At 43.5% G+C, this 72089-nt stretch overlaps 1 protein-coding gene and 1 long non-coding RNA gene across 3 annotated transcripts in view; both read right to left on the bottom strand.

Annotated features, from left to right (window-relative positions):
- The window catches only part of LOC143815007 (OX-2 membrane glycoprotein-like), a 7886-nt gene extending 992 nt beyond the window's left edge, over positions 1-6894 (bottom strand). The window contains exons 1-3 of the mRNA XM_077293780.1: positions 6563-6894; positions 5199-5510; positions 2457-2569 (exon numbers count right to left, since the gene is read on the bottom strand). Of these exons, the coding sequence (XP_077149895.1) occupies positions 2457-2569; positions 5199-5510; positions 6563-6830 (693 nt within the window). The 5' untranslated portion in view covers positions 6831-6894. The remainder of the gene's footprint in view (positions 1-2456; positions 2570-5198; positions 5511-6562) is intronic.
- Positions 6895-16913: 10019 nt separating this feature from the next.
- LOC143817908 (uncharacterized) lies at positions 16914-59505 on the bottom strand. Of its 2 annotated transcripts, none has more exons than XR_013224201.1 (4): positions 59403-59505; positions 22358-22383; positions 21175-21203; positions 16914-18123 (listed from the first exon to the last, which is right to left on the bottom strand). It is a non-coding gene; the product is annotated as an uncharacterized LOC143817908 (long non-coding RNA). The 2 variants fall into 2 exon arrangements; XR_013224202.1 differs by lacking the exon at positions 59403-59505 and adding an exon at positions 39489-39643 and having other exon boundaries at positions 16916-18123.
- Positions 59506-72089: the final 12584 nt, after the last annotated feature.

Here is a 72089-nt window from a genome sequence, read left to right as displayed (position 1 = left end):
CCACATGTATGCAAGTCACGTAGTTACGGTCACACGCATACCACACAGCATGCAGTGCGTGCGATGTGTGGATTCACAAGTCGGCAGTCATATAGAGGGACTGCAAATTTGTAGCCTAAGGTCGGACAACCCCTTTAAGTAATTTCTCCTTCTCTCTACTAGGTAGGGCTGTCATTTCCATTCTTGAAATGGAGGTACCTTAGTTCGAGAAAAGGGACGGTACAGAGAACAGGTCCAGACTACATTATGGCCACTTTGACCTTCAACCGGGAGAATTTTTTATTTCCCATTTCGAGTATTACCGTATTTTACTCTACATTTGCACTTGTATTTTTGAGGCCATATCTGCTATTTCTGAACTTGTGCTACATAGGGATAGGAGGAATCATCTCATTACTATGTGTGCTGTGTATGGGAGACATCTTGTACTATCTTATGTTGTCGTTATATATTTTTTGGATGAGTTACATTCATAAATGGATATTTCTGTACAAAACAAGTGCCATACTATAATTTTGTTCTCAAGTGGTTAAATGATATTGGGTACAACGTGACACTGTGAGATAGTGTGCTGGGAGAATGCACAGATTTTCGTCTGAAAAGGCAATGGTTGTTGTCATAAAAAAGCATGATGGAGTAAGAGTGGGTGGAGGTATTATGTTGTACTGCAGAGGAAGTGCATGTATAGAGTGAATAGTGTGATCCCGAAAAGTATTCTGTTACCTCGTCGTCCTCTTTGGAAGAGGATGGTCAGTCAAGAGCCACAACTAAAACCCCAGGGAAGTAATTTTATCGAGAGAACCATGGTTCCAACTAGGTTCGGGACATGAGTGATGTAGACGGGTGACAGATGGGGACCTAAGAAAGAGACTATTGAGAAAAAAAGAAAAAAGAGAACCACTCAGGAGAAATGCACACCTCTGCTGTGTTTGTATATATAAAAGGTAAACTTTATTAACAATGCCAATTAAAAACATCTAAAAACAGTGAGCAATCCCACCCACGAAAAACCCGCCAATAAACAAGCAAATGATCAAGTATTCAATGTAGATAGAAAACAGAACATCGGATAATATGAAATGTCAAGATATCCTAATACCTGTGTGCACAATGCACAATGTGACCACCCCCGGCTGAAAGATTGTCAATAAGCTGGCATCAGCTGGTGGCGAAAAAGAACTAGAAGGTAGCTCACGTGTCCAACCCAATAATGGAATCAAGAACCCAAATGGTGGAGCCGGGGAAAGAAGGCAGGATTCTGCGTGGGGGAAGCCCAACGAGTGTTGCCATTGCACGGACGGCTTAGTCAGGGGAAGTGTAAGGTAAGTCATCAATAAATACCTCTCCATATGCTCGGTCAATGTATGCAGGTGTACGTAGGGCCGGAAGCGGAAGTGACACCACGGGGCATGAATCGCGGGCAGACGTCTCTGCCCAGAGTGTCAAATGCGCACGCAGAATCCTGCCTTCTTTCCCCGGCTCCACCATTTGGGTTCTTGATTCCATTATTGGGTTGGACATGTGAGCTATCTTCACGTTCTTTTTCACCACCAGCTGATGCCAGCTTATTGTGGCATTGTGCAAGCGTAGGGATGGTATATCTCTGTTTTTATAGTTGGTGATTTACCAGTTAGTTTTGCCATTATTGTATTGGCAGGCATTTATTCGACGCATAGTCTCCACTGCTTGCACATGTTAATATTTTGGTGCTATTGTGTGCCCTGCATTTTGCATGCAACAGTTTTTGGTGTGTTTACTCTTTGCACTTTTGTTCATTGACAATCTTTCAGCCGGGGGTGGTCACATTGTGCATTGTGCACACAGGTATTGGGATATCTTGACATTTCATATTATCCGATGTTCTGTATTGTATCTACATTGAATACTTGATCATTTGCCTGTTTATTGGCGGGTTTTTCGTGGGTGGAATTGTTCACTGTTTTTAGATGTTTTTAATTGGCATTGTTAATAAGGTTTACCTTTTATATATACAAATACAGCAGTGGTGTGCATTTCTCCTGAGTGGTTCTCTTTTTTCTCAATTGTGCGTTATGACCACTTTGCTTGCACCCCTGCAATATTTATCCGTTCATGGGTAGTGCGCCAGTCTCTCTTAAAAACACTACTAAGAAAGAGACCAGACCGGTACTGAGACAGAGACCAGGATAGGGCCAAAGTGACCAGATGAGGTTGGGCAGAGACCCAATGGGAATGTTCCGGAGTATGAAGAGAAGTTGTGTAGTGCTGTGTTTGACTGTAAACCAATGACGTGAGTGGAGTAGACGATGTACAATGAGGTTGGTGACTACGACAAAAGGAGAATACAAGTCAGGGAAATGCAAATCACTAGGGAAAGATCTGGATTTGTGTGTAAATGCGAGGTTGACTATTCCATTACAACATTATAAATACTACACCTCCATATTGGAAGAAGCTGGGAATTGTAAACTACTCACTTTGCTTTTTTTCTTCATACATACGAGCACAATTATTAGGACCAAACTTAAAATTAGGATAATGAAGATGATGATGAAAGTACTAACGATCTTCCATTCTGAATCTTTATTTCCTGTGAAATAAATGTTGGAAACATGTGAAGTCATACAAGAACCGGACAGTCCCTCATGTGACTTAACTGACTTAATGGATTTTATGCTAAGTTTAGGGATTGCTCATTTTTTCTAGAGACATTCTGACTAGAGATGAGCAAATGTTTTGCATTAAAATTCACTTGTTTCTCAAAGCTTTTTTTTTTTTTAAATAAACGGCAAAGTCATCAATTGCTCTTAAAAGGTGTGTGTAAACACTCTGAGGTCTCCTAGGACTGTAGTGAACAGGTATCAAGGTCTTTAACATAAAAAAGCCTTAGTAATGAATGAGTAACCTCATATATGGCGGTTGGTAAACAGATGGTGTGGAGAAGCGAGGGTTGGTGGGTTCTCTTATCTGCTAGCCCGGCTGTTTTTAGAAAGACCTCATGCACCAGGACTCATTCCACTGAACACCCACTCTCCATCCCCATGGGCATAATACTGCTCAGACAACACAGGGTGAGGGTAAAAAAGTGTTTAAGAGTCAACGTTCAGGCTCATATGAACAATGGCCTATATCTCCTGATCTACTGAGAAATGTGTCTGACTTATTTAAGAATAAGTGCTGTGTCATCACAGATGGTAACTGGTGATAACCAACAGCCTGTGCCTCACACACTCTTCTTCATTGCTTCTCTGTCACATACTCCCTGAATAGTTTTTTCAATGTTTTATGGCTTCCTCTTCTTACCTCTATGGTTAAGTTGTGATGTCCTCTCACTATCCATAATCACTCCAAATTGGCTGCTGCATTTCCTGTTTTTGCTTTTATGCAGGCTATTATAATCTCTAATGCTTCTAATTCTCAGAAGAGGCAATTTGCATATGGCTGTGCTATGAAATTTGATTTGATATATAGCAAGCATTTGGGGGAATCCTGCTCAGATGCATGTGTGGTCATGTCCGCCTTCTCTGGCTGATTCAATTTTTGATGAGAAGCTTTTAAGCACTCCCGCAAAGCAAATCACACATCTTTGGAATTCACAGGGTTCAGCAAATTCATAAAACTTTGATACAAATTGATCTGCTTTGAATCAATTTTCTTTGTAGTCAGAGCACATGGCTTTAATATGTGCATTTGTCGGATACCACTACTCAGATTTGCACTGGGGATGAGAGAATCGGTCCATCGACCAGGTCAGTAATCTGTGACCGCAAGATCAGAGGGCTGAAAATCTCCTTACATACTGGCATTACCGATGCCTCTTTTGATTAGCCAGCCCGACTGATCAAAACAAGAGCTGGGAATACTTTGAGATAAGAAAATTTGCAGTGCTCCTGTCCAACGATCACAGATTACTGACCTGGCCGATGGACCAGAGTTCTGTAAATAGATTTTTCCAACTCTAATCGGCACTCTTACTCCAACAATGAACTCATAATCATTAAAAGAGACTGATGGATAAATTAAACATGTTGTCCAAGAATTGATCTTTGGTCAACTTTTAGCTGGTATTATGATATTTTTTTTATAAAGTGTGCAACCCAGCACCCAATGAAGTGAAATGATGATATCCACCATACTTGTGAATGACCACTAAGCAGGATTGTGGTGTTCCAGCTGCAAACACTACGGGACTTGGTAATAGCTGATCAGAGGGGTACTGGGTGTTGGATGTCTACTTAAAATTGATGGTCTACCAAAAAAAAATAATCATATATATCAAAATCCTGGACATCCCCCTTAATAAACATAGAGATGTGTAAGCAGAACTTGGTCTAGTGGGGAATTCTGAAACACAGTATTATTGTTTTCTGTTCTAGAAAAATTAATATTTCACAAGTAGACCGAGCTTTTCAAGAAAACATGCAGTAGGAAGAAATGGTGCTGAAGCCTAGTAGAGATGATCTAAACAACTCGGGTTAAAACTAATGGGCTTCCAATTTCACAATAATAAATCATATTTGACATTTTTTGCAATTCGTCCAAAAGAAGAATTGCCGCCATTTTGCAAGATTCTTTTCAGAGTTTGAAAGGGGTAAAAAAATAAAAAATAAACAGTATACTCACCTAATGCCTCATCTTTGCTGGTGCTGCAGTATGCTAATAATCTCCTTCCTTCCTTTGACTGCGGTCTTCTTTTGCATTTTCACCTTTCAGAACCTCTAGCACTGACTTGGCCACAAGGGACGTCATGGTATCGTAGGGTAATTCACGTCATGATATCACTTGTGGTCCAGTAATTACTGGAGGCATCAAAGAGTGAAGAAGACAGTAGACATTAGGGATACAGAGGATGAACATTCAAGGAGAACGGATGCACGAGTACAGGTGAGGGAAGGGGGAGTATAGTAATTTTTTTTATACCTCTCCATTTATAGAGCGTAATAATCAACTTTTTGGGGCAAATTGACTCACGTTGAGTTAAATGGACGTGAACCAAATTCCCCAACCAAATTCGACCGAATCTGACGAATCAAATTTAATTTCAGTCTCTCATCTCTAAATTTTAGTAAGAAACTGAGCAACAAAAGTGTCCAACACTGTAAAGTGTTTACTCATCTTTGGACCTATGCATGTACTGGAGGCAACTGGAGAGATCCCATGAGACACACACGTTTTTTGAAAGCTTGACTTTTGATTTAATCAAATATTCTAATACTTACCGGTGCCATTTATATCTGTTGATAGATATTTCTCCGAGTTAAGGGCAGGGTGACGGACCACACAGATTACATGGACCTTACTATATGGGGTACTGGAGATGTTCAGAGTAAAGTTACTTATAAGCGTCTCGGTTTCATTCTGGTTGACAATAGAGTACATTTCTGGAGCTATATTCAGGTTTTCCGGGAGCATCCATGTGATATTGGGAGCCGGATTCCCAGTGGCGGAGCAGGTGACAATGTACAGTTTGTCCAGGATGTCAGGGGGACCAATCTCATGTACTTCCAGGTTAGGTTCCAATATTTGTTCTTCTGGATATAAAAAAAACGGAAAATTAAAATGAGTGCCAAGCTTAAATGTAAAGTCCAATGAATGTCCTTAGATGAGTTCAACATTGGCCAACATTTCAGAAGGATCATGCAACTATCTAATGTGCAGGAGGCTCTCATCACTTTCCTCCAACAGATGATTTTGAGGAAAGAAGAACCAAGCTTATTGAATTATAACTTTCATCTGATCATAAATCTGAATAGAAGATGTATGGTCCAGGGGAAGAGAGATAAAGGTTACAGATCAGAGAGCAATCTCAATCACGGATATACTTTTAACTCATTCTGCAGTGATCAACAAAGGTTGTAGAAGCCAAACAATTGAGACATTTCAATAAAATCCAATTCCAAGTTTCATTTTTAGCCAAAAATACATGCACTGAAAGGGTTTTTTTCACAAATAAAAGTTCACTTTAAGCAATAGATCATGGAATAATAATTATTTCTGTAATTGGATGTGTTTAAATAAAATGTTCCTGTGCTGTGATAATCTTATAAATGCGCCCCTGCTGTGTACTGTGTAATGGCTGTGTCGGACCCTGCAGGGACATAGACTGGTCATACCATAGTTACTGGCGGGAGATGGGGGAGGGAGAAAAAAGGTGTACAGATATTACAACATGGAATTGCAAATTATTCTTTCTTTGAAGTGAAATATTGTTTAAAAACAATCAGGAAAATATTTTACCTAACAAAAAGAACCAGCTGCGATCCAGTGCTGTAATTTTGGTATACTTTTTTTCTATCCTCCCCTGAGCCGGAGCTGTGTTTTGATCAGACCATGTTCCTGCACAGTCAGACACAGCCATTACACAGTAGACAGCAGAGGCACATTTATGAGATTATCTCAGCACATGAACATTTTATTTAAACACATCCAATTGTGAAACTTATTATTATTCCAAAATCTATAGATTAAAATGAACTTTTTGTTTGTGGGAAAATCCATTTAAGTATTAAAAAGTATCTCCAAAGGAGTCTTTTAAGTAGAATTCTTCCAGTAATTCCAGGTTTTACCCCGAGATGACTCTTACCGTTCACTTTGAGGCAGATGGTTCCAGTGGAAGCTCCGAATGGAAACAGATTGAAGATACATTTAAAACATCCCTCATCCACCAGAGTCACATGGTTGATTGTTATTGCTGCGGTATTGAGACTTTTGTGCGAAGAATGTTTTGCTCGATTCATGTAGTGACCGAGAAGTTTTTGACCATAAGCTTTACTGGCAGTAGCCACGGCCCCGGTAAAATTACCAGATTCTTTATGCCAGGTGATTTGTATGACATTTGATTCACTGGTCATCAGTTGGCACTCAAGAGTAACATTGCCGCCATGTCTCGCAGTTTTCTTTGCAGTGTGTTTGACCCGTATTATTGACCCTTTTGAAACAAAAGTCAAACAATGTAAAACTAGTAATGTAGTAATGTAAAGTAAGGATATGTGCAAACCCATGTTGGATCCTTGAGATATATCACTTTTCATTTTGCTCATTGATAAAAATAAATGATCATTTCTACTTTTTAAGACATTCTTACATCGCAGCATTTTTTCCACCCCTGCCTAAAACTTTTGCACAATTTTACGCTATGGTGTTATGGTGACGTAATGTCAGTTCAATCTTTTAACCCAAACTGCTGATATTGGCCGTAGATATTAATTGGAACTCAAAGAACTAGACATTTGAGAAAAAAAACAAACTGGGACTCGAGAATGTTCTAGTAACCTTCACCTTGACCTAATGCGGCTGATCGTTCCACTGCTCAATAAATAAAGCCTATTTAGGCACAGGAATGTTCGTTTTATGCCATCGGTACATCGGTAGATAGAAATGTGCCGCTGATAACCCAACAATCCAAACGTCATAACAAAAATCATCATCTCTGCGTCTGTGGGACCAAATCTGCCATTGTCTTTCTTGGACATTTGGTCCATTCGGAACTAATGATAACCATTACAAGTAGCATCTAACACAGGGTTCCTCCTACTCCTGAAAGCTAGAAACCCCTCAGTGACAACCACAAGAACTAAATCAATGGCAGATACCAAACACAAGACCTTAGAACAAGGTAACAAGCAAACCTACCCCATAATAGTGACAAGTAGAGAACCCCCAAAGAGTAACACTCACCTAGTACACAGCTGCAGAGAAACACAAGTATGCATAGATGCATCATACCGAGTTACTGGAGTTACACAAAGTCCCTGACTATTTAATACAAGAATGAGGAACAAAGTAAAAATAAACAGACCTGACGGGGAATTTTTTTACGTCTTACTGACAAATGAAATACTGCTGAAGACATATGTTCCTGTCATGATGGTATTCCTGTGAAAGCCAGCTGGCGTTCATAGGAGACCATGATTTTTTACCATACATAGTGCTAATGCACTGCTATGTATAGCACAAGAGATCAGCTGATCTTAGGTTTAAGTCCCCTAAGGGGACTGGCAAATACCGTACAAAGTGAAAAAAAAGTTTTTAAAAATGTGGAAAAAAATTATATAACAGTTCAAATCAACCCTCTTTTCCCCCATTTAAAACAATAGAATTTAAAAAAATACACATATTTGTTATCGCTGCGTTCGTAAAAGTCCGATCTATCAAAATATATAATATAAATAATTAACCTGATCGGTAAATGGTGTAACGAGAAAAAAAAAATCTAAACACCAGGATTAAATTTTTTTCCACAGCCACAACACTGCACTAAAAAAGGAATAAGAGGAGATCGAAACATTGTACATTATTAAAATAATAATTTTTTTTTTTTACAAATTCCAAATTTTTTTTGTCACTAAACTAAAAAAACAGCTATGCATGTTTGGTATCACTGTGTTTATAATGGCCTTGAGAATTACATAACTCAGTAATTTTACCAAATAATGAATATGCAAATTGCCTCTTCAAAGAGAAAGAGAAATTGAACTCTATAGCGCCACCTGTTGGAAGCAGCTATCTGAAGAGGCAATTTGAATATTACATTTCCCAGAGGAGCATTGCACGTCACATAAGCCTCCTTACCTTGCCTTACATGAGCTAGTATATCACTCTCCACAAGGAGAAACATTACCCCCTTAGACCACCGTACAATGAAAAAAAAAAAAAAAAGAATTGTGGAATTGTACTTTTTATTTCACAATTCAGCCGCACTTGGATTTTTTCCCAGTACATCACATGATAAAATGGAAGGTGTCATTCAAAAGTGCAACTCGTCCTACAAAAACTAGACCTCACATGTCTATGGGTACAGAAAAAATATATATACCGTATATACTCGAGTATAAGCCGAGATTTTCAGCCCAAATTTTTGGGCTGAAAGTGCCCCTCTCGGCTTATACTCGAGTCACGGTCGGCGGCAGGGTCGGCGGGTGAGGGGGAGAGAGCGTGTCGCATACTCACCTAGTCCCGGCGCTCCTGGCGCTCCCTCTGCCCGTCCCACGGTCTTCGGTGCCGCAGCTCTTCCCCTGTTCAGCGGTCACATGGTACCGCTCATTAGAGAAATGAATATGGACTCCACTCCCATAGGGGTGGAGCCGCAAATTCATTCCTCCAATCCGCTGACAGAGGAAGAGGCTGCAGCACCGAAGACTGTGGGACGGGCAGGGGGAGCGCCAGGAGCGCCGGGACTAGGTGAGTATGTCATAGTTACCTGTCCGCGTTCCACACGCCGAGCGCCGCTCTGTCTTCGCGTCCTCTTGTTCTGACTGTTCAGGTCAGAGGGCGCGATGACGCATATAGTGTGCGCGGCGCCCTCTGCCTGATCAGTCAGTGCAGAGAGACGCCGGGACGGGACGCTGAGGAGCTGCAAGCAAGAGAGGTGAGTATGTGTTTTTTTTTTTTTTATTGCAGCAGCAGCAGCAGCAGAGTTATATATGGCACAGCTTTATGTGGAGCATCTATGGGGCCATAATCAAAGGTGCAGAGCATTATATATGGCACAGCTATCTATGGGGCCATAATCAAAGGTGCAGAGCATTGTATATGGCACAGCTATCTATGGGGCCATAATCAAAGGTGCAGAGCATTGTATATGGCACAGCTATCTATGGGGCCATAATCAAAGGTGCAGTGCATTGTATATGGCACAGCTATCTATGGGGCCATAATCAAAGGTGCAGAGCATTATATATGGCACAGCTATCTATGGGGCCATAATCAAAGGTGCAGGGCATTATATATGGCACAGCTATCTATGGGGCCATAATCAAAGGTGCAGGGCATTATATATGGCACAGCTATCTATGGGGCCATAATCAAAGGTGCAGGGCATTATATATGGCACAGCTATCTATGGGGCCATAATCAAAGGTGCAGAGCATTATATATGGCACAGCTATCTATGGGGCCATAATCAAAGGTGCAGAGCATTATATATGGCACAGCTATCTATGGGGCCATAATCAAAGGTGCAGGGCATTATATATGGCACAGCTATCTATGGGGCCATAATCAAAGGTGCAGGGCATTATATATGGCACAGCTATCTATGGGGCCATAATCAAAGGTGCAGGGCATTATGTATGGCACAGCTTTCTATGGGGCCATAATCAAAGGTGCAGGGCATTGTATATGGCACAGCTATCTATGGGGCCATAATCAAAGGTGCAGGGCATTATATATGGCACAGCTATCTATGGGACCATAATCAAAGGTGCAGGGCATTATATATGGCACAGCTATCTATGGGGCCACAATCAAAGGTGCAGAGCATTATATATGGCACAGCTATCTATGGGGCCATAATCAAAGGTGCAGGGCATTGTATATGGCACAGCTATCTATGGGGCCATAATCAAAGGTGCAGGGCATTATATATGGCACAGCTATCTATGGGGCCATAATCAAAGGTGCAGGGCATTATATATGGCACAGCTATCTATGGGGCCATAATCAAAGGTGCAGGGCATTATATATGGCACAGCTATCTATGGGGCCGTAATCAAAGGTGCAGAGCATTATATATGGCACAGCTATCTATGGGGCCATAATCAAAGGTGCAGGGCATTATATATGGCACAGCTATCTATGGGGCCATAATCAAAGGTGCAGGGCATTATATATGGCACAGCTATCTATGGGGCCATAATCAAAGGTGCAGAGCATTGTATATGGCACAGCTATCTATGGGGCCATAATCAAAGGTGCAGAGCATTGTATATGGCACAGCTATCTATGGGGCCATAATCAAAGGTGCAGAGCATTATATATGGCACAGCTATCTATGGGGCAATAATCAAAGGTGCAGGGCATTATATATGGCACAGCTATCTATGGGGCCATAATCAAAGGTGCAGAGCATTGTATATGGCACAGCTATCTATGGGGCCATAATCAAAGGTGCAGAGCATTATATATGGCACAGCTATCTATGGGGCCATAATCAAAGGTGCAGAGCATTGTATATGGCACAGCTATCTATGGGGCCATAATCAAAGGTGCAGAGCATTGTATATGGCACAGCTATCTATGGGGCCATAATCAAAGGTGCAGGGCATTATATATGGCACAGCTATCTATGGGGCCATAATCAAAGGTGCAGGGCATTATATATGGCACAGCTATCTATGGGGCCATAATCAAAGGTGCAGGGCATTATATATGGCACAGCTATCTATGGGGCCATAATCAAAGGTGCAGAGCATTATATATGGCACAGCTATCTATGGGGCCATAATCAAAGGTGCAGAGCATTGTATATGTCACAGCTATCTATGGGGCCGTAATCAAAGGTGCAGGGCATTGTATATGGCACAGCTATCTATGGGGCCATAATCAAAGGTGCAGAGCATTGTATATGGCACAGCTATCTATGGGGCCATAATCAAAGGTGCAGGGCATTATATATGGCACAGCTATCTATGGGGCCATAATCAAAGGTGCAGGGCATTGTATATGGCACAGCTATCTATGGGGCCATAATCAAAGGTGCAGGGCATTGTATATGGCACAGCTATCTATGGGGCCATAATCAAAGGTGCAGGGCATTATATATGGCACAGCTATCTATGGGGCCATAATCAAAGGTGCAGGGCATTATATATGGCACAGCTATCTATGGGGCCATAATCAAAGGTGCAGGGCATTATATATGGCACAGCTATCTATGGGGCCATAATCAAAGGTGCAGAGCATTATATATGGCACAGCTATCTATGGGGCCATAATCAAAGGTGCAGAGCATTGTATATGGCACAGCTATCTATGGGGCCATAATCAAAGGTGCAGGGCATTATGTATGGCACAGCTATCTATGGGGCCATAATCAAAGGTGCAGAGCATTGTATATGGCACAGCTATCTATGGAGCATCTATGGGGCCATAATGAACTGTGCAGAGCATTATATATGGCACAGCTTTATGTGGAACATCTATGGGGCTATAATGAACAGTATGGAGTATCTATTTTTAATTTTGAAATTCACCGGCAGCTGCTGCATTTTCTACCCTAGGCTTATACTCGAGTCAATAAGTTTTCCCAGTTTTTTGTGGCAAAATTAGGGGGGTCGGCTTATACTCGGGTCGACTTATACTTGGGTATATACGGTATATAGCTATTGGAAAAAGGAGAGGAAAAAACAAAAATTCAAAACTGGAAAATAGCCATGTTGGGAAAGGGTTAAATGACAACATTAACTTTTCATACAATAACCTTTATGATTTTTAGAGTTTTTTAAGTGCTAAAATAATTCCGAAATTTATAAAAAAACAAACTGGTGACCCAAAAAATGGCAATTCTGGTGTTTAAATATATTATACGATTTACAGTATTTACTTTATGGGTTAAATAGAATTATATTTTGACAGATCAGACTTTTCAGGCTGTAGAGATTCCAAATATGTTTATGTTTTTATGTTTAAAGTCTTTATGTTTCAATGAGAAAAATGCAAAGTGATTAGATTTATTTTATCTTTTAAATATTTTTAGAAACTTACTTCTGAGTTTTCATTTTTAGTCCAAGTCATAGTAGGCCTTCTGGGGCTCCCCCGTCTGGTATGGCTCCATCACCTGTGCCCACTGCTCCAGCAGAAGTTTCTCCCTCTAAGTGAAGTTTCCCTCCTTCTATACACATTGGAAGAAGGAATCAATATCACCATTACACACTGAACGGAAAACCACTGGGTAAATCTGACATGGAGAAGGACTTGGGGATCCTAGTTAATGATAAACTTACCTGGAGCAGCCAATGCCAGGCAGCGACTGCCAAGGCAAACAGGATCATGGGGTGCATGAAAAGAAGTCTGGATACACATGATGAGAGCATTATACTGCCTCTGTACAAATCCCTGGTTAGACCACACAAATAAGGATTATTTAGTCTAGAAAAAAGACAACTGAGGGGCAATCTAATAACCATGTATAAATATATAAGGGGACAATACAAATATCTCTCCGAGGATCTGTTTATACCAAGGAAAGTGACGGTCACAAGGGGGCATTCTCTGCATCTGGAGAAGAGAAGGTTTTTCCACCAACATAGAAGAGGATTCTTTACTGTTAGGGCAGTGAGAATCTGGAATTGCTTGCCTGAGGAGGTGGTGATGGCGAACTCAGTCGAGGGGTTCAAGAGAGGCCTGGATGTCTTCCTGGAGTGTAACAATATTGTGTCTTACAGTTATTAAGTTCTTTAGAAGGACGTTGATCTAGGGGTTTATTCTGATGGAATATAGGCTGAACTGAATGGACAAATGTCTTTTTTCGGCCTTGCTAACTATGTTACTATGTCAGTGACCCTTTCAAAAATGGTCAAAAAGGCCTCTATGTCATCACCCGTGGTTGTTTTCTATAGGGCTTTCCTTACCACCTTCCAGATGGAAAAATCATCCACTGACCTTGGAGTTGGAGCTGCCGTTGTGCCACGAACCACCTCTGTGCTTGACGCTGGTCCTCTTGCTGCTGGAGCTGTAGCTGCTGCTGTTGCTGAAGCTGTTTCATAAGCAGCTTACTTGCCTCCTGTTGCACCAGCTGTTGCTGCTGTATCTGTTGCTGGTGCTATTGTGCTTTCACCAGATGTTTAATCAGGTCTTCCATTTTGCCTGACATCGCTTGCTGCCGCTTTCACCTAGGACATGCAGTACCTCTTGTAGCAGTCACATGTGTTCACAGAGAATGCTGCCTGCACTTGTAACACAAATTGTAGGAATGGTACTCACTTGGGTGTGTCAGGAGGCAAAACAGGGAGCGTTTCCATTTAAATGTCCATGTTGGTTTACTGCTGCGTCATAACAGGCTTTGGACAAAGTGCCTTATCAGCTAGTCCCAGTCGCAAAGGCTAGATAGTTTCCAGCCACTGGCTCAGTCTGGATAGCCCACTCAGGAGGACTTCTCACTCCACACACAGATATGTGCCACACATTGGACTCCATTTTACCTGTGAACCAAACCCAAAGGTAGTGTATGTGGGCAGCCAGATCCGCCCATCTCGAAGGCTACCTGTAAAACCTGGCCCAGATGCACCAAACAATCCTCTTAGTGCTATGTGCACTAAAGCAAAACTCCAGGATTACAGCACAGATGACAACCACCTCTGTGATACATACCTCCCATCAACTATGTGTACGGTAGCTGCATTACAGAATATACTACAATAATGCAGCATATGGTTGAAATAATGGTCTAACATGAAGCCAGGGGGAGGAAGACATGGCAGAGAGAAGTATTCTATACATATTTCTTAGTTTTATTTGTAATATGAAGCAAAATAAAGTTTATGGAAATGAAAAAAATGAATAGCAAAATCGCTGGATATTTATTTTTTTGTTATGTTGGTGTTTTCTGAATTTAGTGCTTCTTAAAATGGAAAAGTTTAAATGCTTGTCACAAGGTAGAAAAGATGGAAAGAGCAAAACTTCCAACTATAATCAAAACATCAGTCAACTACAAATCACAAAAAAAATTATTCTCTTTCTCCTTTTCACAATCAAAAAGTCTTCTTCCTCCAAATTCCGTCATCAAGTAAGGAACAGGAACAGCCACCGAACATGCAGGATACTTTAGGAAAGAAAAATGGAAAATAAGGGATTAGACTAGGTAGCATAATCTAAAAAACCTTTTCCTTGTTGGCCATAAAGGAAACTAACAGAAGACTTCTCACTTTCAATTGAAACACTTTTGGATCCTCAGGTATCACAGTTATGCACACTTGTGGTACCTTCAGCTTCCTAGCTTTTATGGCATTTTGATTTAGGTTTTAGCTAATGTTACCCTAAAACAGTGACATAAATCTAAATAAGTAATAAAACTATTAAGCTTAACTTATGGGGTGCCCTAGCTAATCATACATTACACAATCACAAACTTAAAACACATGAAAGCAGCCCCCTGGCCCTATCAATCTGCCCACCTAACACTCAAAAATGATTGACATAAACATTGCTCCACTAGAATGGAAACCACGCAAAAACTCTCAAAGAAAATGCAGGCACTTAATATCAAATGGCCAAATATTTCACCATGAGATATGGACCGCAATGGGCACCAGAGTGGTGCCCAGTTACACAGGCAGGTATTTACAAGAGGGAAACATACACAGGTCTGACCCTGACTAAAAATTATAAATGTCGGCTATGTACCTTCCAAGAACCCACTAGGCTTGTCACTGACCTTCTTAACCCCACAAGCACACTTGCTTTGCTCGATTTGGATGAACAGGTCTCTCACTAGGCAGTCTCTGACTTCCCACTGATCTGGCATGGCACTTCCATAGCCTACTCTGATTCAGAAATCGCTCACAAAGTCTCATACAGTTTACTTGCATCTTCGCAGTGAAAACACATCATGCAGGCCTTCTAACATAGCTTAACTCATGTAGTCTCTTGCTATGGCCTACTGAAGTCTTGTGGTGCTCTCTTGGAGCAGGTAACTCCACTATACATCAGCTACAGACTTACAATGATAGTGCTATGTTTAGCGGGTAGCTGATATGTGTGTAATTCCTCTCGTCTGTATTGTATGACCTCTCAGTTTACTCTTTTGTTCCAATTCTATCTTGTTATCCTCCATTTTGTTATGATTTTGTTATGATGGAGATATTGGATGTTGGTCTGCAACCACTTAGGTGGATATCACTCTTGGCAGACAAAACCACCTACAGGACCTCTCACTGTACTCTATCACTAACTTTATTACTGTCTAACTGCCTCCACATATATTTCCCCCTCAACATAACATGGAAATCCACATGGCTCACTACTACTCATAAAGACTATATCATAGATTTGATAAGATGTTTAACAAAGGGAGAGAGAGAAATCCTTTTGCCAGACCATCTGCCCTGATGATCATAAAAAATACATATTATGTGAGGCTGAAATTGTAACGACCCATAGAATAAAGTTGAATTATAAACTGGAAGATAAAAAGACACAGAGAAGGGTGGGAGAGTTTGTTTTTGCATTTCCCTCAAAAGCTATAAAAAAGTAATTAATACTTTAATTAGTAATTAATTAATTTATTTAGTAATTAGTATCCTAAAATATCACCAGATTTGAACCCATCCCTCCAAAAATAATAATAAAAAAAAGTTCATGGAAAAATATAAGTTAAGGCTCTCAAAATGCAGCTAGTTAAAAATGATTGTCCAAAGTACTAAAACATATAAATCTCTATTTATTTGTATCCCCTATTCCTACCAGCCCTTAGAATATTAGCTCAATATTTTTTTTAAACACATTGTGTAAACATAAAAAAATTGTGAAATTGCTGTTTATTAATTGAACTGAATCAATAAGTTGTAGCTAAAAATAGAGTAATTGAAAAATGCAACTCATCCTGCAACACAAAAAGTCCTTGTACGTCTACAGGTGCTTCTCACAAAATTAGAATATCATCAAAAAGTTAATTTATTTCATTTCTTCAATACAAAAAGTGAAACTCATATATTATATATAGTCATTACAAACAGAGTGATCTATTTCACATGTTTATTTCTGCCAATGAAAACCCAAAGGTCATTATCTCAATAAATTAGAATACTTTATAACACAGTTATAACAGTTATTTTTCTTAACTGTAACTCATCCAAGCAACTTACCATTTCCTACCCCCATTTTCTCCATTTTTTACATGCCATTTGCCATGTAGTTTATGCTATATGTTATGTGTGTAATTTTTACTCATGATACGAGTCCAGTTTAAAACTTGTTGAATATTCATAGCACCAGTAAAGTCAATAAGTTAATTAATTCGATTTGGGTTACAAATAATCCTTTCTGTGATAACAGTGCCATTCATCACCTCACTTTAACACTGACACCAGCATCTTCTTTTTGATGATATTTTTTTAATATACCATTAATTCACAGTATAATAAGCATGGCTAGATATCAACAAACCCCACTTTTCTGGGAATTTAGGAATCTGCCCAAGTTATTTTGCTGGGGGCCTTCTTAACAAAAGCCATGATCCTTCTTCTTTATTAATATTTTTTATTAACGTTTGTAGCTATACAAAGCAAAACAAAATCTGTTGCTGCAGTCCTCATGATGTGCTCACAGTAGTCATAGGGTAAATTCACAGTTTTGACACTGGATATAAATGTAAGCACAAACTGTTTTGTGGTTAGAATAGTCAATATACTAAAAACGGTTTACTAGGACCGAGTCTATATCCCATCGCGGTACCACAAAAATACTTCAAAAAGGTAAAATTATACTAAAGGTTTTCATAAAATCATAAAAGTAGAATACTGAAATAATGTAGGTTTTTTAAAAAAATGCAAAAATCATAGTATGTAGATGTAAAGGTATTGTTTTTAACAATTCTGTGCTAGGACAAGGACACATTCTGAGGACTGTCACAATTTAAGGGTCTGTAAAAAGCTGCTCCAGTTTAACTAGGAAGTACAGTAGATTTTATTTCACACATGATTCATATAACTTCTCTTCCGCATATGGTAAGAAAAAAATAATATGTAAATAAATCATGCATAATTAATTGCTGGAAAACATTTTCATAAAAGCTGAACCAGTGCGTGGGAATTTCCTTATTATCAGCAATTCCCCATTTATTATTTTGAGGGGTTTACTCATCCAAGAACTAGCAATGTAGAATGTCAGTAATGTGTAATTTGTAGTCACATAAAGACAGGGAATTCCATAATTACTTGATCTAAGTACTTATGAGGCAATCTTGAGTATTGTAAAGCCTTGTCTCCATTTAATTGGGGGTTGGACCAAGTTACAACACATCACCTTGGCTTAATAAAACAAATTGGAAAACCTAATGTCACAAAAAAATCTTCCAAGAGAGCACTTGAAAAATGTCTCAGTAGAATAGTTGTTGGTTCCAATGGATTGTATGTATCTCAATGGTCAGACCCTCACTAATTTTATGGCCAGGTCTTCATAAAACCTATAAATATCAGCAAATCAAATAATTATATAATGAAAGACAAAAAAAATCAAGATAAGTGCTGTCTAACAGGTTGCTCTTCACTTGACAATATCATAATCTGCTTCATCATTTTCTGCTCTTATTGTGGCGTATGTGATAGTCTCTGTACTTGAGTTTACTCCATTTTTTGGTTTGGACTCCCCAAAATCAATAATTGCGTAATGTAATTCTGGAGCGCTTTGGCACGGTTCAGCTGAGAGTGCCTGCAAATCAATAAAAAAAATTAACCTCTATGGTAGTTCCATCCTCATTAAATTAAAAAATATATATTTTGGTCCACTTTACTTAAATATATAAAAACCTTTGAAAAGTTTTAATACTTCTCCTAAGACAGTGGCAAGCACTCTTTTGCAGTTTCTTTAGTTTGTAAGTTGTAATCTATACATAGTTTCCCTGTCCTTGGTGTTTATGATTAATGTCGATAGTGCCTATCTTATTGCTCTTCCCTATCCCTGGTGTTCAATGGTTTAGCATTACCATCCCTGGTGACAAGCGGTTTCATATTATCATCTCTTGTGTCAAGTGGCTTAGTACCTTTATCTCTAGATTTAGAGACAGACACACGGTCGGACTGGCCCACCGGAGAATCGGATGATGCTTCGGTGGGCCCAGGCATTGACATCTGCCGGCAGCTGCCTAGGGCTAGATTATATTCTATGGGGGGTGGGGACAGCTATATTATATTTCATGTGGGGCTGCATTATACTCTGAGGGTCTACATTATATTCTGTGGGGGTGGCTGCATTATACCCTATGAGGGAGCTGCATTATATTATTTGGGAGGTTGCATTATATCCTATGAGGGGGGCTGCATTATATTATTTGGGGGGGCTGCATTATACCCTATGAGGGAGGCTGTATTATATCCTATGAGGGGGCTACATTATACTATATAAGGGGGCTGCATTATACCCTATAAGGGGGGCTGCATTATATTCTATGAGGGGGCTACATTTAACTATATAAGGGTCGTTGCATTATACCCTATGAGGGGGCTGCATTATATTATTTAGGGGGCTGCATTATACCCTATGAGGGGGCTGCATTATATCCTATGAGGGGACTACATTATGCTATAAAAGTGGGCTACATTATACCCTATGAAGGGGGCTGCATTATATTCTGTGGGGGGCTGTATTATACCCTGTGATGGAGGCTGAATTATACCCTATGAGGGGGCTGCATTATACTCTATGAGATGGCTGCATTATACTATATGAGAGGGGTTGCATTATACACTATAAGAGGGGCTGCATTATACTCTTTGAGGGTGCTACATTATAGCCTATGAGGGGTCTACATTATACTCTATTAGGGGGTTGCATAATACCCTACGAGGAGGGCTGCAATATACCCTATGAGGGGGCTGCATTATACTCTATAAGAGGACTGCATTATACCCTATGAGTGTGCTGCAATATACCCTATGAGGGGGCTGCATTATACTCTATGAGGGGGCTGCATTATACTCTATGAGGGGGCTGCATTATACCCTATGAGGGGGCTGCATTATACCCTATGAGGGTGCTACATTATACCCTATGAGGGGTCTACTTTATACTCTATGAGGGGGTTGCATAATACCCTATGAGGGGGCAGCAATATACCCTATGTGGGGGCTGCATTATACTCTATGAGGGGACTGCATTATACTCTATGGGGGGGCTGCATTATACCCTATGATGGGGGCTGCAATATACCCTCAGAGGGGGGTGCATTATACCCTATGAGGGGGCTGCATTATACTCTATGAGGGGGCTGCAATATACCCTATGAATGGGTTGCATTATACTCTATGAGGGGGCTGCATTATACCCTATGATGGGGGCTGCAATAGACCCTATGAGGGGGTTGCATTATACCCTATGAGGGGGCTGCATTATACCCTATGAAGGGGGCTGCATTATACCCTATGAGGGGGCTGCATTATATTCTGTGAGTAAACATTTTTCACACAATTAAAAAAAACAATTACAATAATTTAATTTTTGCAAAACACTTTTTTTTAAATAAATATCACAAGCAATAAAGAACATAGACATATTTTGTATCCCTGAATGTATTAGTTCAGTACAGTGAACTCCTTATTAATGGTGATCAGTAAATGGTATAAATAAAATTGGTGCAATTGTTTTATTCTGCATTTAGCCCATAATAAAAGTTAATATATATGTGTTTCTTACATATGTGATAGCAATATAATATGTAAAAAATACGGCATATCACACAAACATGCAAGACCTCTTATAGAGAAGTTTATGTAAAAATAAAAAAGTTATGGTTATCAAGATGAAAATAGAAAGAAATTCTGTCCATCTGAGCAAATGGATCACAAAAATTACCAGCGGTGAAAAGATTAAATGACAAACTTAGTAGCAGACAGCTGCCCCTTTCCTCTATAGGGTATGTTCACACAGGGGTGTTCTTTGGTATAGAATGTATTTATACCGTTTTTTTGTGTGTGCAATTACTGTATTTTGCAGGTTATAGGACACACCGGATTATAAAATGCAGGTTTTAGAGGAGGGAAATAGAAAAAAAAAATTGAGTAAAAAAATGTGGTCATGAGTCCATGACGCACTGTTATGAGGGATGGGGGGGTCTGCTGTTGAAACTGTTATGGGGGATACTGTCCCACAATTCTGTACTAATGACGCCTATCTTAGTGAATTTGTGTATTGTATATATGATCCTCATCCTGATATATGTGGCCCCCATCCCGGTATATATGTTCCCCCATCCTGGTATAAATTACCCCCATCCTGTCATACGGTATATGCACTCATCCTGGTATATATGTTCCCCATCCTGGTATACAGTATATGATCTCCATCCTGGTATATGTGGCCTCCATCCTGGTGTATATGGCCTTCATACTGGTATATATGATCGCACAGACTCTACAGGAAGCCGGCAACTTCTGACAGCATGAGAACCGCAGCTCTCTGACCGGCGGAAATGATCTTACCACCCATCAGAGCCCGTTTTTTGTCATGCAGGTGACAGCATGGCAAATAACAGTTGTCTGGGCTCCCATTCATCTGAAGAGGGTCTGGTTTAGGGTTCGGATACCATTCTGATACCCCAACCAAACATTTTTTAGATGTTCAGCCGAACCCACTGGGCTCTAACATCCTTGGCTCCACCCATCGCTTGTATCATGTAATGTGTACATTATTGGTATCACCAACATGGGGGCACTGTGGTGCTCAGTCATCACTGAAAATATTAGATAGAATTGGAAGTTCCTGTACCTCTGATCCACCCTGGAGATTCTCTGTCTCTGAAAAGGCGAAAAATAAAACATTTATTACATGAACAAAAAATGTTCTAAAAAAGCCAATTTTGGGGCTTAAATTTTAGCTTTGAAGAGAGATGAAATTAAAATTTGGTAGTTCTCTAGAATTTGTCCAAGAAATGTAAATTTGATCAACTCCAAGGCATAGTTGAGATAAGGTGACATTTTTTCCAATAAATTAATATTCACCTTTTCCCAACTTTGACCTTAGCTAACAACTCCCTTGATTGATCTTTCTGACCTAGTCTTAATTTAGAAACTGTGTTCTTCATGCCACTAGTCCTGACAAGTTTTTGGAGCCTCCAGTACCCACTAGACCTAGTCAGTCTAGGACTCACATGGCATCATGATGATTCACATCCCTGGTGGGTGCCGGATGCTCGATGGGGCTTATAGTGTTAAGAAGACTGATGGCTTATGATGAATAAAGACTGGACTGGGATGTCCAAGCAGGAAACTTGGACAATGTAAGGTCTGGGAGACACAAGTGTTCATTTGTATTGTTTTTATGCCCTTCTTGACCTTTTTCAATACATCAAAATTGCTGGATTCATACAAATTGAATCTGAAAAATCCAATTTTTGGGGGTGAAATTCGAGGCAAAATCAGTTTGCTTACCTCCTTTCATCAACATGTAGTTTTAGGTAAAGATTAAATTCACAATGTATCTATGGAGGGGTCAGAGCTTTGTTTTTGGGTTTGTGTCAAGTTGATAAGCTATGGCTTATCTATAGGAGAGATGACTTCTCATTTGGGGTAAGCAACAGTCAAGCATGGGCATCATGTAATGTCTACGAGGAGTTACCAAGTTGGTAAGTTATTACTTATCCATAGGAGATGAGATAATTCACTAAACACTGGGGTACACAATGGTCAAGCCATTTAGGTTCTATAGGATTACGAGAAATAGGTGACCCCTATATTGGTGCTCATTTTTTATATCCACTCCATTAAGATGAGGTTCTGCAAAACCTTGAACTCAAGATCGGTGAGGGTCTACTTAATTTTAGGAAATATTTACTGAGTAAACTTTATTTATGTAATACAAGTTTTATTTTTTATTATCATTAATTATTTTGCTCCTGTTAATCCCCTTCAGATTTCCCCTTACAAAACACAATTATGTCAATAAAACTTACCTTGGTTTCTTTCACATGACATGTTTCTGCACAACAGAGAACACAGTTATTCACATGTCTTAGTAAACAGTTTGCATTTTTCAGGTTCATGCAATATTAATAAGTCTCTGAATTTGCACTAAGTGCACAAAAAAACAGCTAGTTTTTATTTATATTTTTTGGTTTCTGCAAATTCTCATGGAGAAGTTCACTTTCCTGTACAAGAGACACCTTCCTAACGGGTAGACTAGTGCTCATCATGCTTTCAAAAGGTCAAAAAAGTGTTAGACCCTATTTTTTTGGTGTGTCTAGCGATGACCCAGCAAAATATTGTCATGCTCAGATCACAATTTGACAATTGTGTAATAAGTGGTTGAAAAATAAGTGCCGAAACTGATGTGACAGTCATGATGCTTGATGTAATGTTGAACCAGTCATAAACTGCAAGTCATAATGTAGTAAAGTTGGAAGAGACCTCATGCCTCTTGTGATGTGTCAGAAACCTCCAGTCATGACCTTGGCTTTAGGGTGACTCATTTTGATATTTTCTGCTTAATCACTTCCTTTGAAATTCTGTGGAAAACACTCAGTAACCAGATCTCTCCACTTCACTCTCCTCAATTGACCAGTACATTGTTTCTGCACAGCACACACGTTCGTGTCTTCCATACTTTAAAAAATCAAAAAGGTGGCGCAGAGTATGTGTGCTAGTATAGGTTTCCTGCAGCCCTACCAAACAAACCTCCACTAACGGTTTGTGGAATAATACAAATATCAGTAATAGTATACCACCAAGTGTATACAGGTACGCGCAGAGAAAAGCACAATCATAAAAAGACTAAAAGCCTCCTTCACGGGATAGTGACCTATTGTTACAATGTCCAACCATGCGGTGGTGAGGTGGGACAATAAAAATGAACAGCAAACTAGACCACTAATAAATAAAAGAATAAATATGAGAGTCTTCCTACCTCCGTAGGTAGATGGGAGTCCGCAGCGTTTCTGCTTTCGGTCTGATATCCGACAGAGAGTAAGGTAGAAACAGGTGGCTGCCCCGGCCGGCAGCAAGCCACCACTAACTAACCTCCTATGAAAAGTACGCGTTGGTTTTTGATCCCATCCGCACTCCGTACTTCACCTTCTGAGAACTACGGTCACGTGACCAAGCGCGTCACGCAGGTCCTGCACACTTGCACATTGCTCGCACTTACCGCTGGAACACCTCACGGCATTGACTCTGCCGGACCCTGCTTTTCGCCGGACCCTGCTTTTCATAAGAGGTTAGTTAGTGGTGGCTTGCTGCCGGCCGGGGCAGCCACCTGTTTCTACCTTACTCTCTGTTGGATATCAGACCGAAAGCAGAAACGCTGCGGACTCCCATCTACCTACGGAGGTAGGAAGACTCTCATATTTATTCTTTTATTTATTAGTGGTCTAGTTTGCTGTTCATTTTTATTGTCCCACCTCACCACCGCATGGTTGGACATTGTAACAATAGGTCACTATCCCGTGAAGGAGGCTTTTAGTCTTTTTATGATTGTGCTTTTCTCTGCGCGTACCTGTATACACTTGGTGGTATACTATTACTGATATGTGTCTTCCATACTTGCCAATGGTTCTGAGTTTGCCAGGACTGTCCCAATTTTTGGGAAATAGTCTTGGCAAAATAGTGGTGCCTCAATTTTACAAACCCACCCACAAATAGGTGCTTCCTTGCAAAGTAGGCCCGTTGTGAAACAAAAGCCTGCCTAAACTGCCAACAACAATTTTGGTAACAATGGTTTGTAATTCACTTCTCTTCTTGTCCTAGTCTCATCTTCTTTCGTTGATGTCTCCAAAGCATTGGTTTGGGCTCCCACTGCTGGTAAATACCATGCTTTCCAATCTTCCCAGATGTAGAGTATCGGTCCCCGATATTGGAAGCTTCCCCACTGTCCAAGGAGATCGGGCGGCATGCCCAGCTTTTAACTATATCTGCATCTTTAGGATGCAGATACAGTAGAATATATCCGTGGAGCCATGATCACCAGCTCCGCCATTCCCCTGTCTGTGCCATCTGACGCTCAGGACAGAGGTATGATGATATCACTGCATAAATCCTTCTGCATCCAACCAAATACCAAATCTCACATAAAATCCACAGATGCCCCATAACAATACATTATCTACAGAACCCCCATAGCAGTGTATCATTCATAAACCCCCATAACAGTGGGTCAACCAAAGACTCCTCTTTTCAGTGGTTCATCCACAGATCGCCTATAACAGTATATTCTCCATAGATTACATATACAGTGCTTCATACACTCTAATTAATGTTTAGCATACCATTTGCATTGAAATATTCAACTTTTTTTATTTTCTTCAATTTAGAACTTGGGTGTGTTTTATAGTTCAAAAAATACAATAGATAGATACTGTAGATAGATACATAGGTAGTAGAAAAATAATAGATAAATACTAGATAGATACTGTGCATAGATAGATAATTGTTATGATCCCAGTGGCTTAGGATCACAAATCTAACCAGCTAAGTCAGAGATAATAGGACGAGCTCTGGGGATGTGGTAACTGGACCGACCGCAAACCTGATCCTAACCAAACACACTAAAGGTAGCCGTGGAATGTTTCCTGAAATCCTAGACATCTCTTCACGGCCTGAGAAACTGACTACCCCTAAAGAGAAAGTACAGACCTCGCTTGCCTCAGAGAAATAACCCCAAAGATATAGAAGCCCCCACAAATAATAACGGTGAGTTAAGAGGAAAAGACAGACGCAGAGATGAAACAGATTAAGCAAATGAGGCCCGCTAACGCTAGATAGCAGAAAATAGCAAGGGATCTGTGCGGTCAGTAAAAAACCCTATGCAAAAATATCCACGCAGAGAATGCGAGAACCCCCACACCAACTAACGATGTGGGGGGAGCAACTCAGCACCCCAGAGCACCAGCAAGCAGGGAAATCACATATTAGCAAGTTGGACTAAACACATCAAATACTAGGACACATCTTGAACACAGATGAGCAAAAATAAGCAAACAAAACTTAGCTTCTCTTGGAGAGACTGATAACGGATGTAGACAGGAGCAATCAGAATAGCACCGAATACAACGACAGCAGGCAACAACTGAGAGTCCAAGTGAACTAAATAGGAAACCAGCTAACAGATAACGAGACAGCTGATCCAGCCTCAGACCTGCAGAATGACACTCACACAGTACCACTTGTGACCACAAGAGGGAGCCCAAAAACAGAGTTCACAACAGTACCCCCCTTGAGGAGGGGTCACCGAACCCTCATCAAAACCCCCAGGGCGATCAGGATGAGCCACATGGAAGGCATGAACCAAATCGGCCGCATGAACATCAGAGGCGACAACCCAGGAATTATCCTCCTGACCATAGCCCTTCCACTTAACCAAATACTGAAGCCTCCGTCTCGAAATATGAGAATCCAAGATCTTCTCCACCACGTACTCCAATTCGCCCTCAACCAGCACCGGGGCAGGGGGCTCAACAGAAGGAACCACAGGCACCACATACCTCCGCAACAAAGACCTATGGAACACGTTATGAATGGCAAACAATACTGAAATTTGACCGTGATTTTATTTAGAAGACGATAATCTATACAAGGTCTCAGAGAACCATCCTTCTTGGCCACAAAAAAGAATCCTGCACCAAGAGGGGAGGAGGACGGGCGAATATGTCCCTTCTCTAAAGACTCCTTTATATAACTCCGCATTGCGGCATGTTCTGGTACAGACAAATTAAAAAGTCGTCCCTTAGGGAACTTACTACCAGGAATCAAATTTATAGCACAATCACAATCCCTGTGAGGAGGCAGGGCACCGGAACTGGGCTCATCAAATACATCCTGGTAGTCCGACAAAAACTCAGGGACCTCAGAAGGAGTGGAAGAAGCAATTGACACCAAAGGAGCATCGCCATGAATCCCCTGGCAACCCCAACTTGAAACAGACATAGCTTTCCAATCTAGAACTGGATTATGGGCCTGCAGCCATGGCAGACCCAAAACGACCACATCATGCAGATTATGCAGCACAAGAAAGCGAATCACCTCCTGATGTACAGGAGTCATGCACATGGTCACTTGAGTCCAATACTGAGGCTTATTCTCAGCCAATGGTGTAGCATCAATACCCCTCAGTGGAATAGGTAATTCCAAAGGCTCCAGGACAAAACCACAGCGCCTGGCAAACGACAAATCCATCAGGTTCAGGCCAGCACCTGAATCCACAAAAGCCATAACCGAGTAGGATGACAAAGAACAAATTAAAGTAACAGACAAAATGAATTTAGGCTGTATAGTACCAACGGTGACAGATTTAGCGATTTTTTTACGCGCTTAGAGCATGCTGAGATAACATGAGTTGAATCACCACAGTAAAAGCACAACCCATTTTGACGTCTATGATTTTGCCGCTCAATTCTGGTCAGAATTCGGTCACATTGCATAGACTCAGGTCTCTGTTCAGAAAACACCGCCAGATGGTGCGTAGATTTGCGCTCCCACAAACGCCGATCAATCTGAATGGCCAAAGCCATTGAGTCATTCAGACTTGCAGGCGTGGGGAACCCCACCATAACATTCTTAATGGCTTCAGAAAGACCTTCTCTGAAATTTGCAGCCAGGGCACACTCATTCCATTGAGTAAGCACCGACCATTTCCGAAATTTTTGACAATACACCTCACCTTTATCCTGGCCCTGAGAGAGAGCCAGCAAGGCCTTTTCTGCCTGGTTCTCAAGATTAGGTTCCTCATAAAGCAATCCAAGCGCCAGAAAAAACGCATCCACATTCAGCAATGCAGGATCTCCCGGCGCCAGGGAGAAAGCCCAATCTTGAGGGTCGCCACGTAACAGGGAGATAACAATTCTAACTTGCTGAGCGGAATCACCAGAGGAACGAGGTCTCAAAGAAAGAAATAATTTACAATTATTCTTAAAATTCAGAAACCTAGATCTATCTCCAGAAAACAACTCAGGAATAGGTACTTTTGGCTCAGACATAGGACTGTGAACAACAAAATCCTGAATGCTTTGCACCCTTGCAGCAAGATGATCCACACTAGAAGTCAGACTCTGAATATCCATGTCTGCAGCTGAACTCAAAGCCACCCAGAGATTAAGGGGATGAGAGAAGCTGGACAGACTGCAGCAAAGGGAGAGGAAAAAAAAAAAATTGTACTCAGGACTTCTCTTATCCCACTTCTGCGATGCATTAAACACTTTTCAGGCCTGCTGTACTGTTATGATCCCAGTGGCTTAGGATCACAAATCTAACCAGCTAAGTCAGAGATAATAGGACGAGCTCTGGGGATGTGGTAACTGGACCGACCGCAAACCTGATCCTAACCAAACACACTAAAGGTAGCCGTGGAACGTTTCCTGAAATCCTAGACGTCTCTTCACGGCCTGAGAAACTGACTACCCCTAAAGAGAAAGTACAGACCTCACTTGCCTCAGAGAAATAACCCCAAAGATATAGAAGCCCCCACAAATAATAACGGTGAGTTAAGAGGAAAAGACAAACGCAGAGATGAAACAGATTAAGCAAATGAGGCCCGATAACGCTAGATAGCAGAAAATAGCAAGGGATCTGTGCGGTCAGTAAAAAACCCAATGCAAAAATATCCACGCAGAGAATGCGAGAACCCCCACACCAACTAACGATGTGGGGGGAGCAACTCAGCACCCCAGAGCACCAGCAAGCAGGGAAATCACATATTAGCAAGCTGGACTAAACACATCAAATACTAGGACACATCTTGAACACAGATGAGCAAAAATAAGCAAACAAAACTTAGCTTCTCTTGGAGAGACTGATAACGGATGTAGACAGGAGCAATCAGAATAGCACCGAATACAACGACAGCAGGCAACAACTGAGAGTCCAAGTGAACTAAATAGGAAACCAGCTAACAGATAACGAGACAGCTGATCCAGCCTCAGACCTGCAGAATGACATTCACACAGTACCACTTGTGACCACAAGAGGGAGCCCAAAAACAGAGTTCACAACAGTACCCCCCCTTGAGGAGGGGTCACCGAACCCTCATCAAAACCCCCAGGGCGATCAGGATGAGCCACATGGAAGGCATGAACCAAATCGGCCGATGTTGTGAACTCTATTTTTAGGCTCCCTCTAGTGGTCACAAGTGGTACTGTGTAGTGTTGTCTTTCTGCAGGTTGGCTGCATCAGCTGGTTCATTATCCTTGGTTGGTTTCCTATTTAGCTCACCTGGATACTCAGTTCCTTGCCTGCTATCAATGTATTCAGTGCTCTTCAGATTCCTTGTGATTACCTTGCTCCCAGCCTCTCCAAGACAAGCTAAGTTTTTGTCCGTTCATTTTTTGATTATCAGCATTCATCATGTTTCTTGTCCAGCTTGCTAAGATGTGATCTCCTCGCTTGCTGGTTGCTCTAGGGGACTGAGTTTCTCCCCCCACACCGTTAGTTGGTGCGGGGGTTCTTGAAATCTCAGTGTGGATATTTTGTAAGGGTTTTTTACTGACCGCACAGACCCCTTTACTATTTTCTGCTATCTAGTATTAGTGGGCCTCATTTGCTGAATCTGTTTTCACCCCTGTGTATGTGCCTTCCTCTTACCTCACCGTTCTTATTTGTTGGGGGCTTCTATATCTTTGGGGATTATTTCTCTGGAGGCAAGAGAGGTCTTTCTTTCTCTCTAGGGGTAGTTAGTTCCTCAGGCTGGCTCGAGACGTCTAGGATTTTTAGGCACGTTCACCGGCTACTTCTAGTGTGTTTGGATAGGTTCAGATTTGCGGTCAGTCCAGTTTGCCACCTCCCTAGAGCTTGTCCTATGTTTGTTACTTAGCTGGAGTAATTCGTGATCCTCAACCACTAAGGATCATAACAGTATAGCAGGCCAAAAAAGTGTTTAATGCATCGCAGAAGTGGGATAAAAAGAAGACCTGAGTACATTTTTTTTTTTTCCTCCCGCTTTTCCTTTGCTGCAGTCTGTTTAGCTTCTTTCATCCCCTTGAACTTTGGGTGGTTTTGAGCTCAGCTGCAGACATGAATGTTCAGACTCTGACTTCTAGTGTGGATCATCTTACTGCACGGGTGCAAAGTATTCAGGATTTTGTTATTCATAGCCCTATGTCAGAACCAAAGATACCCATTCCTGAGTTGTTTTCTGGAGATAGATCTAGGTTTCAGAATTTTAAGAATAATTGTAAGTTATTTCTGTCTCTGAGACCTTGTTCCTCTGGTGATTCCGCTCAGCAAGTTAAAATTGTTATCTCCTTGTTGCGTAGCGACCCTCAAGATTGGGCTTTCTCTCTGGTGCCAGGAGATCCTGCATTGCTTAATGTAGATGCATTTTTTCTGGCTCTTGGACTGCTTTATGAGGAGCCTAATCTTGAGAATCAGGCAGAAAAAGCGTTGCTGGCTATCTCTCAAGGTCAGGATGAAGCAGAGGTGTATTGTCAAAAATTTCGGAAATGGTCGGTGCTTACTCAATGGAATGAGTGTGCCCTGGCTGCAAATTTCAGAGAAGGTCTTTCTGAGGTCGTTAAGAATGTTATGGTGGGGTTTCCCACCCCTACAAGTCTGAGAGATTCTATGGCTTTAGCCATTCAGGTTGATCGGCGTTTGCGGGAGCGCAAATCTGCTCATCCTTTGGCGGTATTTTCTGAACAGAGACCTGAGTCTATGCAATGTGACCGAACTCTGACCAGAATTGAGCGACAAAGTCATAGACGTCAAAATGGGTTGTGCTTTTACTGTGGTGATTCTACTCATGTTATCTCAGCATGCTCTAAACGTTTAAAAAAAATTGCTAAACCTGTCACCATTGGTACGATACAGCCTAAATTTATTTTGTCTGTTACTTTGATTTGTTCTTTGTCGTCCTACTCGGTTATGGCTTTTGTGGATTCGGTTGCTGCCCTGAATCTGATGGATTTGTTGTTTGCCAGGCGCTGTGGCTTTGTCCTGGAGCCTTTGGAATTTCCTATTCCTCTGAGGGGAATTGATGCTACGCCATTGGCTGAGAATAAGCCTCAGCATTGGACACAAATGACCATGTGCATGACTCCCGTACATCAGGAGGTGATTCGCTTTCTCGTTCTGCATAATTTGCATGATGTTGTCGTTTTGGGTCTGCCATGGCTGCAGGCTCATAATCCAGTTTTAGATTGGAAGGCTATGTCTGTGTCAAGTTGGGGTTGTCAGGGAATTCATGGCGATACTCCGTTGGTGTCTATTGCTTCTTCCACTCCTTCTGAGATCCCTGAGTTTTTGTCTGACTACCAGGATGTATTTGATGAGCCCAGGTCCAGTTCCCTGCCCCCTCATAGGGATTGTGACTGTGCTATAAATTTAATTCCTGGTAGTAAATTCCCTAAGGGACGACTTTTTAATTTGTCTATACCAGAGCATGCCGCGATGCGGAGTTATATAAAGGAGTCTTTGGAGAAGGGACATATTCGCCCATCCTCTTCTCCTCTTGGTGCAGGATTTTTTTTTTGTGGCCAAGAAGGACGGTTCTTTGAGACCTTGTATAGATTACCGTCTTCTGAATAAAATCACAGTCAAATTTCAGTATCCTTTGCCACTATTGTCTGATTTGTTTGCTCGGATTAAGGGGGCCAGTTGGTTCACTAAGATAGATCTCCATGGTGCGTATAACCTTGTGCGCATTAAGCAGGGAGATGAATGGAAAACAGCATTTAATACGCCCGAAGGCCATTTTGAGTACTTAGTGATGCCTTTTGGACTCTCTAATGCTCCTTCTGTGTTTCAGTCCTTCATGCATGACATCTTCCGAGAATATCTGGATAAATTTATCATTGTTTATCTGGATGACATTTTGGTCTTTTCTGATGATTGGGAGTCCCATGTGAAGCAGGTCAGGATGGTGTTTCAGGTCCTGCGTGCTAATGCTTTATTTGTGAAGGGCTCAAAATGCCTCTTCGGAGTACAGAAGGTCTCCTTTTTGGGTTTTATTTTTTCTCCTTCTACTGTGGAGATGGACCCAGTCAAGGTCCAGGCTATTCATGACTGGACTCAGCCTACGTCTGTTAAGAGTCTTCAGAAGTTCTTGGGTTTCGCTAATTTTTACCGTCGTTTCATCGTTAATTTTTCTAGCGTGGTTAAACCTTTGACGGATTTGACCAAGAAGGGTTCTGATGTGACTAATTGGTCTCCTGTGGCCGTGGAGGCCTTTCGGGAACTGAAGCACCGGTTTTCTTCAGCTCCAGTCTTATGTCAACCAGATGTCTCTCTCCCCTTCCAGGTCGAGGTTGATGCTTCTGAGATTGGAGCAGGGGCTGTTTTGTCGCAGAGAAGCTCTGATGGCTCTGTGATGAAGCCATGTGCTTTCTTTTCAAGAAAGTTTTCGCCTGCCGAGCGGAATTATGATGTTGGTAATCGGGAGTTGTTGGCTATGAAGTGGGCATTTGAGGAGTGGCGTCATTGGCTCGAAGGAGCTAAACATCGTGTGGTGGTCTTGACTGATCACAAAAACCTGATTTACCTCGAATCTGCCAAGCGCCTGAATCCTAGACAGGCTCGTTGGTCGCTGTTTTTCTCCCGTTTCAACTTCGTGGTCTCATACCTGCCTGGTTCGAAGAACGTGAAGGCTGATGCACTTTCTAGGAGTTTTGTGCCTGACTCTCCGGGAGTTTCTGAGCCGGGTGGTATTCTCAGAGAGGGAGTGATTTTGTCTGCCATTTCCCCAGATTTGCGACGAGTGCTGCAGAAATTTCAGGCGGATAGACCTGACCGTTGTCCACCAGAGAGACTGTTTGTCCCGGATAGATGGACCAGCAGAGTTATTTCCGAGGTTCATTCTTCGGTGTTGGCGGGTCATCCTGGGATTTTTGGTACCAGAGATTTGGTGGCTAGGTCCTTCTGGTGGCCTTCCTTGTCGCGGGATGTGCGTTCCTTTGTGCAGTCTTGTGGGATTTGTGCTCGGGCTAAGCCTTGCTGTTCTCGTGCCAGCGGTTTGCTTTTGCCTTTGCCTGTCCCGAAAAGGCCTTGGACGCACATTTCCATGGATTTTATTTCGGATCTTCCAGTATCTCAGAAAATGTCTGTCATCTGGGTGGTGTGTGATCGTTTTTCCAAGATGGTCAATTTGGTGCCCTTGCCTAAGTTGCCTTCCTCCTCCGATTTGGTTCCTCTATTTTTTCAGAATGTGGTTCGCTTGCACGGCATTCCTGAAAATATTGTGTCTGATAGAGGATCCCAGTTTGTGTCCAGGTTTTGGCGGACTTTTTGTGCTAAGATGGGCATTGATTTATCTTTTTCGTCGGCCTTCCATCCTCAGACTAATGGCCAAACCGAGCGAACTAATCAGACGTTGGAAACTTATTTGAGATGTTTTGTTTCTGCTGATCAGGATGATTGGGTGACTTTTTTGCCATTGGCCGAGTTTGCCCTTAATAATCGGGCTAGTTCTGCTACTTTGGTTTCGCCTTTTTTCTGCAATTCTGGTTTCCATCCTCGTTTTTCCTCGGGTCAGGTTGAGTCTTCTGACTGTCCTGGGGTGGATTCTGTGGTGGATAGGTTGCAGCAGATTTGGAACCATGTGGTGGACAATTTGAGGTTGTCACAGGAGAAGGCTCAGCGCTTTGCCAACCGCCGCCGCGATGTGGGTTCCCGACTTCGTGTTGGGGATTTGGTGTGGCTGTCTTCTCGGTATGTTCCTATGAAGGTCTCCTCTCCTAAATTCAAGCCTCGCTTCATCGGTCCTTATAAGATCTTGGAAATCCTTAACCCGGTGTCTTTTCGTTTGGATCTCCCAGCATCGTTTGCCATTCATAATGTGTTCCATAGGTCTTTGTTGCGGAGGTATGTGGTACCTGTGGTTCCTTCTGTTGAGCCTCCTGCTCCGGTGCTGGTCGAGGGAGAATTGGAGTACGTGGTGGAGAAGATTTTGGATTCTCGTATCTCTAGACGGAGGCTTCAGTATTTGGTGAAGTGGAAGGGCTATGGTCAGGAGGATAATTCCTGGGTTGTCGCCTCTGATGTTCATGCGGCCGATTTGGTTCGTGCCTTCCACGCGGTTCATCCTGATCGCCCTGGGGGTCTTGATGAGGGTTCGGTGACCCCTCCTCAAGGGGGGGGTACTGTTGTGAACTCTATTTTTAGGCTCCCTCTAGAGGTCACAAGCGGTACTGTGTAGTGTTGTCTTTCTGCAGGTTGGCTGCATCAGCTGGTTCATTATCCTTGGTTGGTTTCCTATTTAGCTCACCTGGATACTCAGTTCCTTTCCTGCTATCAATGTATTCAGTGCTCTTCAGATTCCTTGTGATTACCTTGCTCCCAGCCTCTCCAAGACAAGCTAAGTTTTTGTCCGTTCATTTTTTGATTATCAGCATTCATCATGTTTCTTGTCCAGCTTGCTAAGATGTGATCTCCTTGCTTGCTGGTTGCTCTAGGGGACTGAGTTTCTCCCCCCACACCGTTAGTTGGTGCGGGGGTTCTTGAAATCTCAGTGTGGATATTTTGTAAGGGTTTGTTACTGACTGCACAGACCCCTTTACTATTTTCTGCTATCTAGTATTAGTGGGCCTCATTTGCTGAATCTGTTTTCACCCCTGTGTATGTGCCTTCCTCTTACCTCACCGTTCTTATTTGTTGGGGGCTTCTATATCTTTGGGGATTATTTCTCTGGAGGCAAGAGAGGTCTTTCTTTCTCTCTAGGGGTAGTTAGTTCCTCAGGCTGGCTCGAGACGTCTAGGATTTTTAGGCACGTTCACGGGCTACTTCTAGTGTGTTTGGATAGGTTCAGATTTGCGGTCAGTCCAGTTTGCCACCTCCCTAGAGCTTGTCCTATGTTTGTTACTTAGCTGGAGTAATTCGTGATCCTCAACCACTAAGGATCATAACAGGCCGCATGAACATCAGAGGCGACAACCCAGGAATTATCCTCCTGACCATAGCCCTTCCACTTAACCAAATACTGAAGCCTCCGTCTCAAAATACGAGAATCCAAGATCTTCTCCACCACGTACTCCAATTCGCCCTCAACCAGCACCGGGGCAGGGGGCTCAACAGAAGGAACCACAGGCACCACATACCTCCGCAACAAAGACCTATGGAACACGTTATGAATGGCAAACGATACTGAAATTTGACCGTGATTTTATTTAGAAGACGATAATCTATACAAGGTCTCAGAGAACCATCCTTCTTGGCCACAAAAAAGAATCCTGCACCAAGAGCGGAGGAGGACGGGCGAATATGTCCCTTCTCTAAAGACTCCTTTATATAACTACGCATTGCGGCATGTTCTGGTACAGACAAATTAAAAAGTTGTCCCTTAGGGAACTTACTACCAGGAATCAAATTTATAGCACAATCACAATCCCTGTGAGGAGGCAGGGCACCGGATCTGGGCTCATCAAATACATCCTGGTAGTCCGACAAAAACTCAGGGACCTCAGAAGGAGTGGAAGAAGCAATTGACACCAAAGGAGCATCGCCATGAATCCCCTGGCAACCCCAACTTGAAACAGACATAGCTTTCCAATCCAGAACTGGATTATGGGCCTGCAGCCATGGCAGACCCAAAACTACCACATCATGCAGATTATGCAGCACAAGAAAGCGAATCACCTCCTGATGTACAGGAGTCATGCACATGGTCACTTGAGTCCAATACTGAGGCTTATTCTCAGCCAATGGTGTAGCATCAATACCCCTCAGTGGAATAGGGAATTCCAAAGGCTCCAGGACAAAACCACAGCGCCTGGCAAACGACAAATCCATCAGGTTCAGGGCAGCACCTGAATCCACAAAAGCCATAACCGAGTAGGATGACAAAGAACAAATTAAAGTAACAGACAAAATGAATTTAGGCTGTATAGTACCAACGGTGACAGATTTAGCGATTTTTTTTACGCGCTTAGAGCATGCTGAGATAACATGAGTTGAATCACCACAGTAAAAGCACAACCCATTTTGACGTCTATGATTTTGCCGCTCAATTCTGGTCAGAATTCGGTCACATTGCATAGACTCAGGTCTCTGTTCAGAAAACACCGCCAGATGGTGCGTAGATTTGCGCTCCCGCAAACGCCGATCAATCTGAATGGCCAAAGCCATTGAGTCATTCAGACTTGCAGGCGTGGGGAACCCCACCATAACATTCTTAATGGCTTCAGAAAGACCTTCTCTGAAATTTGCAGCCAGGGCACACTCATTCCATTGAGTAAGCACCGACCATTTCCGAAATTTTTGACAATACACCTCAGCTTCATCCTGGCCCTGAGAGAGAGCCAGCAAGGCCTTTTCTGCCTGGTTCTCAAGATTTGGTTCCTCATAAAGCAATCCAAGCGCCAGAAAAAACGCATTCAGCAATGCAGGATCTCCCGGCGCCAGGGAGAAAGCCCAATCTTGAGGGTCGCCACGTAACAGGGAGATAACAATTCTAACTTGCTGAGCGGAATCACCAGAGGAACGAGGTCTCAAAGAAAGAAATAATTTACAATTATTCTTAAAATTCAGAAACCTAGATCTATCTCCAGAAAACAACTCAGGAATAGGTACTTTTGGCTCAGACATAGGACTGTGAACAACAAAATCCTGAATGCTTTGCACCCTTGCAGCAAGATGATCCACACTAGAAGTCAGACTCTGAATATCCATGTCTGCAGCTGAACTCAAAGCCACCCAGAGATTAAGGGGATGAGAGAAGCTGGACAGACTGCAGCAAAGGGAGAGGAAAAAAAATATATTGTACTCAGGACTTCTCTTATCCCACTTCTGCGATGCATTAAACACTTTTCAGGCCTGCTGTACTGTTATGATCCCAGTGGCTTAGGATCACAAATCTAACCAGCTAAGTCAGAGATAATAGGACGAGCTCTGGGGATGTGGTAACTGGACCGACCGCAAACCTGATCCTAACCAAACACGCTAAAGTTAGCTGTGGAACGTTTCCTGAAATCCTAGACGTCTCTTCACGGCCTGAGAAACTGACTACCCCTAAAGAGAAAGTACAGACCTCACTTGCCTCAGAGAAATAACCCCAAAGATATAGAAGCCCCCACAAATAATAACGGTGAGTTAAGAGGAAAAGACAAACGCAGAGATGAAACAGATTAAGCAAATGAGGCCCGCTAACGCTAGATAGCAGAAAATAGCAAGGGATCTGTGTGGTCAGTAAAAAACCCTATGCAAAAATATCCACGCAGAGAATGCGAGAACCCCCACACCAACTAACGATGTGGGGGGAGCAACTCAGCACCCCAGAGCACCAGCAAGCAGGGAAATCACATATTAGCAAGCTGGACTAAACACATCAAATACTAGGACACATCTTGAACACAGATGAGCAAAAATAAGCAAACAAAACTTAGCTTCTCTTGGAGAGACTGATAACGGATGTAGACAGGAGCAATCAGAATAGCACTGAATACAACGACAGCAGGCAACAACTGAGAGTCCAAGTGAACTAAATAGGAAACCAGCTAACAGATAACGAGACAGCTGATCCAGCCTCAGACCTGCAGAATGACACTCACACAGTACCACTTGTGACCACAAGAGGGAGCCCAAAAACAGAGTTCACAACAGATAATAGATAGATAGATAGATAGATAGATAGATAGATAATAGCTTAGATAATAGATAGAAAATAGATGGATAGGTAGATGGTACATCAAAAATGATAGATAATAGATAGATATGGGAGAGATAGATAATATATAGATAGTGTCATGCTGTACTACTGAAGGTTAAAGCAGAGTAATGCAAGCTCCACTAGATGGCAATAGAGTCGAGTGAGCTGAATATCCTGCTGAGAACCAGAGCCACAGCAGTACAGCGAAGCCACCACTGGCTGGCAGCAGAATAGTCAGAGAGCTGAGTCAATACCAGAGAAAAACGCAGTACAAAAGGGAAAAACTGAGGCGCAGAGTCAGCCGAGAGCAAGGGTCAGTTTCGGTCAGTAGCAGGAATACCAGAGGAGAGAGACAAAATCAGGTCAGAGTCAAGCCAAAGTCAGGTATCGGGAAATCCAAAGAAACAGGGAAGTCAGGAGCTGAGACAGGTTGACGGGAGATAAACAAATCCAGGTCAGGTTCACTGATTGCAGCAGGACAGATCAGGAACTCACCACAGCCAGCTAGCACACCGAAGGCAAAGAATACAACTGGCACTGAACACAGGTAGCAGCACAGATATATAGCAGATCAGACACAGGAACAAGGCTGTGAAAGTTAACCCCTGACATGACCAGACCGGGAAAGACAAAACAAAACCCGACCTGGATCATGACAGATAGATGATAGATAGATAGATAGATAAATAGATAGATGAATAAATAGATAATAGATAGATACATAATATATAGATAAATAGATAATGGATAAATAGATAGATAAATAGATAGATAATAGATAGATAATAGATCGATAGATAGATAGATAGATAGATAGATAGATAGATAGATAGATAGATAGATAGATAGATAGATAGATAGATAATATATAAAAGATAATTTTAAAGTACGGAACATTTGTTTATTTAGAGATAAGCTCAAAGTTATTGGAGTTTACGCCAAACTTACAAATGCTGCAAAATGTTTGTTGAATTTGGCGCATCTTTAAATTAAATACCCAGATTTAGAGCTGTTAATCTTTGCTTTTAAACCTCCCTACTGAAGTGATTTTTCACATGTTTTAAGATATCGCAATTGAAAAATTTGTCTAAAAACATCTGCGGTGCCCTAGGGTCCTGGTCGTCGCAGTGGTATTGCTTTCCTCTCGGGGAGAGTGATATTACGTTTGGAGACAATGAAGGATAACTGCATCCAGGTACCACAAACATGCAACACATTTCACACTCCAGGCCACCAGGGGGAGCCTTGCTCCTATTTATAAGGTCACTCCCCACATTTAGGTGAAACTGGTTGCCTGTAGGGAAAGTTATTCAGTGGGTCGCTGAGCTTCGCTCAGTTTGTTGGTCCCTGGCAGGGATGGGATCCTGTCAGAGAGCAAAGAAGAAGGATACAGAGCTGTGCATGCCCTCAGAGCTGCAGATCTTAGAAAGAGACATCAAAGGAGCATTGTTTTGCAGCGAGCGTGCTAAGAAGTCGTAGCAAAGGAGTGGATATCAGAAGGGGACCTGCCCTACACAGGCTGCCTCCTTCTGAGGCGCAGAATCCCGGTAGCCGGCTCACCGAGGGAGTAACGACCTTTATGCCTTGCTCCAGAGACCGGCAGGACAGCTAATTTCACGTTACCTGTTCGCCCTACACCCAGGAGGCACGGTGGCACCCCTTAGAGGCTGCGGCATGATAGAGTCCCTATAAACCGCCTCAAGCCAGCAGTCATATGGGTTTGTCCTATCCTATCCGGGGGACAGAGAGAGAGTCATAACATCTACAACAGTTGCGAGGACCTTATGAGAAGCTTAGCAGTAAGGGACTACAACACTGCAGCGCAAAGGAAGGCTACTGATTTCCACCTGGACAAGGGGACTCTGGACTTGCCTCCAAGCCTGCCGGACTCTGCCTGCCCTGTGATCTGGTGCCCCGGACTGTCGATGCTGAAGTCTTCAGTAAAGGTAAAGAGACTGCAACCTTTTGTCCTCGTTCTTCTCTGCGCCTCACACCATCCTACCTTCTACACACTGGGAAGCCCTGGGGACATACTTCACCTGTGGGAAGGTACACCATCTAGCTGCCATACCATCACCCCAGTGGACCCCTTAAAGCAGCGTCGGTCACCCTGACTGAATACCACAGGTGGCATCACGAACATAAACTCTTTATCCCTTTAAAGACCTTTCCCTTTTACACGGACGTCCCAGGGCCACGAACCGGGTCAACCACTGTGACATCCCCCTGTGAACCGCAGGACCCGGTACCGAGTACCCCGCTGCCCTGAGGGGGCAATCCACATCTGTGACCCAAAACCACATCCTGTATGAGCTTCATGATTCTACCTTAGTGGAATAAGCATTTTAGGAACAGTATGGGGGTTTGAGCTCTGCTGGTTGTGGATGTGTTGGATCTAATACTTGTGTCACTAATGTCATTTAAAAACACAGAAACATAAAAAAAGTCAGATTTATGCAGCAGCGGTGAAAGCAGATGTCTCGCTTCCTCGTAACACATAAAGTAGTAGGAAATGGCAGTGCACTCACCTGGATTTCCGGACACAGTTCCCCATTCCAAGAACGCACAAAGAGAATTAAGATTATTATAAATTACAATGATTTGAAGAGACAAATATTTTGTGTAATCCTTGTCATTTACATCAACCCAAAAGATGAAAAACTAAAACTGAAGTGTAAGCCTTCAAGAAGGAAGTGAGAGGAACCACGACCGGAAACAAGTGTTTCTCAACTTCAACTCTATTTTGGTTTTATGTGTCGGCTAGCAATTTTATATCTTATGTGTAAAGGAGACAGATAGATAATAGATAGAGAATAGATAGATAAATAATAGATAAAGATAGATAGATAGATAATAGAGAGATAGATAGATAGATAAAAATAGATAGATAATAGATAGACGGATAGATAGATAGATATATAGGTAGACAGATAGATAGATAATAATCTTTATCTTTATATAGCGCTAACATATTCCGCAGCGCTTTACATACAGTACATTGTCATCGCTGTCCCCGATGGGGCTCACAATCTAAATTCCCTATCAGTATGTCTTTGGAATGTGGGAGGAAACCGGAGAACCCAGAGGAAACCCACACAAACATGGAGAGAACATACAAACTCTTTGCAGATGTTGTACTTGGTGGGGTTTGAACCCAGGACTCCAGCGCTGCAATGCTATCCACTGAGCCACCGTGCTTAGATAGATAGATAATAGATAGGTAATAATAGATAGCTGATAGATAGATAGATAAATACAAGTAAGTTTGTGCACCCCTGATCAAAATTACTGTTATTGTGAACAGTTAAGCAAGTTGAAGATGAAATGATCTCTAAAAGGCCTAAAGTTACAGATAACACATTTACTTTGTATTTTAGCAAAAAAAAAATATATATATATAGCTGTACAAATCTCAGTCCTTGGCCTGCTATAGTGATCCCATTCCTGATCTTGCTGTAGTGATCCCAGTGCTGGGCCTGCTGTTGTGGTCCCTGTCCTGTACCTTCTGTATTGATGTAAGTCCTGGGCCTTTTGTAGGGATCCCAGTTTTGGGTCGGCTCTAGTGATCCAAGTGCTGGGCTTGCTGTAGTGATCCCAGTCCATGGCCTACTGTAGTGATCTCAGTCCTCGGCCTGCTGTAGTAATCCCAGTCCTGAGCCTGCTATAGTGAGCCAGGGGCCTGCTGTAGTGATCCCAGTCCTAGGCTTGCTGTAGTGATACCAGTCCTGAGTTTGCATTGCTAATATCAGCCACACAGACATATTTACGAGGTTGTGCCAGAACAGGACTGGACTGAGCTCCCTGGCACTTTTCCCTTCTTAGCGGCCTACTTTTGGGTCCTGATCTTCCCCACCTCCATATCACTGGGCCCAGTCAGCACATCTTCAATGAGCTCTAAACTCCTATCAAGGATTGCAATGCTTCTGAGTGTTGCAAACTGCACATTTAGATCTACAGGGTGGGCCATTTATATGGATACACCTAAATAAAATGGGAATGGTTGGTGATATCAACTTCCTGTTTGTGGCACATTAGTATATGGGAGGGGGGAAACTTTTCCAGATGGGTGGTGACCATGGCGGCCATTTTGAAGTCGGCCATTTTGGATCCAACTTTATTTTTTTCAATAGGAAGAGGGTCATGTGACACATCAAACTTATTGAGAATTTCACAAAAAAAAGCAATGGTGTGCTTGGTTTTAACTTAACTTTATTCTTTCATGAGTTATTTACAAGTTTATGACCACTTATAAAATGTGTTCAAAGTGCTGCCCATTGTGTTGGATTGTCAATGCAACCCTCTTCTCCCACTATTGACACACTGGTAGCAACACTGCAGAAGAAATGATAGCACAGGCTTCCAATATCCATTGTTTCAGATGCTGGACTGTTATGACCCCAATGGCAGAGGGTCTCAGAAATAATTACTAAGTCTGCAAACACAAAAACCAGCTCATAGGGCAGTGGTAACTGGGCTGACCATATATCTAAACCTAGCACCACAAATAACAGCAGCCGGGGAACGTGCCTACGTTGATTCTAGACGTCTCGCGCCAGCCAGAGAACTAACTAACCCTAGAAGGGAAAAGAAAGACCTTTCTTGCCTCCAGAGAAAAGACCCCAAAAGTTGGATACAAGCCCCCAACAAATAATAACGGTGAGGTAAGAGGAAAAGACAAACGTAAGAATGAGCTAGGTATTTAGCAAAGAGAGGCCCACTAGCTAATAGCAGAATATAGTAAGATAACTTATATGGTCAGCAAAAACCCTATCAAAAATATCCACGCTGGAAATTCAAGAACCCCCGAACCGTCTAACGGCCCGGGGGGAGAACACCAGCCCCCTAGAGCTTCCAGCAAGGTCAGGAATCACATTTAGTACAAGCTGGACAAAAATGAGAGCAAGCAAATAACCCAAAAAACAAAGAAGCAAGACTTAGCTTAATTTTGCACGAACCAGGACCAGCAGATAGGAGCAAACAGAAAGGATCTGATTACAACGATGCCAGGCACTGGACTAAGGATCCAGGGAGTTTATATAGCAACACCCCTGGACTAACGACCCAGGTGGGTGCAAACTGAGGGAAGAAAATCCCAGAGTCATATCACTAGTAACCACAAGAGGGAGCCAAAAAGTCTAATTCACAACACTGGACATCTTGTATCTTCACAGCATAGACAATTGCCTTCATATGACCCCAAAGATAAAAGTATAAGGGAGTCAGATAGGGAGACCTTGGTGGCCATTCAACTGCCCACGACAACCAATCCACTTTCCAGGAAACTGTTCATGTAGGAATGCTTGGACCTGACACCCCTAATGTGGTGGTGCACCATCTTGGGTGTCAGGTCCGAGCCCGATCTGACCCCCTTAGACTTTTATCTTTGGGGTCATCTGAAGGCAATTGTCTAAGCTGTGAAGACACAAGATGTGCAATATCTGAAACAATGGATACTAGAAGCCTGTGCTGCCGGGAAAGGTCAGAGAGGCCTGGCGCCTGTGCACTGCAGGACTTTATGCTGCCCTCAACAGGGCAAATCAGTACGCCTGCGCAGGAGCTGAGACAGGAAGCAAAGAAGATGACTTCATCGCATGAAGATGGGAGGCGCCAGACCCGGGCCACGACGCCCATTGGACCCGAACCGAACTGGGTCCGCCCCTGTGTGAGTATAATCTAACTTGTTTTTCTTATCTTTCAGGTTACATCGGGGGCTTATCTACAGTATTTCAGAATGCTGTAGATAAGCCCCTGATGGCGGTGGCCGCAGCTTATAGGCCAAAAATGGGGTGACAGATTCCCTTTAAAATGATGAGAGAAGCCAGTAATTGACATCTGTTATGATCCTTAGTGGTTGAGGATCACGAATTACTCCAGCTAAGTAACAAACATAGGACAAGCTCTAGGGAGGTGGCAAACTGGACTGACCGCAAATATGAACCTATCCAAACACACTAGAAGTAGCCGGTGAACGTGCCTAAAAATCCTAGACGTCTCGAGCCAGCCTGAGGAACTAACTACCCCTAGAGAGAAAGAAAGACCTCTCTTGCCTCCAGAGAAATAATCCCCAAAGATATAGAAGCCCCCAACAAATAATAACGGTGAGGTAAGAGGAAGGCACATACACAGGGGTGAAAACAGATTCAGCAAATGAGGCCCACTAATACTAGATAGCAGAAAATAGTAAAGGGGTCTGTGCGGTCAGTAAAAAACCCTTACAAAATATCCACACTGAGATTTCAAGAACCCCCGCACCAACTAACGGTGTGGGGGGAGAAACTCAGTCCCCTAGAGCAACCAGCAAGCGAGGAGATCACATCTTAGCAAGCTGGACAAGAAACATGATGAATGCTGATAATCAAAAAATGAACGGACAAAAACTTAGCTTATCTTGGAGAGGCTGGGAGCAAGGTAGTCACAAGGAATCTGAAGAGCACTGAATACATTGATAGCAGGCAAGGAACTGAGTATCCAGGTGAGCTAAATAGGAAGCCAACCAAGGATAACGAACCAGCTGATGCAGCCAACCTGCAGAAAGACAACACTACACAGTACCGCTTGTGACCACTAGAGGGAGCCCAAAAATAGAGTTCACAACAGTAACCCCCCCTTGAGGAGGGGTCACCGAACCCTCATCAAGACCCCCAGGGCGATCAGGATGAGCCGCGTGGAAGGCATGAACCAAATCGGCCGCATGAACATCAGAGGCGACAACCCAGGAATTATCCTCCTGACCATAGCCCTTCCACTTCACCAAATCCTGAAGCCTCCGTCTAGAGATATGAGAATCCAAAATCTTCTCCACCACGTACTCCAATTCTCCCTCGACCAGCACCGGAGCAGGAGGCTCAACAGAAGGAACCACAGGCACCACATACCTCCGCAACAAAGACCTATGGAACACATTATGAATGGCAAACGATGCTGGGAGATCCAAACGAAAAGACACCGGGTTAAGGATTTCCAAGATCTTATAAGGACCGATGAAGCGAGGCTTGAATTTAGGAGAGGAGACCTTCATAGGAACATACCGAGAAGACAGCCACACCAAATCCCCAACACGAAGTCGGGGACCCACACCGCGGCGGCGGTTGGCAAAGCGCTGAGCCTTCTCCTGTGACAACCTCAAATTGTCCACCACATGGTTCCAAATCTGCTGCAACCTATCCACCACAGAATCCACCCCAGGACAGTCAGAAGGCTCAACCTGACCCAAGGAAAAACGAGGATGGAAACCAGAATTGCAGAAAAAAGGCGAAACCAAAGTAGCAGAACTAGCCCGATTATTAAGGGCAAACTCGGCCAATGGCAAAAAAGTCACCCAGTCATCCTGATCAGCAGAAACAAAACATCTCAAATAAGTTTCCAATGTCTGATTAGTTCGCTCGGTTTGGCCATTAGTCTGAGGATGGAAGGCCGACGAAAAAGATAAATCAATGCCCATCTTAGCACAAAAAGTCCGCCAAAACCTGGACACAAACTGGGATCCTCTATCAGACACAATATTTTCAGGAATGCCGTGCAAGCGAACCACATTCTGAAAAAATAGAGGAACCAAATCGGAGGAGGAAGGCAACTTAGGCAAGGGCACCAAATGGACCATCTTGGAAAAATGATCACACACCACCCAGATGACAGACATTTTCTGAGATACTGGAAGATCCGAAATAAAATCCATGGAAATGTGCGTCCAAGGCCTTTTCGGGACAGGCAAAGGCAAAAGCAAACCGCTGGCACGAGAACAGCAAGGCTTAGCCCGAGCACAAATCCCACAAGACTGCATAAAGGAACGCACATCCCACGACAAGGAAGGCCACCAGAAGGACCTAGCCACCAAATCTCTGGTACCAAAAATCCCAGGATGACCCGCCAACACCGAAGAATGAACCTCGGAAATAACTCTGCTGGTCCATCTATCCGGGACAAACAGTCTCTCTGGTGGACAACGGTCAGGTCTATCCGCCTGAAATTTCTGCAGCACTCGTCGCAAATCTGGGGAAATGGCAGACAAAATCACTCCCTCTCTGAGAATACCAGCCGGCTCAGAAACTCCCGGAGAGTCAGGCACAAAACTCCTAGAAAGTGCATCAGCCTTCACGTTCTTCGAACCAGGCAGGCATGAGACCACGAAGTTGAAACGGGAGAAAAACAGCGACCAACGAGCCTGTCTAGGATTCAGGCGCTTGGCAGATTCGAGGTAAATCAGGTTTTTGTGATCAGTCAAGACCACCACACGATGTTTAGCTCCTTCGAGCCAATGTCGCCACTCCTCAAATGCCCACTTCATAGCCAACAACTCCCGATTACCAACATCATAATTCCGCTCGGCAGGCGAAAACTTTCTTGAAAAGAAAGCACATGGCTTCATCACAGAGCCATCAGAGCTTCTCTGCGACAAAACAGCCCCTGCTCCAATCTCGGAAGCATCAACCTCGACCTGGAAGGGGAGAGAGACATCTGGTTGACATAAGACTGGAGCTGAAGAAAACCGGTGCTTCAGTTCCCGAAAGGCATCCACGGCCGCAGGAGACCAATTAGTCACATCAGAACCCTTCTTGGTCAAATCCGTCAAAGGTTTAACCACGCTAGAAAAATTAGCGATGAAACGACGGTAAAAATTAGCAAAACCCAAGAACTTCTGAAGACTCTTAACAGACGTAGGCTGAGTCCAGTCATGAATAGCCTGGACCTTGACTGGGTCCATCTCCACAGTAGAAGGAGAAAAAATAAAACCCAAAAAGGAGACCTTCTGTACTCCAAAGAGGCATTTTGAGCCCTTCACAAATAAAGCATTAGCACGCAGGACCTGAAACACCATCCTGACCTGCTTCACATGGGACTCCCAATCATCAGAAAAGACCAAAATGTCATCCAGATAAACAATCATAAATTTATCCAGATATTCTCGGAAGATGTCATGCATGAAGGACTGAAACACAGAAGGAGCATTAGAGAGTCCAAAAGGCATCACCAAGTACTCAAAATGGCCTTCGGGCGTATTAAATGCTGTTTTCCATTCATCTCCCTGCTTAATGCGCACAAGGTTATACGCACCACGGAGATCTATCTTAGTGAACCAACTGGCCCCCTTAATCCGAGCAAACAAATCAGACAATAGTGGCAAAGGATACTGAAATTTGACTGTGATTTTATTCAGAAGACGATAATCTATACAAGGTCTCAAAGAACCGTCCTTCTTGGCCACAAAAAAAATCCTGCACCAAGAGGGGAAGAGGATGGGCGAATATGTCCCTTCTCCAAAGACTCCTTTATATAATTCCGCATCGCGGCATGCTCTGGTATAGACAAATTAAAAAGTCGTCCCTTAGGGAATTTACTACCAGGAATTAAATTTATAGCACAGTCACAATCCCTATGAGGGGGCAGGGCACTGGACCTGGGCTCATCAAATACATCCTGGTAGTCAGACAAAAACTCAGGGACCTCAGAAGGAGTGGAAGAAGCAATAGACACCAACGGAGTATCGCCATGAATTCCCTGACAACCCCAACTAGACACAGACATAGCTTTCCAATCTAAAACTGGATTATGAGCCTGCAGCCATGGCAGACCCAAAACGACAACATCATGCAAATTATGCAGAACAAGAAAGTGAATCACCTCCTGATGTACGGGAGTCATGCACATGGTCATTTGGTCCAATACTGAGGCTTATTCTCAGCCAATGGCGTAGCATCAATTCCCCTCAGAGGAATAGGAAATTCCAAAGGCTCCAGGACAAAACCACAGCGCCTGGCAAACGACAAATCCATCAGATTCAGGGCAGCACCCGAATCCACAAAAGCCATAACCGGGTAGGACGACAAAGAACAAATAAAAGTAACAGACAAAATAAATTTAGGCTGTATCGTACCAATGGTGACAGGTTTAGCGATTTTTTTTAAACGTTTAGAGCATGCTGAGATAACATGAGTAGAATCACCACAGTAAAAGCACAACCCATTTTGACGTCTATGATTTTGTCGCTCAATTCTGGTCAGAGTTCGGTCACATTGCATAGACTCAGGTCTCTGTTCAGAAAATACCGCCAAAGGATGAGCAGATTTGCGCTCCCGCAAACGCCGATCAACCTGAATGGCTAAAGCCATAGAATCACTCAGACTTGTAGGGGTGGGAAACCCCACCATAACATTCTTAACGGCCTCAGAAAGACCTTCTCTGAAATTTGCAGCCAGGGCACACTCATTCCATTGAGTAAGCACCGACCATTTCCGAAATTTTTGACAATACACCTCTGCTTCATCCTGACCTTGAGAGATAGCCAGCAACGCTTTTTCTGCCTGATTCTCAAGATTAGGCTCCTCATAAAGCAGTCCAAGAGCCAGAAAAAATGCATCTACATTAAGCAATGCAGGATCTCCTGGCGCCAGAGAGAAGGCCCAATCTTGAGGGTCGCCACGCAACAAGGAGATAACAATTTTAACTTGCTGAGTGGAATCACCAGAGGAACGAGGTCTCAGAGACAGAAATAACTTACAATTATTCTTAAAATTCTGAAACCTACATCTATCTCCAGAAAACAACTCAGGAATGGGTATCTTTGGTTCTGACATAGGGCTATGAATAACAAAATCCTGAATACTTTGCACCCGTGCAGTAAGATAATCCACACTAGAAGTCAGAGTCTGAACATTCATGTCTGCAGCTGAGCTCAAAACCACCCAGAGTTCAAGGGGATGAAAGAAGCTAAACAGACTGCAGCAAAGGAAAAGCGGGAGAAAAAAAAAAAATGCACTCAGGTCTTCTTTTTATCCCACTTCTGCGATGCATTAAACACTTTTTTGGCCTGCTATACTGTTCTGATCCTTAGTGGTTGAGGATCACGAATTACTCCAGCTAAGTAACAAACATAGGACAAGCTCTAGGGAGGTGGCAAACTGGACTGACCGCAAATCTGAACCTATCCAAACACACTAGAAGTAGCCGGTGAACGTGCCTAAAAGTCCTAGACGTCTCGAGCCAGCCTGAGGAACTAACTACCCCTAGAGAGAAAGAAAGACCTCTCTTGCCTCCAGAGAAATAATCCCCAAAGATATAGAAGCCCCCAACAAATAATAACGGTGAGGTAAGAGGAAGGCACATACACAGGGGTGAAAACAGATTCAGCAAATGAGGCCCACTAATACTAGATAGCAGAAAATAGTAAAGGGGTCTGTGCGGTCAGTAAAAAACCCTTACAAAATATCCACACTGAGATTTCAAGAACCCCCGCACCAACTAACGGTGTGGGGGGAGAAACTCAGTCCCCTAGAGCAACCAGCAAGCGAGGAGATCACATCTTAGCAAGCTGGACAAGAAACATGATGAATGCTGATAATCAAAAAATGAACGGACAAAAACTTAGCTTATCTTGGAGAGGCTGGGAGCAAGGTAGTCACAAGGAATCTGAAGAGCACTGAATACATTGATAGCAGGCAAGGAACTGAGTATCCAGGTGAGCTAAATAGGAAGCCAACCAAGGATAACGAACCAGCTGATGCAGCCAACCTGCAGAAAGACAACACTACACAGTACCACTTGTGACCACTAGAGGGAGCCCAAAAATAGAGTTCACAACAGACATCATAGGTAGACCACAACTATGAGAGTCAAAATGAGAAAACAAATCCAGAAAATCACCTTGTCTGATTTGGCAAGATTATTTTGCATATTATGGTGGAAAATAAGTATTTGGTCACCTAAAAACATGCAAGATTTCTGGCTCTCACAGACCTGTAACTTCTTCTTTAAGAGGGTCCTCTGTCCTCCACTCATTACCAGTAGTAATGGCACCTGTTTGACCTTGTTATCAGTATAAAAGACACCTGTCCACAACTTCAAACAGTCACACTCCAAACTCTACTATGGTGAAGACCAAATAGCTGTCGAACGACACCAGAAACAACATTGTAGCCCTGCACCAGGCTGGGAAGACTGAATCTGCAATATGCAAGCAGCTTGGTGTGATGAAATCAACTGAGGGAGCAATAATAAGAAAATGGAAGACATACAAGACCACTGATAATCTCCCTCGATCTGGGGCGTCACGCAAGATCTCACCCCGTTGGGTCAAAATGATCACAAGAACGGTGAGCAAAAATCCAAGAACCACACTGGAGAACCTAGTGAATGACCTGCATAGAGCTGGGACCACCGTAACAAAGGCTAACATCAGTAACACACTACACCGCCAGGGACTCAGATCCTGCAGTGCCAGACGTGTCCCCCTGCTTAATCCAGTACATGTCCGGGCCCATCTGAAGTTTGCCAGAGAGTATTTGGATTATCCAGAAGAGTATAGGGAGAATGTCATATGGTCTGATGAAACCAAAGTAGAACTGTTTGGTGGAAACAAAACTCGTCGTGTTTGGAGGAGACAGAATGCAGAGTTGCATCCAAAGAACACCATTCCTACTGTGATGCATGGGGGTGGCAACATCATGCTTTGGGGCTGTTTCTCTGCAAAAGGACCAGGATGGCTGATCCGTGTACATGAAAGAATGAACGGGGCCATGTGTCGTGAGATTTTGAATGCAAACCTCCTTCCATCAGCAAGGGCATTGAAGATGAAACGTGGATGGGTCTTTCAGCATGATAATGATCCCAAGCACACAGCCAGGGCAATGAAGGAGTGGCTTTGTAAGAAGCATATGAAGGTCCTGGAGTGGCCTATCTAGTCTCCAGATCTCAACCTCATAGAAAACCTTTGGAGGGAATTGAAAGTCCGTGTTGCCCAGCGACAGGCCCAAAACATCACTGCTCTAGAGAAGATCAGCATGGAGGAATGGGCCAACATACCACCAACAGTGTGCGCCAACCTTGTGAAGACTTACAGAAAATGTTTGACCTCTGTCATTGCCAAGAAAGGATATATAACAAAATATTGAGATGAACTTTTGTTAATGACCAAATACTTATTTTCCACCATAATTTGCAAAAAAAATCTTGACAAATCAGACAAGGTGATTTTCTGGATTTGTTTTCTCATTGTGACTCTCATAGTTGTGATCTACCTATGATGTCAATTACAGGCCTCTCTCATCTTTTTAAGTGGCAGAACTTGCACAATTGGTGGCTGACTAAATACTTTTTTCCCCACTGTATATATTTCATGCATAGAGTACTCTAGCAGCAAGTGATGGATGACTTCTCTACACAAGAAGGTCTGAGTAGTACCTCACCTGAAGAGCTTTACGTGAGGATTGTACATATCACTGTGCTGGTATAGGGGAACTAGAAAGAAGGGACTTATTCCATGTTGGTTAGAGGGTGGTGGTCTCTACTGGTGCTAAAGTGTTAGCAAAGAAGTAAAATGACATGTAATGGAAATGGGATGAGGTCATCTGAATCTCTTGTTCTAGGTGAAGAGGCTTACGGTGGTGTCAAGTGAAATCTGACAGGAGATGGAGCTAATTTTTTCATTCAATTGAACTTAAAACCTTTTGGCCATTTTTGGATGTGCTTTACTAGGTCTATGGAAATCCCTAGAAAATATAAATATGCTGTAGTCCTTTATGATTTTTTTCAAAACACTGAAAAATACCGTGTTATTGGTATGATGGGAACTAAGCAATGTTAAGCAGGTGGTTTTGATGTTCACTCCTTCGGCACTCATGACTCTTGCAGGGTTACCGGTGGTCCTTCCTTTGATATCTTATGGAAAGTATTAACCACTTCATATCTGAAACATCCCACAAGACCTTCCAAATACCAGGTACATCCTCCCATTAGACCTGCTGCATACTGATAACAACCCACAAGACTATGTATATAACAGGAACACCACCCAAAACACCCACCGTATACTGAGAGGCTTCACCAGAAATACCCCAGAAGACCTGCCATATACCATATACACCCCCAAGACCTGTCCCATACCAAGAACATCTGAACAGACCTGAAATATATTGTGAACACCCCCAAGACCTGCTGTATACCAGGAATATCCCAAAAGACCTGCTGTATGCTAGGAACACTTTTGAAGACTCACTGTATACTGAACGCATCCTGCAAAACTTGACATGTGCCAAAAAACCCACAAACCTGCTATATATTGGGAACAGCCCACAAAACCTGTTGCAAACTGAGAACACTCAACAAGACCTGCCAATGATCGCGAACACCTCAGAAGACATCCCAATAATCAGAAGCACCCCACAAGAGCTGCTGTACAATGGGAAGATCCCACAAAACCTGCCATATACTTGGAACACCGCAGTAGTCCTGCTGTGTAACAATAACACTTTCAAGACTCACTGTATATTGGGAACACCATCTAAGATCTGACATATAACCTACTACACCTTCCACATACCAGGAACACCCCACTAGACCTACTATATACCAGGAACATCCCACTAGACCTGCCATATGCCAGCAACACCCCACTAGACCGTCTTGGAGATGCACTAGCCCAGTTGTGTGCCATCAGACAATTTAGAACTTATCAGAGTTGCCCAAATCATTACATCTCTCCATTTTTTATGCTAATAAATTAACTTCAAGAACTGATTTTTCTGTTGTCAAATATATCTCACCCATCACAAGGGGTATTTTCACCAGATAATCAATGTACTTCACTTCACCAGTCAATGCTATTAATAACGGTAGTTAAAATTATTGGGACAGATTGTGGTTGAAGTGGTAACAGAAATTAATCCTGAACTGAGAGTAGAAGCCTCCGCTTGTTACTGCCGTCCTGGAAATCTGATAACAAGTGTTGGTGAGTCACAAATATTTCCTTTAGAGGTCATTTCTCAATTGGAAAAGAACCTTCTGTGAGAAAGTAAACTAATCAGCAGTTGACGGAAATGTTTCTGATAATATAGATTGTCCCTAAAGGGAATTTTATGGACTTAGTAAATGAAGTTTTGTACACAATGACTTAACCAGTTATACGGGGAAGTGTGGTGTATACTGGTTACACAATTAATGTACAGCTCATGGTGGTCCTCTAACGTAGCTGTACCCAGATGTATGGTGTGTAGAACAATCATAGGATTCATATTCTGAAATTTCACTCTTCGACTTACACTCTACTTGGCTTCACTTTCAGCTCTGACGAGATGACGTGTACGGCAATGTCAAAAGATTTGACGGCAGCTGGCAACGGTAGATGAGTATGTATGGAGGAGAAGCAGAATTTTTTGTTAAATTGGTTAAGCCTTTTCTGCCCGGAAGGCATACAGCAAGAAGATTGACCCTTCATTCCACCCTTATAGTTGGGGTGGGCGTAAGTTTGAGTGAGCTGCTTTGCTTTTTTGCACATATATATATATATATATATATATATATATATATATATATATATACTGTACATACACACACATATATTTATATATATAAAACATTAAAATAATTGTATAAAAATTAATAATAAAAAATAATAATAATAAATCAATAAACTTAATGAATAAAAATAAGAAAAGCTATAATATTGTTGGTTGGTTTGTGCCGGTTTCGTGAAGTCACAATAGGTGGTGGTTTTCTAAATAGGGGATCAGTTGGTGTTTAGCGCTGCCTACCCTGGCCCTGGGGTATCCTACCATGTTGGTCAAAAAAAGATAATAATGGTTGAAATAATAAATGCTGTGGCCGATTTTCATAATTAAAGGTTAATCTGTGTCCATGTGGGTACTTGTTGAGTTGAGTTAATTTAGCCCACAACAAAAAAAAAAAGATGAGGTTAGTATGTTCATTTCCTGCAGTCAGAGCACTGGTATTTCTGCAGCAGACAGAACAGTAATTTTATCAAAACTGCAGCAAGCAGCCCAGTAAGTGACACATCATGGAATCAGGGTTTCTGCCCCGACATCATACTGCTCTCAGATGAGGTAGCAAAACCCTGGTGACAGATTCCCTTTAAAGTAGAGATTTCACAACCCAAAATGATGTTGAGTGTTATGACCCCAATGGCGAGGGTCTCAGAGGAACGTGGAAGTCTGCAGAATACAAAAATCCAGCTCATAGGGCAGTGGTAACTGGGTTGACCATATATCTACTCCTAACGCCAACACTAGAAGTAGCCGGGGATCATTCCTACGTTGATTCTAGATGACACGCGCCAGCCGGAGAATCTAGCTACCCCTAGTAGAGGAAAACAAAGACCTTTCTTGCCTCCAGAGAAGGGGACCCCAAAGCTGGATAGAAGCCCCCCACAAATAATGACGGTGAGGTAAGAGGAAATGACAAACACAGAAATGAACCAGGTTTAGCACAGAGAGGCCCGCTTACTGATAGCAGAATAAAGAAAGGTAACTTATATGGTCAACAAAAACCCTATCAAAATCCACACTGGAAATTCAAGAACCCCCGAACCGTCTAACGGTCCGGGGGGAGAACACCAGCCCCCTAGAGCTTCCAGCAAAGGTCAGGATATAGATTTGGAACAAGCTGGACAAAAATACAAAACCAAAACAAATAGCAAAAAGCAAAAGGCAGACTTAGCTGATATAACTGGAACCAGGATCAGTAGACAAGAGCACAGCAGACTAGCTCTGATAACTACCTTGCCAGGCATTGAACTGAAGGTCCAGGGAGCTTATATAGCAACACCCCTAACTAACGACCCAGGTGCGGATAAAAGGAATGACAGAAAAACCAGAGTCAAAAAACTAGTAACCACTAGAGGGAGCAAAAAGCAAATTCACAACAGTACCCCCCCCTTAGTGAGGGGTCACCGAACCCTCACCACGACCACCAGGGCGATCAGGATGAGCGGCATGAAAGGCACGAACTAAATCGGCCGCATGAACATCAGAGGCGACCACCCAGGAATTATCCTCCTGACCATAGCCCTTCCACTTGACCAGGTACTGAAGCCTCCGCCTGGAGAGGCGAGAATCCAAGATCTTCTCCACCACGTACTCCAACTCGCCCTCAACCAACACCGGAGCAGGAGGCTCAGCAGAAGGAACTACAGGCACAATGTACCGCCGCAACAAGGACCTATGAAATACATTGTGAATAGCAAACGACACAGGAAGATCCAGACGAAAAGATACAGGATTAAGGATTTCCAATATCTTGTAAGGCCCAATAAAACGAGGTTTAAATTTGGGAGAGGAGACCTTCATAGGAACAAAGCGTGAAGAAAGCCACACCAAATCCCCAACGCGTAGTCGGGGACCCACACCGCGGCGGCGGTTGGCAAAGCGCTGAGCCTTCTCCTGTGACAACTTCAAGTTGTCCACCACATGATTCCAGATCTGCTGCAACCTATCCACCACAGAATCCACCCCAGGACAGTCAGAAGGCTCCACATGACCCGAAGAAAAGCGAGGATGGAAACCAGAGTTGCAGAAAAAAGGCGAAACCAAGGTGGCGGAACTAGCCCGATTATTAAGGGCAAACTCAGCCAACGGCAAGAATGTCACCCAATCGTCCTGATCAGCAGAGACAAAACACCTCAAATAAGCCTCCAAAGTCTGATTGGTTCGCTCCGTCTGTCCATTAGTCTGAGGATGGAAAGCAGACGAAAACGACAAATCAATGCCCATCCTACTACAAAAGGATCGCCAGAACCTGGAAACGAACTGGGATCCTCTGTCTGACACAATATTCTCAGGGATGCCGTGCAAACGAACCACGTTCTGGAAAAACACAGGAACCAGATCGGAAGAGGAAGGCAGCTTAGGCAAAGGAACCAAATGGACCATCTTGGAGAAGCGATCACATATCACCCAGATAACGGACATGCCCTGAGATAGCGGAAGATCAGAAATGAAATCCATGGAGATATGTGTCCAAGGTCTCTTCGGGACAGGCAAGGGCAAGAGCAAACCGCTGGCACGAAAACAGCAAGGCTTAGCTCGAGCACAAGTCCCACAGGACTGCACAAATGACCGCACATCCCTTGACAAGGAAGGCCACCAAAAGGACCTGGCCACCAGATCTCTGGTGCCAAAAATTCCCGGGTGACCTGCCAACACCGAGGAATGAACCTCGGAAATGACTCTGCTGGTCCACTTATCCGGGACAAACAGTCTGTCAGGTGGACAAGACTCAGGCCTATCAGCCTGAAATCTCTGCAACACACGTCGCAGATCCGGAGAAATAGCTGACAAGATAACTCCATCTTTAAGAATACCAACAGGATCAGCGACTCCAGGAGCATCAGGCACAAAGCTCCTAGAAAGAGCATCGGCCTTCACATTCTTTGAACCTGGTAAATACGAGACAACAAAATCAAAGCGGGAGAAAAACAATGACCAGCGGGCCTGTCTCGGATTAAGGCGTTTAGCAGACTCGAGATACATCAGATTTTTGTGATCAGTCAAGACCACCACACGATGCTTAGCACCCTCGAGCCAATGACGCCACTCCTCAAATGCCCATTTCATGGCCAACAACTCCCGATTGCCCACATCATAATTTCGCTCGGCAGGCGAAAATTTCCTAGAGAAAAAGGCACAAGGCTTCATAACAGAGCAACCAGGGCCTCTCTGCGACAAAACGGCCCCTGCCCCAATCTCCGAAGCATCCACCTCAACCTGAAAGGGAAGTGAGACGTCAGGCTGGCACAAAACAGGCGCCGAAGTAAACCGGCGTTTCAACTCCTGGAAAGCCTCCACGGCAGCAGGAGCCCAGTTAGCTACATCGGAGCCCTTCTTGGTCATATCCGTCAAAGGTTTCACAATGCTAGAAAAATTAGCGATAAAACGACGGTAGAAGTTAGCGAAGCCCAAGAACTTCTGAAGACTCTTAACTGACGAGGGCTGAGTCCAATCAAGAATAGCTCGGACCTTGACTGGGTCCATCTCCACAGCAGAAGGGGAAAAAATGAACCCCAAAAAGGGAACCTTCTGTACACCAAAGAGACACTTTGAGCCCTTGACAAACAAAGAATTTTCACGCAAAATTTTAAAGACCAACCTGACCTGCTCCACATGCGAATCCCAATTATCAGAAAAAACCAAAATATCATCCAGATAAACAATCAAAAATTTATCCAGATACTTCCGGAAAATGTCATGCATAAAGGACTGAAAAACTGAAGGCGCATTGGAGAGCCCAAAAGGCATCACCAAGTACTCAAAATGACCTTCGGGCGTATTGAATGCGGTTTTCCATTCATCACCTTGCTTAATGCGCACAAGGTTGTACGCACCACGAAGGTCTATCTTGGTGAACCACTTGGCACCCTTAATCCGGGCAAACAAGTCAGACAACAGCGGTAAAGGATACTGAAATTTGACAGTGATCTTATTTAAAAGCCGATAATCAATACAAGGTCTCAAAGATCCGTCCTTTTTTGCCACAAAAAAGAATCCCGCACCAAGAGGGGAAGAAGACGGACGAATATGTCCTTTTTCCAGAGACTCCTTGATATATGAACGCATAGCGGTATGTTCAGGTACCGACAGATTAAACAGTCTTCCCTTAGGAAATTTACTGCCTGGGATCAAATCTATAGCACAGTCACAGTCCCTATGAGGAGGCAGTGCACTGGACTCAGACTCACTGAAGACATCCTGATAATCAGACAAATACTCCGGAACTTCCGAAGGCGTAGAAGAAGCAATAGACACAGGCAGGGAATCCTCATGAATACCACGACAGCCCCAACTTGAGACTGACATAGCCTTCCAGTCCAGGACTGGATTATGGGTCTGTAACCATGGCAGCCCTAAAACGACCAAATCATGCATTTTATGTAAAACCAGGAAACGTATCACCTCGCGGTGTTCAGGAGTCATGCACATGGTAACCTGAGTCCAATACTGCGGTTTATTTGCTGCCAATGGTGTAGCATCAATACCCCTAAGAGGAATAGGATTTTCTAATGGTTCAAGAGTAAATCCACAGCGCTTAGCAAATGAGAGATCCATGAGACTCAGGGCAGCACCTGAATCTACAATTGCCATGACAGGATAAGATGACAGTGAGCAAATCAAAGTTACAGACAGAATAAATTTAGGTTGCAAATTACCAACGGTGACAGGACTAACAACCTTAGCTATACGTTTAGAGCATGCTGAGATAACATGTGTAGAATCACCACAGTAGTAGCACAAGCCATTCCGGCGTCTATGAATTTTCCGCTCATTTCTAGTCAGGATTCTATCACATTGCATTAAATCAGGTGTCTGTTCAGACAACACCATGAGGGAATTTGCGGTTTTTCTATCACATTGCACCGAATTAGGTGTCTGTTCAGACAACACCATGAGGGAATTTGCGGTTTTGCGCTCCCGCAACCGCCGGTCAATTTGAATAGCCAGTGCCATAGTATCATTCAGACCTGTGGGAATGGGAAAACCCACCATAACATTCTTAATGGCTTCAGAAAGGCCATTTCTAAAATTAGCGGCCAGTGCACACTCGTTCCAATGTGTCAGCACGGACCATTTCCGAAATTTTTGGCAATACACTTCAGCCTCGTCCTGCCCCTGAGACATAGCCAGCAAGGCCTTTTCTGCCTGAATCTCAAGATTGGGTTCCTCATAAAGTAAACCGAGCGCCAGAAAAAACGCATCAAGATCAGCCAATGCCGGATCTCCTGGCGCCAGCGAAAAAGCCCAATCCTGAGGGTCGCCCCGTAAGAACGAAATAACAATTTTTACTTGCTGAGCAGAATCTCCTGATGAACAGGTTCTCAGGGACAAAAACAATTTACAATTATTCACGAAATTCCTAAACTTAAACCTGTCTCCGGAAAACAGTTCAGGAATCGGTATTTTAGGTTCTGACCTAGGATTTCTGATAACATAGTCTTGTATGCCCTGCACACGAGTAGCCAGCTGGTCCACACTTGTAATCAAGGTCTGGACATTCATGTCTGCAGCAAGCATAGCCACTCTGAGGTAAAGGGGAAGGAGAAAAAAAAAAACTCAGAATCTTCTTTCTTATAATCCCTCTTCTGCAATGCATTAAACATTTAATACGGGCCTGGCAAACTGTTATGACCCCAATGGCGAGGGTCTCAGAGGAACGTGGAAGTCTGCAGAATACAAAAATCCAGCTCATAGGGCAGTGGTAACTGGGTTGACCATATATCTACTCCTAACGCCAACACTAGAAGTAGCCGGGGATCATTCCTACGTTGATTCTAGATGACACGCGCCAGCCGGAGAATCTAGCTACCCCTAGTAGAGGAAAACAAAGACCTTTCTTGCCTCCAGAGAAGGGGACCCCAAAGCTGGATAGAAGCCCCCCACAAATAATGACGGTGAGGTAAGAGGAAATGACAAACACAGAAATGAACCAGGTTTAGCACAGAGAGGCCCGCTTACTGATAGCAGAATAAAGAAAGGTAACTTATATGGTCAACAAAAACCCTATCAAAATCCACACTGGAAATTCAAGAACCCCCGAACCGTCTAACGGTCCGGGGGGAGAACACCAGCCCCCTAGAGCTTCCAGCAAAGGTCAGGATATAGATTTGGAACAAGCTGGACAAAAATACAAAACCAAAACAAATAGCAAAAAGCAAAAGGCAGACTTAGCTGATATAACTGGAACCAGGATCAGTAGACAAGAGCACAGCAGACTAGCTCTGATAACTACGTTGCCAGGCATTGAACTGAAGGTCCAGGGAGCTTATATAGCAACACCCCTAACTAACGACCCAGGTGCGGATAAAAGGAATGACAGAAAAACCAGAGTCAAAAAACTAGTAACCACTAGAGGGAGCAAAAAGCAAATTCACAACAGTTGAGGTAACTTGCAGCCACATAATTCAGCTCTCTGAAAAATGTATTACTGTCAAAAAACGGGAACATTCGACTAAGATATGATCCCTGTGCTTTCAAAAAAACATTTCAGGGGCTATACAATAATTGGAAATTACTTTGACAGTCAGTTGAAAATCGTTTATAAATATATATAAATTATAAATAAAAAAATAATAAATAATATATAAATATAAATATATCGAAAATTATTAGAAATATCAATAGATATGTGTAATTGATCAAAAATCAACAGATTTCATGCTCAATACAAATCTCATAACACCAGTATTTTACACGCTACCAAAGATTCATGAAAATGTAACCCAACCACCGGGAAGTCCCAAGGTAGCATCAACAAATTCCATTTTGTCCCCTTTGGCTATTACACTGTAAAAAATACTTACACCTCTGATACCATCCATCACTTCCGTCACTTCTTATTTAAAAGATACTTCACATTTTCTCTCACTGTTCCAACAGATGAGTCCAGTCCCGTCCGGTTGTCTTTTGGCAACCTTATGCTAGCATTAATCACTCCATGGGTATCTCTGCATTGGATCAATTTCTCAACAAACGTACCCACTTTTCAAGCGAACAGAAACATTTCTGTATTGACATTTTACAAATCATACTAAAAACAAATTTTTTTTTTTTTCTTTTTGAGGATCAAATTTATTTGCAAAAAAAGGAACCGCTATGGGGTCCAATGTAGCACCACTTTATACTAACATTAATATGGCTTATGTAGAAGAGACGTTCATATACACTCACCCTTTTTCTATGGAGCATGTAATCTTTTGGAAAAGGTTAATTGATGATATCTTTCTCATTTGGAGTGGTGAAGCAGAAACTTTGTGCCAAATTTCTCGGAATATCAACACCTTAGTCTCGAATGTTACCTTTACCTCACATTTTAACAATCACACCATGAACTTTCTGGAGACACAGGTTCTACTAGATACCAATGTCACATCGAACCGATTTGTATACAAAACCTACCGACCGTAATAGTTTATTACATTTTTTTAATTGTCATCCAAAACACATAAAACAAAATCCTTACCTAACTCTCAACATCATAAAGCGTGTGCAAAAGTCAGTGTGCAGGGAGAGGGAACAGGGGAGATTTGATATTACTTATTGTGATTAAAGGATCCTCTGTACAGAGGTATTGTAAATTAGTCATTGTAAATCTTCCTCTGATGATAATGAGCCACCTGAAAACTATTTCTGAAAGTACAGCAAGTAAAAAAAAAAAAAATACCTGTCAGTGGGAAAAATTCAGATAAATCAGGCTATGTTCTAACAATGCATTTTTGCAGCATTTTTTTAAAATAGTTTTTAATGTACTTTTTAACTCCTTCACCCCAAAGACTGTTTCCACCTTCCTGACCAGGCCAAATTTTATAATTCTGACCAGTGTCACTTTATATGGTAATAACTCTGGAATGCAATGTATCCCCGTGATTCTGAGATGGTTCTCTCATGACATATAGTACTTCATGAGAGTGGTAAAATTTGTTAGATATGACTTGCATTTCGTTTTGAATATATCAGAAATTTGTCAAAAACTTTTTATTTTTTTTTCACCCTTATGTAACACATAAGGATACCTTGAGGAAGAGGGACGTTACCCTCGAAACGCGTCGGGATTGGCCCCTACACACGTCCGTCACACACGGATAGGTGACGTCAACATCTAACCACGCCCCCCGCACACCTCGCTACGCCGGCAGCGGCGCCATCGGCCGAGGCTTCCGCTGAGCTGCGGCGGCGGGTCTCTACAGGGGATTTGCGACCTTGGGGAGGACGCTCCCATCATCAGAAAGGATTACTGAACGGTGGGGAAAGAAACCGCTACACAAGTGGCAATACTCAGGACTCTATACAGACCAGTAAGTGCCTTGCAGCGCGGCATCCTTTGTTGTTTCTTTGATTACTTTTTGGCCAGTTGTACACACCTACTGGCTGGTTTGCCTGCTGCTGCTTTTTCGGGCACACGTGTCTAGCGCCTCTGTGATCTACTAATATACCACTTCAGTTAATGAATAACATTTTGCACATCTACTTTACTTTACAGCAGCAACCATTCACAAGTTACACCATTTTAGAAATTGGACCAATCAAGGAACTTATCTATATGTGTGGTGAGCACCTTGAAACCCTAGTTGCTTCATAGACGTTTATTATGTTGAGCCACAAAAATAAAAAAATCTAATTTTTCCAACAAAAATGTTCTTTTAGCCCCATTTTTTTATTTTCACAAAGGTGAGAAGAGAAAATGGACCCCAAAATTTATTGTGCAATTTCTCTTGAGTAGTGTTGAGCATTCCGATACCGCAAGTATCGGGTATCGGCCGATATTTGCTGTATCGGAATTCCGATACCGAGATCCGATACTTTTGTGGTATCGGGTATCGGTATCGAAACAACATTAATGTGTAAAAGAAAGAATTAAAATAAAAAATATTGCTATACTCACCTCTCTGACGCAGCCTGGACCTCACCGAGGGAACCGGCAGCGTTGTTTGCTTAAAATGCGCGCTTTTCCTTCCTTCCGTGACGTCACGGCTTCTGATTGGTCGCGTGCCGCCCATGTGGCCGCGACGCGACCAATCACAGCAAGCCGTGACGTAATTTCAGGTCCTTCAGGATTTTAAAATTATGTTCTGGCTTGTGATTGGTCGCGTCGCGGTCACATGGGCGACGCGACCAATCACAAGCCGTGACGTCACGGGAGGCTGGACACGCGCGCATTTTAAAATGCGCGCGTGTCCAGCCTCCCGGCTTGTGATTGGTTGACCGCGCCGCAACCAATCACAAGCCGGGACCAGCCTCCCGTCGAGCCTCCCGTGACGTCACGGCTTGTGATTGGTTGCGGCGCCCATGTGACTGCGACGCAACCAATCACAAAGCCGGGACGTAATTTTAAAATCCTTAAGGACCTGAAATTACGTCACGGCTTGCTGTGATTGGTTGCGTCGCCCATGTGACTGCGACGCAACCAATCACAAACCCGGACCGTAATTTTAAAATACTGAATGACCTGAAATTACGTCACGGCTTGCTGTGATTGGTTGCGTCGCCGCCACATGGGCGGCACGCGACCAATCACAAGCCGGGACTTCACGTAAGGAAAGAAAAGCGCGAATTTTAAGCAAACAACGCTGCCGGTTCCCTCGCTGAGGTCCAGGCTGCGTCGGAGAGGTGAGTATAGCAATATTTTTTATTTTAATTCTTTCTTTTACACATTAATATGGATCCCAGGGCCTGAAGGAGAGTTTCCTCTCCTTCAGACCCTGAGAACCATCAGGAATACCGTCCGATACTTGAGTCCCATTGACTTGTATTGGTATCGGGTATCGGTATCGGATTGGATCCGATACTTTGCCGGTATCGGCCGATACTTTCCGATACCGATACTTTCAAGTATCGGACGGTATCGCTCAACACTACTCAACACTACTCTTGAGTAAATTAGTGTTTGGGTGCACGGCAAGGCTAGGAAAGGATGGAATGACATTTTGTGAAGCAGATTTTTATGGTATGTTGCTTGCAAATGCTTTTAATGTTTTTTCACTTTTACACAATGCAAACTATTTTATAGAAAAAATTATTATTTTTGCATTGCTTTATTCTGAGAGCTATAACTTTTTTTTTCTGATGATGGAGCTGTATGGCGGATTGATTTTTGTGAACATGATGATGTTTTTAGAGATTTTTATTTATATTTGTCTTTTTGATCGCGTTTTATTCTACTTTTTGTTTATTTATTTAACGGTGTTCACTGAAGGGGTTAACTAGTGGGACAGTTTTATAGATCCGGGTCGTTCTGGCCATAGCAATACTAAACATGTACTTATTTTTTTACATAAACATTTTTTCTTTTTTTTGTTCCTTATTTTGTGATTTTTTAAAAATATTTTTGCAATTTGTATTAACTTTTTAAATCTTTTTACTTTGTCCCAGGATGGGACTGCACTGCACTGCAGAACATTAGAGCCACGTTTGACATGTAGGGAGGAGGTGTGTGAGCTTGTGCTTTGAGCAAGAGCTAACAGTTCACCGTCCCTGGGTGACCCCATGACCATCTTTGGGCCCGGGGTCACCATGGAGACCATCTGCATAATTCCATCGCATCGCGTCGATGGGAGAACACAGGGAGCTCCCTCCCTCTGTGATTCCTCGCAATGTCGCTGTCACTATTGATAGCGGCATCCCAGGGGGTAAACTTCCCACGTGATTATGGTGCTATATATACTTCTCTCTGCAGGAACGCAGCTCCCACTGTGCCGTATATATACGGTGCATGTCCGAATGGGGTTAAGCTTCCCCTCCTGACCTTTGTTCTTTGCTTCTGCTGATATTTGCTCTAGCGACTAGTCAGTAGTGATGGGTGAACACGTGGATGTTTGAGTCTGGCAGGCTCAGCTGAGCATTTAAAAAAAGTTTACTTTTGGTATCAGAACGGTACCTGTCCTCGAACCTGAACCAGAATGGGGGACCCAAACATCTGGTATTTTCAGTGCTGTCACAGTGTGACAGCACGGAAAACACTAGCTCTCAATGGTGGTAACCTTTCACGTTATTGCCGGTCAGAGGGCTGTGGTTCTCACACTGTCATATAGATGGCAGCGTGTGAGCTAGCAGCTGTGACCAGCGGTAAAAAAGTTATTACTGGTCACAGCCATCGGCTGATGAGACCACTTCTACTGATATCAGAGAGCAGGCGTATGATGATGAGAGTATTAATCAGCAGGCACCTGTGCAACCAATTTATTTTTTCTTTAAATGACATAGGTTCCCCTCTATTTTTGACAACAAGCACAGGCAAAACCGACAGCTGCATGCCGCAGGCCTCAGCTTTCAGCATTATCTTGGATGGTTATCAAATATAGAGGGGTCCCCATGCTTTTTTATTAATTATTTAAATAAATAATTTAAAAAACAGCATAGGGTACCCCCCATTTTTGACAACCATCCAAGCTACATCAGACAACTGGGCTTGCTGGTATTCTCGGACTGGTAAAGGGCTATGGATATTGGTCCCCCCCAGCCTAAAAATAGCAGCCCGCAGCTGCCCCAGAAAAGAGACATCTGTTAGATGCACCAAGCTTTGTCCGGCTCTTCCCACTTGCCCTGGTGCAGTGGCAAGTGGGGTAATATTTGTGGGGTTGATGTCAACTTTGTAATGTCAGCTAACATCAAGCCCTCAGGTTACTGATGGAGAGGTGTCTATAAGATGCCTCCATTATTAACTCCCTAGTCATATTGTAAAAAATACACAGCCAGAATAAAGTCCTTTTATCGGAAGAAAGACACAGACTCCTTTACTTTAAACAAATGCTTCCCATCCCTCTTTTTCCATTTATTACTGCAAAATATAAAATAAAAAACCACCATAATCCTCACCAGAAAGTTCTCATGCAGCGAGTGTTGACTGGGGTTCATCGGCTATGAACTCTGGTGACCTTTCTCACGTCAACGTTACACACTGCAGAAGCGTAATCGCGCTCCTGTCTTAGTGTGTTCTGGCAGACTTGTTGAGCGGTCGCATCATGCCACCACTCAACAAACCACCCAAATATATAGGTAGGAGCTGGAGTTCTTCGTGGGACAGCATCAACCTCACAAATATTACCCCACTTGCCACCACAACAGGGAAAGTGTTAAGAGCCATTTCTGGGGCAGCGGCGGGCTGTTATTTTTAGGCTGGGGAGTGCAGATATCCATGGCCCCTTCCGAGTCTGAGAATATCAGAACCCAGCTGTCCGGTTCACCTTGGCTAGTGTCAAAATTGGGGGAGCCCCACACTGTTTTTTTAAAATAACTTATTTAAATGATTAAAAAATATGGTATGGGTTCCCCTCTACTTGATAACTAGCCAACATAAAGCTGACAGCGGAGGGTTGCAGCCCACAGCTGTCAGCTTTACCTCCACTGGTTATCAAAAATAGAGAGGAACTCACACCATATTTTTTTATAGTTCATTTATTTCACAGGCACCGCCTGATGAATACTCTCATCAGCCTTGCTTGCTCTCACTGCTTTCAACGAGAGAAGGCATATGCTGATGAGAGAAGTGGTCTCATAAGCCGACACCTGTGACCGGTGATAACCTTTTTGCCACTGATCAGAGCTGCTGGCACACACGCTGTCTTCTGTTTGACAGCATGAGTGTCGCAGCACTCTGACTGGCGGTAACGAACTTACTACCGATCAGAGCTGGTGTTTCTAGCACTGTCACACAGATGACAGAGTGGGAAATACCCAAAGTTCGGGATGCCATACCTGAACATTAACACAGACTTCCTGGAGAAGTTCATGTTCGGGCTCCGCGCAGCGGCACTGGGAGTTAGGTACGGGCCCCGAACTTTACCATTCTGGTTCACCCATCACTGCTAGTAAGAAGTCATGGTCAAATATCTTTAAGTTTATAATGTGCTTCCTAACATGCGTGCAGTGTAATTTAACCCTTTAATGACCACTTACATATGTTTTGACAGCTATGATCTGCAGTGCTGTAAAAATTCATTTTCCAAGGAGAATCATATCTGTGCAGAGGACTGTGTAGTCACAAGTTGGTTGCCCTGTAGAGAAAGAATGATTTTTTTCTTTTTTACAGTTTCTGGGTATTTTTATACAAAGTGCTCACTGATTGTCACAGCCTTTATTGGTCCCCCAAATTATGTAACATCTGTCAAAAGGTAAAATTAATTGTGACGACTGCTACATCCTCAAGGCTGTTTATACTCTAACTTAAATATACAAAAAAGGTTGCACTCTATCGTGCCAAAGCATGTCTAATATGGAATACATGAAATTTGAATAGCAAAATGGCTTTTGAACATTAGAAAAATATTTAAGAGGCGCTTTGCACAGAATTTGATATAAATCAAATAGTGTGAGCCCATCAACTTCGTCAAAGTGGTCTCAGACTGATGGGTCCCTGACCTCCCTGTCCAAATGTGAACACTTACCAAAGGCCAATATCTGTATGCCTGGGTGAATGTGGACACCTCTATTCAGCAAAGCCTACATATGAGTTAGCCGGGACCAAGTGTGATGAGATGCAATTAAAAACCACATGGTGATGGGAGGAGTGCTCAGCCAGTAAGCTAACATGGAATTAACAGAAAAACGGCTCGCACATCCTAACCAGTGTGAATAGGTGCATACCAGGAGCAGCTACCTCCATACATAAATATACAAAAAAGGTTGCACTCTATCGTGCCAAAGCATGTCTAATATGGAATACATGAAATTTGAATAGCAAAATGGCTTTTGAACATTAGAAAAATATTTAAGAGACGCTTTGCACAGAATTTGATATAAATCAAATAGTGTGAGCCCATCAACTTCGTCAAAGTGGTCTCAGGCTAACTCATATGTAGGCTTTGCTGAATAGAGGTGTCCACATTCACCCAGGCATACAGATATTGGCCTTTGGTAAGTGTTCACATTTGGACAGGGAGGTCAGGGACCCATCAGTCTGAGACCACTTTGACGAAGTTGATGGGCTCACACTATTTGATTTATATCAAATTCTGTGCAAAGCGTCTCTTAAATATTTTTCTAATGTTCAAAAGCCATTTTGCTATTCAAATTTCATGTATTCCATATTAGACATGCTTTGGCACGATAGAGTGCAACCTTTTTTGTATATTTATGTATGGAGGTAGCTGCTCCTGGTATGCACCTATTCACACTGATTAGGATGTGCGAGCCGTTTTTCTGTTAATATACTCTAACTTAAGCTGCTATGACATTCCCACTTCTACGGGAAAATATAGTGTAAAAATAAATAAAAAAATATATGTATTTACTTTTATGTAACTACTTAAATCAGAAAAAGTTAAAACTTAAACAGAATAACCATTAAAAATATATACAGTATATCATACACAATTAAAACCGTCTAATCTCACCATTCTTCTTCCAATGCAGCCCCATCACAATTCCAAAGAGTCATCAAACTGTAAATAGTAGCAGAAAAGTTCTATTTTAATTCCACATGTAATTGAAAATAAATGAATAAATAAATAATTATTTTACACTTACTCTCAAAAAACACCCCACATTATTCATTAAAAAAACCCAGGAAACTACGTGTGAAAAAAATAATGAAAAAGATAAAGACTTATCTGTCCGAAACAAAGGACACAAAAACTACTAATAACTGTAACTAGCAAAAGTATTAAAAAAAAGCTAAAAATGAACCAAAATATGTGCTGTAGTAACGGAAAGCACTGATGAGGAAAAGCCAGATGTAACTGATGACTACAATAACTGTGGAAACACCGGGAAGTTTTTGACACCAACATGGGACTTTTGAATTGCCACATATCAATACTGACATTTATAGTATAACTGGAAAAACAGCAACAGACCTGACAATCAAGGTGATTATGTAATTGAATTTACTGTATGAACAACACTTTGATCTTCTCCAACACTTCATGGGTCCAGGGCAGTGTAAGAAGACAAAAAAAATATTTTTCTTAGCCATGGCCCCAAATACAGTACTAAAATGGCCCCTACCACAGTGTGATTCCCCTACAGTGACCATATAGTATGAAGCTACAACAGAGATCCCCTCCACAGTATGATGCCCCCAGTGACCCATCCACAGTATGATGCCCCCAGTGACCCATCCACAGTATGATGCCCCCACACACTATGATTCCCCAATAAAGCCCCCCACAGTATAATGCCCCAACTGTCCCCCACATACAATACAATGCCCCACGGTCGCTCACAGTATGATGCCCTGACAGCGACCCCCTACACAATATGATGCCTGGACTCGGATCCCCTTCACAGTGTGATGCCCCACAGATTATGAAGCCATAATAATGCCCCCCACAGTATGATGCCCCAGCAGTTCCCCCACACAAAGTATAAAGCCCCCACAGCTGCCCACAGCATAATGCCCTGGCAGTGACCCACTTCTCATTATGGTGACCCCACAGTGATCCCAAAAGTATGATGCCTCGACAGTGATCCCTATCAGTGTGATGCACCCACAGTGCCCTCACACATTATGAGGTCCTTATAATGCCCCCCACAATATGATATCCCAACAGTTCCACACGCACAGTATAAGGGCTCCTACAGTGGCTCCCCCTCACTATGATTCTGTAGGGACCGCAGGTAAAGAAGGATGCAGGGACAAATAGGAGCCAGAAAGCAAATAGCGTTTTTAACTTTCTTTTTAACTTCCAACCAAAAAGGTGACAAACGTTTTTCCACGCAGGGAACTTATATACAAGAACACAATCTCGCAGTAAATCCTAATTACTATATGACCGCCCTGAACTATACCCGTGGAACGCGGCAGCGCCTCACTAGTGACTCCCTACTAAGATAAAGTCAACAACGGTCACTTATCAGTGCTGGTTCAGCGATGTAGTCCTGACGGTGAGGCTCCGACAACGCCGTAGTCCTGATGGCGGAGGAAGGAGGTGTCTTCTGGCGACGGGCCCAGGCGTAGAGTCGAGTCCAGAATGTCTTTTGCGGTGCTGCGTTCCCTCCTGCAGGCGGACGTTGATCCGAGGTAACAGCCTCCCAGTCCAGAGAAGAGTCTTTTTGAGGAGGATTAGGAGAATAATCAGTATCAGTCACAGCTGAGACGAAACCATGCGAGTCCGTAGCACTCTCTGGCAAGGTGCTCTCAGGGAGCGCGGTAATACTGTCCCTGAGCTGGTCAGCACTACCCCTCTGCCTGGGGGGTCGCTGACGACGAATGCGCCTCTTTTTGGGGGCTCTGGTAGTTGCCCGCAGTGTCTGTTGCACGTTTTCCCCCTGCTTCCAGCAAGTCTCACTGCGGCCTGCACACTCACAACAACTGCGCTGCAGTTTCCTCTCCTCAGAGATTTCCCGCGCTTCTCTGCCCCTGATTTCGCGCGTTTTGCTTTTTATCCTCTCCTCTCCCTGCGTCACTCTTCCTCCTGTCACATGAGCCTGGCTTCCCATGCACCCCTCAAATCCGTCCCCTGGAACCCCGACTCCCGGCAACAATGGTTCCACCCGTCTGCACAGCTCACCAGGTCCCTGTCCCCTACATTCCCCCACCCTGTATGCTCGCCAGTCCCTGGGCGAGGCCTTCGCACTGACAGGTCGCCCACCTGACGGATTGTTCCACACTTGGGTCTGTCTGGTGTGTAAGTCAGGACTGTAGCGAGTTGGGGGTCTACCGGCAGTAGAACGTTCAGAACGTCGTGGCTCGGGTCCTTGTATAGGGGGTGTTGGGGAAATGTCGTCAGCGGAAGAGTGACTGGTCAGGGGTAGTGTAGTAGTCGAGATAGGGGGAGTATTTTGACGCCGTTCTTCTTCTTCATCATCTTCTTCATCCCACCAATGGTTGTTGGGGGATTCAGTCGTAGGTGGCTCTTCCCTGATTGCGGATTCCGGGGTGTCCGAGTCAACAGAGCGACACAACCGGAGCATGTTGCGATGAAGAATGCGAGTACCTGTACTTCCGAGGGCCTCAGACTGCACTTCATATACAGGTCCATGCGGGTCTATACGGCGAAGCACCCGATAGGGTGTTTTTTCCCAACGATGGTCTAACTTGTTTTGTGGTCTTTGCTCTCGAACGAGTACTCGATCACCTGGCCGGAACTCTGGGGGTTTTGCTGTAGGGGTGCTCCGATGCTCCACTTCCCGAATTCGAGTGTGTACCAGTCGGTGTAAGGTCTGCAGTCGATGCCGATGATCACGCACCCACGAAGCCATCCCTGTTCGGGGGCCTTCTTCCTCCGAAGACAGTTCCAGATCTGTCATGCCTTTTCCTGGGCGCCCAAAGACCACTTCATACGGGGTGCGTCCTGTGACTTGATGAACTCTATTGTTGTAGACCCACACTAGGTCCGACACATACTCCGGCCAGCGGGCCTTCTGATCTTGTTCTAGCGCACGCAGCATTTGAAGCAAAGTCCGGTTAAACCGCTCACAAGCCCCATTTCCCTGGGGATGATACGGTGTGGTGCGTGACTTATCAATGCCGTAGAGGCGATGCAGCTCTTCCATGACTTTGCCCAAGAAACAGGCGCCTTGATCCGAATGTATTCGCCTCGGACAGCCGTAAACTTGAATAAAGTTCTTACAGATAGCGCTCGCCGCCGACTCAGCTGTCTGATCATGGGTAGGGGTGACTACCGCGAATTTTGAAAAATGATCTACCATAACGAGGCAGTGTTCGTAGCCTTGATGCGCTGCTCCAATGGTAATGTAGTCTATCATTAATACTTCAAAAGGGGCAGACGTCGTGATGCTCTGCACAGGCGCCCTTTCCTCCGGTGACTTGGTTAGCTCACATTGTCGACATTGTCTACAGGCAGTTTGTACTTCCGCAAGCAGCCGAGGATGATAGAACCGAGTTTGCAGCCACTTAAACGTCCTCTTCACTCCGAAGTGTGCCCCGGACTCATGAGCTTCTTTAGCAACTGCGGCCACCACGGGCCCTGGTAAGACCATCTGCCAGGTCGGCTCGGAATCTGCCTGAGCCATGGTTAAGTGGCATAAGAGCCCGTCCTGAAGAGTTAGGCGCTCCCACTGCCGCAGAAGAAGGTTCAGGTCTGACGGGAGAGTTTGTCCAGGGCTTCTCACGGGCAATAGACCATTCGTTATCCACTGTCGCAATGGAGCTAGTTCCTGGTCTTCCTGTTGCAGCCGTATCCATTCGTCCCGACTCTGAACCAACAGTCCTGTAGCCGTTCCGTTCCCGGTCTGTTCCCGGCTCACAGCCGTCCGAGTAGCGCCCCCGATGGCGTAGGGGATTTCTTCTCCCTCCAGCTCCTCATCTCGGTTAGTCCTTGGGGGATTCTTCCGCAGACGAGATAATGCGTCAGCATGAACATTCTCCGCTCCTCGCTTGTAAAGGATACGGTATCTGTACTTGGCCATCCGGGCTACCCAGCGCTGTTCTAGGGCACCCAATTTTGCATTTTCCAGATGTGCCAATGGGTTGTTATCCGTGCGTATCAGCACCTCGGAACCGGCCAGGTACTCAGCGAACCGCTCCGTCATAGCCCACACCACGGCCAGCAGCTCCACCTTGAAAGAACTGTAATTGTCTGGGTTCAACTCAGAGTCATGAAGAGACCGACTCGCATAGGCGATCACTCTCTCCCGCCCATCCTGAACCTGAGACAACACAGCCCCCAATCCCTGAGAGCTGCCGTCGGTGTATAGGATGAACGGTTGCGAAAAGTCCGCATAAGCCAACACCGGCGGCTCCATGAGAGCTGTCTTCAAGTCCCGGAACGCTGCTTCTTGTGACTCCTGCCATTGTATCTTCTTTCCCCGTTCCTTGGGGGAGCTTCCTTTCAGCAGGACTTGTAGATTGTGAGAACGGCGAGCAAAATTCTTCACGAAGCGCCGGTAGTACCCAGCGAGGCCCAAGAACGCCCGTACATCTTTAGCGGTCTCCGGTGTGGGCCACTCCTGGATTGCAGCAATCTTCTCCTGCGATGGCCGGACTCCTTCGGCGGACACCACATGCCCCAGGTACTCGATCTGTTCCCGGAACAAGTGACACTTCTGGGGCTTCACCTTAAGCCCGTATTTCAGCAACCGGTCTAGTACCTGTTCCAGTCGGCACAGATGTTCCTCGAATGTTGGGGCGTAGATGATGATGTCATCCAGATAAATGAGAGTGGCCTCGAAGTTCAAATCCCCCAGACACCGCTCCATTAATCGTTGGAAGGTGCCTGGAGCGTTGGCCAGCCCAAACGGCATTCGATTGAACTCAAATAGTCCCATGGGAAGGATGAACGCTGTCTTAGGACGATCTGCTTCTGTCATCGGGACCTGCCAGTATCCGCTGGCTAGGTCTAAGGTGGAAAAATATTTGGCCCGACCCAGCACGGAGAGAGACTCCTCGATACGGGGAAGTGGATAAGAGTCTCGGACGGTGCATGCATTTAGCTTACGATAGTCCACACAGAACCGGAGCGTGCCGTCCTTTTTCCGCACCAGCACGATCGGGGCAGCCCACGGGCTCTGACTCTCGCGGATCACTCCCTTTTGTAGCATCTGGCCTAACAACGTCTTTACTTCCTGGTACATCTGCGGGGGAATCTGTCTGTACCGCTCCCTGATGGGCACTGTATCTCCGGTCGGAATTCCATGTTCGATGGCCGTGGTACAGCCAAAATCATCTTCATGTTGCGCAAACACTTCAGCATAGTGTCCAAGGAGCCGCTGCACTCGCGAGACTTGTGATGGATCCAGACCCGGTAATTCTGCTCGCATATGTTCCAGAATAGTTTGACCTTTTCGGAACGCTATCAGCTCAGGATCCTGTGTAGAGCGGACACTGACCATCCAGGGATCAGGGGAATCCACCTTTAACTGTAAAGTATCTGGAGGAGGCATCACTTCTAACGGTCGTAACACTTTGGCCATCTCACTTCGGACCCGTAGCACGACATCGTGTTCGTCCACATTCACACA

Source organism: Ranitomeya variabilis, chromosome 3 (genome assembly GCF_051348905.1).
Source record: "Ranitomeya variabilis isolate aRanVar5 chromosome 3, aRanVar5.hap1, whole genome shotgun sequence".
Taxonomy (NCBI): Eukaryota; Metazoa; Chordata; class Amphibia; order Anura; family Dendrobatidae; genus Ranitomeya; species Ranitomeya variabilis.
This window is presented reverse-complemented; position numbering and strand designations above follow the sequence as displayed.